The sequence below is a fragment of the Notolabrus celidotus genome, chromosome 2, assembly GCF_009762535.1.
Source record: "Notolabrus celidotus isolate fNotCel1 chromosome 2, fNotCel1.pri, whole genome shotgun sequence".
NCBI lineage: Eukaryota > Metazoa > Chordata > Actinopteri > Labriformes > Labridae > Notolabrus > Notolabrus celidotus.
In genome coordinates this window covers 5,713,265-5,768,717 of record NC_048273.1, presented here as the reverse complement: position 1 = coordinate 5,768,717, position 55,453 = coordinate 5,713,265, and the positions used below count along the sequence as shown (strand labels likewise).

Here is a 55,453-nt window from a genome sequence, read left to right as displayed (position 1 = left end):
TCACTCTTTATTACTGTATGCGTAGTAAGTTATTTATAGAAGCATGTGTGCTTTGAAAGCAGCTCTCTTTGCTGTGTGATCGTACTACAGGGAAACACAAACCGGCGACACGTTTGATCTGTGAGATTAAAAGCAGTGTTGACATGAACTCTGAACAAATCGACCTTACGAAAGCGACAACTCGGAATAGTTGAATAGCTTCCTGCTTCCTGAGAGAACTTTGTTTGAAAAATGAACTTAATCAAACAAAAGCAGAGTGTACCTTTAAGACAGAAAAACAACACAGCTGGGTGTGCCACCGCTGGCATTTTCCATGTGCAGAGATTTTTGCCACGGGCGAATACACACAGCTCTGTCTATATGAGTAATACACCGAGTGGAGGAGGCCTGTGATGAAATGTATGATCTGTGTCAATCTTCAGGCACAAACACGGTCTAAAGAGACTCTTCCAGTTCACTCTGCCTGCCTCTCTAAGTCAATGTGTCTGCAAAGAGGAACAATCTGCACTTTTATGTACAGTAGGGCTGGGTGATAAATCCATAACTGTAATTATCGTCATATAATTTTTCTCAATATAAATATAACAAATGTTTGATAAAAATGTGATACATGTAAACCTGTAGTTACACCCCCAACCACTGGAAAGAAAGGGGGCGCTAATGTGCCTTAAACGCTATTTGCCACCAAACATTAAACAGAATCAAGGCGCATTTCAACCAAGAGTCCCGGGGTCTTTTAGCCCCCAGAACTACTTTACCCTGAACTAAAAGGTTCCTGTGCCCCCCCTTGTTGTCTGAGTTGAAGACCCGGGTAGATTGTGCAAATCAGGCCAGTGACGTATGGAGAAAAAAAAGTAAATGCACTACACCACCAGACCAGTAGAGGGCAGTAAAACAGACAAATGCCATTCATCACAGATGACACCATAGAAGCAGACAGACAGGCTAGTATCATTATAAGCAACACAACAGTTAGCCTGTTAGCATGAAGAGACTCAACTGGCGCTGTTTTAGATGGTGCTATATTTCATCACAGATGGATTCACTGAATCAACACGTGAGAGGAGATAAGCGCGAGTAGCAAAGATGTTTCAACTCGGCTTTAAAATCCTTTTGAACTCAAAAAGCCGTGGCAGAGATCGGCCGGTGTTTTGGTTTAAACAGTAACCCTGTTAACTGGAGACTCTCAGCCGGATGCATCCCTCATAAACGTCTTTAGATGATCATTCAATATCTGATGAGGATATTTTGAATCTAAATAAAAACTAAACTAGTTTGCATTCCCAGGAACTCCCTCTGTGTTTCAACAGCTGTGTAAACTCCACAAACACTGACACGTTCAGCTGAAGGTCTCCAGTTTACAGGGTCACTTTTGAAACTGTAACACCGGGAGAGACGCATTCACGGTGGGTTTAGAGAATACTACGGTTACAAGCTGCTAAATCAAGTGAATCACAGATGTGTGTGATGTTATTGTGGATGACCGGCGGAATAAACACACTGCGGTTAATCTACCAATCAGACACGTTCAGCATTGCAGGCACTGTCCCCCAAAAGCCCCGGGACCTTTGAAAAGTACTATCCCCCTAGCATGGGCTTTTTAGGGGGAAGATTATCTACCCCTGAACTAAATTTAGACCCTGGGTCCACTGGTCGAAACGCACGTAGTTCAGGGGTAAAGTTCCTCTGGTCGAAAAACGCCTTAAGACGATGGCATTGGCCATCCAATCATGTCGCAGAGTAAGAGGGGAGGTGGGCTTAAAGACGTTTGTTGTAAATTCAAATCAAATGATCTCAACCTGAGAAATAAGAATCTACAAACTAAAACTTCTAAAAAGTCTCACCTTACATTAAAGACCTGCTTCCTCTTAGCACTGTTAGAAATGAGGGACTCTAGAAGCTTGTCAGAGAACTACATCCAGATACAAGCTAGCAAACAGTCTTCAACTTGATTTGATATTTATCATGGTAATCATCAATATCGACTGATATGCAAAATGTTATTGTGATAACATCTTTGTCAATATCGCCCAGCTCTAATGTAAAGACAGATCATTTAAAGCACCTTCAGACACTAACTAGGAGAAACCTCTAAAGCTGCTGCAACATTCAAGAGTCTTTCAGAAAGGAATTTGTCTATGTCGTGTCACTGAGGTTATAAATACACTTGCAACAATCCCTTCATTTAACTCCAGACTTGTCATTTTCACTAGAAGAAGTGACAGATGCCCGAGGGCTTCTCTGCAGCATGTTGCAGCAGCGGGTGCTGCAGCTCAAAGAAGGAGGAATAAGAAAGCAAAGCACTGACCACAACTTTTTCAGCCATTAAAGCTCAATTAAAGTGCTGTCTCTAATAGGTATGGTGAAGTGTGCCAAATTGTCGGGTAGGAAAAGTCAGGAGAGTGCACACGGAGTCTTTCTGCTTCTTGTTCAGGGAAGGTTAAAAGCCATGCGAATTCCCAACGAGAGGCTCTGAAAGGCACAAAGGTAGACCCCAGCAGGAGACGGAGCACTGTGCTGCAGACTGCTTCTCTGGACGGGCTGCAGAAACCAAAGCTTTACGACTCCTACAACTTCACACACACAACAACTTCACACACACACACACACACCACTTTTCACGTCAGTTCAATAAGCCTGATTCATTCTCACAGATCCCAGATGAGCGCTTAATTGTATATATTGCCTTCATTCACAGCGCCTTTGTACAAAGATAATTCTAACTATTCTGCGCTTCTGTACACTTTAATATTATTTTATTTTATTCTTTTTTTGGCAAATATTTTTATTGAATTTTCCCGTTTATTTGGTGGGTACAGCAAAAGGAAATATATAATCAATACAATCAATGTCAAAAACTATTAACAAGTGAAGAAATAATAGAGGAGTGGAAAAAAGGTTTTATTTTATTCTATTTTATTTGATCTTTATTTTATCTTCATTTGATCTTTATTTTATTTGATCTTTATTTTATCTTCATTTGATCTTTATTTTATTTGATCTTTATTTTATTTGATCTTTATTTTATTTGATCTTTATTTTATTTTATTTTAATTTATTTAATTTGATCTTTACTTTATTTAATTTGATTTTATCTTCTATTATTTAATTTTGTTTTATTCTATCTTATTTTATTCAATTCTATTTTATTGTATCTTTATTTTAATTTATTTTATTTGATCTTAATTTTATTTTATCTTATCTTCTATTATTTTATTGTATTCAATTTTATTGTATTCAATTTTATTTTATTCAATTTTATTTTATTCAATTTTATTTTATTCAATTTTATTTTATTCAATTTTATTATATTTTATTTGATCCATATTTTATTTTACTTCATCCATATCTTATTTTCTTCCTTCTTCTATTAATATTTTGACTTTCTTACATTCTGTTTATTAGAGCTCTGTAATGACTGAATCTCCCTCCCCAGGATAAATAAAGTATGTCTGACTCTGACTCTGATTAACAGCATCACAGCAGCTGGTCCTGAAAGAGTTCCCTGAGTTTTAAGAGCTGCACAGAAACATGTTAAAGAAGCCTGAAGCCTCAAACACCGTCAGCCACACATCACACTGCTGACAGATCCGTCTCGAACAGGGCTCAATCAGAGGAAAACACATACAGATGTTCAATTAAAAGCAGGAGCCCACAGTCCTGGCTCGTGTTTGCACTAGCCCACATTGTTTGCAGAGCAACAACGGTTGCTAGTGGCAACACCGTCCACTCCCGTTTCCAGGAGCCTGTTGCCGAGCAACCAACAGAATACTTCCCAAACCAAACAATGCCATCCCCCCACCTGATCCCTCTATCTCACGCTAAGTAGAAACTTACAACAATAAATACTGTGTAAGCTAATCATCTCAGACACCGGGGGACGTGAGGGCAGAGTTATGTAAAGACGGACAGACTTTCTGCTGCTCCAGACTCCAGGACGGACGACAGAACGGACAGAATGAAGAGCTCTGTTTTTGTAACTACTCGCTGCGAAAAAAGGAGGAGGAATGTTTAAGTCATCAGGGACACAACAGTCTTTTCTTCGGGGCTGTTTTATGGTCCTGCCACCCGAAAAACAACACTTTCAAAAGCAGAGCTAGGCTTTCAAGTTTGGGGTTGGTCAGAGAGGAACTACAAAATAAAACCGAATAAAAGAGACCATCATATACACTTCTAAAGGACATCTGTGCCAGGAAGAGCAACAGGTTTCTCTCTGTTTAGGCTCTAACATGTCTTCTTTTTTCTCCATCATCAAATCAGTTTTTATTTTATTTTTATCTGAGTTGAAGATTAACTTACAAACAAAGACATCACAACAGTCCAGCTGTAGATCTTTACCTGACGTCTGTTCTTTGTGTTAATAATCAATCCATCCTTGTCCTCCCCCGCTCTCTGCTCCCCATGTATCGTGTCTCTCTCCAAAAATGCTCCAACATATAACTTTAAAAAAGACCACTCTGCTTTCAGATCGGGCTGCTCGCTTTAAGCTATGAAATCTTAAATTTCAGGTTCAACTGCTGCTAAGAAGATCACAATACATCCCAGGTTCTCTACTGAACCTCGTCTTTAAAGTAATGGTTTAACAACTTCAGAGATATCACTCTTGCAAATGATCATTGGCTGTAATTCATAAAGCAGGAGCATCCGCTGCTGAGGCTGTGGATCTCCTTATTGCCTCTCTTTTAAATCCACTTCTTCTTGAAAGCTGACTTTCTTTCTTTTTCTTATAGACTGTTAAACCTTCACACAAGGAATCCTGTTAGTGGGTACCCTTTCAACCCCCCTTCTTTTATTTGATCTATTTCATTTATTAAAAATAATTATTTTATCTTATTTTATTTCATTTTATTTTCACTTTTTTTAAACTTATTTTATTGTATTTCATCTTATTTTATCCTATTTAATTTCATTTTATTTTCTTATTTTATTGTATTTCATCTTTTATCTTATTTTATTTCTTCTTATTTTATCTTTTTTTCTTTTATCTTATTTCATTGTATTTTATTTTGTCTTATTTTATTGTATTTTATTTCATCTTATTTCATTGTATTTTATTGTATTTTATCTTATTGTATTTTATCTTATTGTATTTTATCTTATTTTATTGTATTTCAATATTTCATTTTATTTTATTTCATCTTATTGTAATCCTATTTTTTCTTTTTTCATTTTATCCTGTTTTATTTGATCTTTTTATTTCAAATTTATGGATGAATGTGTGGCCTTGTGTCTTGTACTTGTACTTATTCCATCTCTGTCATTATTTCATTTTATATTAATTTTTAATTTTCTATCTTATATAATAGATCTCTACCTGATATCTGTTCTATGTATTAATAAACTCAATCAATCCTTCTCCTCGTTATCAAACATCACTCTCTGGCCTCAGCATAAACATGCTGTCATGCATCACATTAAACCGATCTTCTAAAGCAGAAGGATCCTGACAGAAACACGTTTTTATTGTAGCATTACTCTACATCATGCTAGTTTTTATTTGCAGGTTTAAAAAAAGTCTCCCTCTCTCCTTTGATTTCATTAAAGCAAACCTGAAGGATCACACAGACACACACGCGCTCTCACAAAGAGAAAATTAAGATATGATAAGAGATTTCCACAACAGAGGCTGTTCTTCAAGCCTGTCTCATTAATTCATGGCTAATCCAATCAAAGCTGCTCTCAGGGTCTGCAGATGGCAGAGTTTACAGGGGGAGAGAGAGAGGGAGAGAGAGGGAGAGAGAGAGAGAGAGAGGGAGAGAGATGGAGAGAGAGAGAGAGAGAGAGAGAGAGAGAGAGATGGAGAGATAAACAGAGAGGGAGAGAGAGAGAGATGAAATAGGAGGAACTGACCACTGTCTCTGATCTAAGTGCCCCTTCCTCCTCCCCCTCCCTCCCCTCCTCCACCTCTGGTCATCTCACAACCTGTCCCCTCCGTCACCGTGTGCTCTGCCCGCCTGACAGCCACAGAGAGGGAAGATCAAACGGTTGCCATGGAGATTGTGTGGTCGCCCGTGCTCCACACGAGCAGCTTCCTCCAGTCCCCCGACACCCTACCTCCTCTAACCCTTTCCAGATTTCCACTGTCCCTCCACCAACCCACCCAAAACAACCAGTCTTCTTCTCTGACACTAAAAACCTCCAAACCATCTTAGTGAGCGTTCAAACGGGGAGAACGACGACGAGAGAGATGATCACAACTGCGAGTGTGATCAATCTATGGTCATATCATACGTGTGGGTGTCTCTGTTTCACAATTATCCGTCCAACATGTTCAAAGGCTGCCGTACTGCTAACACAAAGCATAGAAATTCAGTCCAGTCACCTCACTGCTTTGATCCACGCTTGAAAGTGAAAACAAAAGTGAGATGCTCAGAGGTTTCTTTTACTCCTTTCCCCTTTTTCTAAAAACAGAATCATTGACTGGCTCAAACAAACAAACAATCAAATAAATAAATAAGACACTTTTGTTGACATGAGTTGAACCAACCAGCTCTGATTATATACAATGACTGCATGAACCACAAAATCTAATCAAATCTTACGACAGATAATGAAAAGAATCAGTTCCTTGAGTTAAAAAAGAACTTTATGGGATCATGAAAACAGTATTTTAAAATGCTCCTCTTTTGAATTTTATATCCCCAAAGATGCTGGACGGAGATCAAGGACTTCTCATTTGTTCCATGCCATTCCAGATCATTTCATAACATGTCAACAAGCTAATGGGAGACTCAGCTTAATGTCTGACAAACAAAAAGAAGTGTAAATATAACCTCTGTGCCCGAGGCGTGATGCCGTCTCACACAGCGGCTCATTTAATCCCAACCAATCACCGACACAGAGACCTTGGAGGGAGAAAGTATCTTCATGCGTAACCAAGCGGCAACCTCCGGTCTCAAAATAGGAAGCAAATGTGGAAGTGTTCTAAACTGCAGTTCATTGAGCGTCCACTTGAGGCTGGCTGCAGAAACACCGGAAACCACATACACACCCATTCAAAGAAGACAATCTTTACAGCATTAATAAACATGTTGACAGCCTGGCACAAAAAACGGTTTCAGTCTGAAGAGCTCATTACTCTCTCTGCGCGGTGTATTTTACTACGCAACAGTTCCAAAGACATTAAGATTACGAGTTTTGCCCAAATAAGGACATGACTGACTTGACTGACAGGCGGGAAACAGTAGCTGTTGGCTAGGAGGCTAAAACCCCGCCTCTTTACCTCACACTAGCTTGACAGCAGTTAGGTTGAGTTCAGTATTTCCAATATGGCACCCGTCGACAATTGGCCTCAAAACAGCGCCTCAGGAACAGCTGGTGGCGTCACGGATACTACGTCCATTATTTATACTGTCTGTTAGATTTGTATCAGTGTTGTGTGTGGAATGTCTGATATTGTTGTGGCACTTCCTTGTTTACACACTAGGTGGCGGGTGTTATCAAGTAGGGTGTAGTACTGACAACCAGGTAAGCTAACAGCTTTTCACCGTTGTTGTCGTTGTCATGTTTACAATAGCCTGTTAATCATTCTGCAAGTTAATGTTGGATGTAAGTGCAGATTGATCGGCAGAGCTTTATTGTGCAGTGATGTATATAAACCGTTTGATGTGAGAGCACGGAGTGTGGACCAGAATGTCATTCATTCATTCGCTGAAGAGGCCAATGCGTCAACCATAGACTATAAAATATGGACGTAGTATCCGTGACGTCACCCATCTGTTTCTGAAGCGCTGCTTTGAAGCCAGTCGGCGTCGGCAGCCATATTGTTGTTGTCGAGCGATTGTGAGGTAAAGAGGCGGGCTTTGAGCCTCCTAGCTAACAGCTACAGTGTTCCCACCTGTCAATCAAGTCAGCTGTGCCTCTCATTGGAAGACTCGTAATCTAAATATCTTCAAAATTGCTGCATTAGAAAAAAAAATTCACCCCCCCTACAGTGTGTGCCGATCCAGAAATGAGCTATCCAGAGTACACTCGTCTTTTGTACCAGACTGTAAACATGTTTATTTCTGCTGTAAAGATCGTCTTCTTTTAATTGGTGTGTATGTGGTTTCTGGTACTTCCGGAGCCAGCCTCAAGCGGATCCTCGATGAACTGCAGTTTTTAGCACTTCCAGATTGGACTCAAATTTTCAGACCTGAGGTTGCCGCTTGGCATCAACTCAGTGAGCCCCTGAAAAGCCGCCTCTCAGTGGCTTATTGGGTTTTGTCTCGAGTGGCAAAAGCAAGCCACTACACAGTCTATGTGCTTAACCCAAGCCCAGACTTGCATCCCAGTAAAAATGCTCATATTTGTATTCGCTGAGTCTACCTTCCCTTGCTCACTTAAACAGGTGTGCCTCCATGCTCCAATCTACAACCTCCATCCAGACTCTTACTTCCTTGGGAAACCACATTCTGTTGAGATTACCTCAAATGCCGGCAGCACATTGCCTCGATCTTGACCGATAAACCTGAGATAAGCGGTTTGCTGCACTGGAGGAGTTTGCCTTCTTGGCAAGGATTCACTCCACAGGGACATGACACTGAGGAAGAATCAGCACACTGTACGTACAGTATGCTTTCACAGGCACACTGACACAAACAATGAGTCATCGCTTAATGCTGGAAATGTTGAGACAGATCCAAGCGCCGTGCTGAACACAGATTTAAGTATTAAATACCTCTCTGACATAAAACAGTGCTGCTGATTTCACACTGTGAAATATTAAAACAGCTTACATTCAAACTGATACTAAAGGGTTACTTTAGGCCAAGCTGCATTCCTTCTAAAGCCCCTGAGTTCAGCTTTTATATGGAAAGTGAGGGAGCTTTAGATTTGAAGTTTTCTTCTTTGAAGGTAGCAAGGTGCAGCAGCTTTCACACGCCAATGTAGAGGAGGTTATTCAGATCATTTACCATCAAGTTACCAATCACAGAGCATGAAGTAAAACATGGTGAAAAGGCTGAGATATCATCCTCTCCATAAACAAGAGACGTGCATTATGATCAGCATGATATCAGCTTCAGATAAAAGCTGTTAAAGTTAAATATCAACAACAGCTGATAAAGACATGTCTGCCAATTTGTACAGTAGAGCCTCTAAGGTGACGCAGCAATTATATGCAAGCTATGACAATTTAAGTGCCAACAACGAGCCTCAACATGTCGGCTGTATGGAGGGATTTTGGAGTATTGGAAACAGGGAGTTTCTTTGCAACGCTTGTGCAGCAGGTTAATGCGCGGAGGAGCAAAACAACACTCCCTTCACACCACCAGTTTATTCATGCATCTCTAGAATCATCATCCTGAAGGGGGTGAGAGTTTCTGAAAATAAGAATAAAACTTCAGTCATTCAGTAAAGCTTACAAATACAGCGGCGATCACTGATTCACTGCTCTAATTAACCGCCTTTTCATCATGGTGGACGATATGGGATTCTGATGCTAACCCTAGCAAGCATTACTTCTCAGTTGTAGTTTTACATGAACTTCACAGCTTCATCTTCAGTACCATAGAGAAGCTCCTCGCTAAGCTACTTCATGGACTGTATAAAATATGGACCTAGTATCCGTGACGTCACCTATGTGTTTCTGAAGCCCTGTTTTGAGGCCATATTGCTGCTGCCGAGCGATTGTGACGTAAAGAGGCGGGCTTTGAGCCTCCTCGCTAACAGCTACAGGGTTCCCGCCTGTCAATCAAGTCAGCTGTGCCTCTCATTGGAAGACTCGTAATCTTTGAAATTGCCACGTTAGAAAAAAATTCACCCCCCCTACAGTGTGTGCCGATCGAGACATGAGCTATCCAGACTACACTCGTCTTTTGAACCAGGCTGTAAACATGTTTATTTCTGCTGTAAAGATCGGCTTTTTTTAATTGGTGTGTATGTGGTTTCTGGTACTTCCGGAGCCAGCCTCAAGTGGATCCTCGATGAACTGCAGTTTTTAGCACTTCCGCATTGGACTCATATTTTTAGACCGGAGGTTGCCGCTTGAGCACCACTGCTTGATAATTGACAACATGTTTTTAAAAAAAAAATTTGTGTTGTGTTTTTGGGCATTTCTGCCTGTATACAATAGGACAGCTGAAGAGAGACAGGAAACATGGGGAGCAGAGAGTGGAGGAAGACATGCAGCACATGGTCACGGCCGGGAATCGAACCGGCGACCTCTGCAATGAGGACTATAGCCTCTGTAGTGAGGCGCTTAGACCGCTAGGCCACCAGCGCCCCGACAACATGTTTTTAGTACTACTTTTCCTTACTTATCATGTTATTTTGACTGTCACAGGTAAATTCTGGTACAGGAGAGACTAGGTGATCTTCACAATGGAAGACAGGCGACATTACATCAGAAGTATCGGCCAAAATGACTTTAACTTCCACGGAATATTGGCAAAAAGCAAATGTGCATCCCCAAACCTCATCTTAATGTGTTTATAGAGGTGTAACGATTCATCTACAACATCGATATATCGATTTATATTCCTATGATCCGACTACATGGATCTGTGCTCGGCAAGTTGGCCTTCTGGACAACATCTATCAATCTAACATCGTTTTAAAAGGTAATAAATCGATTGTGTCGATACTAGGATTGGATTTAAGCACGGCAGACTTTACATGGATGTCTTTTTTTTTTTTTGCACTTTTAATGATAAAGACTTTAAACTTTACTCAATTCAGGCTGCCTGTCTGCGAAGTCCTCGCCACATGCCAGCAGAAAACAAAACATAGCATGGCGGACGGCAGAGGAGAAGCGAGAAATTATTAAGCCACAGTCGCGGTCCAACCACCTACTAAGGCGCCATGGGATTTCACACTACGCCGACTGTCCAGGCATCTCTTGCAGCGTTCATCAAGGTAACATCAGCTCTGCAGAAGCCTCAGGCCTCGCCAGCATGTTTAGTCAGAGACTAGGACAAAACTCTGCTCGGGCAAAAAACATCACAGCAACAACAGGAATCTAGGACTGTCTAGTATCATGGTATTTATTTCACAGTCACACTGGTTCAATTTTTGGCTAAAAAGTTGCTGAATCGTTTTCAAGTCACTGAATCGTTTCAGATCAGATCGTTCTGAATGAACCAATATCGTCTTTTAATCGTATCATCATGATACGAATCGAATCTTTACACCCCTATTTGTTTATCTATTTATTACAACTGGTTTCTTTGACCCATTTGTTCCTGCAGCTCTGAACTGCCCTGCATAAAAGTTGCAGCACACTTCAGCCTGGCAACACAAATCCTTTCATGGAAATATAATTGACATACAATGCCGCTGCTAAGCTGCTCCCATCCGTCAAACAATGCCACATTAACATTTACTCTCTTTCAAAGCAAACGAGTGAGACAAGAGGATTCTCAAAGATCAGGATTAAGTTGTGCTTCAAGGAAACCCTCCATTATTGTGTTTCCACCTGTTACAATCACATCCTCTGCCATTGTTTCCCACCAACACTCCTGATTAAAGTGCTTCTGAAAAGCTGTGCTGCAGACCAAACAAATTAAATCCAAAATTACAGTCTGGAGCTCGTTCTTGGCTTATCTGGTCAAATCTCACTCCGCTGAAGTCCCAGTCGTGGTTTCTAGTAATTAGTTTGTAGCAGGTTTTCACTGACAGAAGTCCTGCTTTAAACCAAATAAACATGTCTTAACAAAATGGTCTAAACTCTGCAACAGAAAGGAAAAGTGCAGAGCGAAGGGAAGGAGGGAGGGAGGAGGGGGTGCTATCCCCTGTCTGAAAGAGAGAGGAGGGGGTCAGTCATTGTGATGCAAATGTCACTGCCTTGTCTGCTGTTTGTGGCAGGAAATTTAATTAGCAGTTGTGTAGCTGCGATACAAACAGGTGGAATGTTAAGAATGCTCCTTATGACACACACACACACACACACGGGCGCAGGAGACGGACTGAAAAACATTTCATTTCACAACGAGTTTCAACTTGTTGCCACCAGGCGAGGGCCAATCAGCGGCGGCATTTTTTCTGGTGTATGACAAGATTTGTTTTCTTTTTGTATCCTAGCAGCGATGATTTCCAAACTCTTTGTAGCTGGAAGACTTGATGTGAGAGTCACAAGGACACTTAAACTATTTTTCCTTTCAACAGATTCTTATGAAATTGTAAGAGCACATCACTTAAGGTGAAAAGCCCTTCACAAATAAATGAATTAGGAAGATTATAAAACTGAAACATTCCGTGTGTTCAAATGGCGCCATTATTTTCCACTTAACAAGCCCCACAAGGCATTCTCCTCTCAGCTCCTCTGTTTTGCTCAATGATTTCCTGACATGCTTTTGACTGGAGTTATGGGATAACCCATTAAATATGTGTTAATATCACACAATTAAAAAAAAAAAATCTAAAGCAAGGCGGTTCAGTTAACACAGTGGGAGGTTAATGCAGCTCTATACGGATATGACGAGCTGTAAACGGATGGCGGTGGTTGAGTCTGTGTCTGTATCTGTAGCAGGACACTGGATTGACAATTTCTCCCTGAGGCGAGCGCAGGCCTCATCAAGATAAGCTAAATACAGCACACACTCTGCACACTTATGAAGTAGCAAACACACACACACATATACACACACACTCACAGGACATGTGACCAAAAGCTGTGTCAGGTCAGCCCCTGCCCAACAGACCACTGCAGCTGTCCTATTGATAGCCAAACTGTACTACACACATGGGTCCATTAAAATCTCAAAATGGCACACTGGCAACGGTGGACGCCGCTAAGCACGGTCCAATAAGCAACCCGAGAGGATGGCTTAACAGTACCATGGACAAGAGGAGGTTAGATAAGATGAAGGGGCGTCGTTTTCTGTGTGAAATATCAAATCCAGACTGATTTGAGGAAAGATATCACAGAAATCATCCTCTTTTCTTCACCTCATTATTCTGATGAATAAGTCTTTCTCCAGCTGCTTCCCACTTTGTTTAAATCTCCTCTTTGTGCACCATTTCTCTGTGACCTGCCCCTGCAAGCCGAAGCTATGCACTCTCACCGCAAAGACAGAGAGATGAAAATAACCTGATTAAAAACACTGACTTTTAAAGAATAACATTTCGCCCCCTGGCCCGCTCCATCCTCTCTCTTTCCATGACTTGGGTGTATTTGTGTATCAAGTTGCCATGTAAACATAACAAAGTCACGCTCAGATTGGGGGGGCGGGGGTGGGGTTTGTGGGGGTTACACATGTTCAGTGCAGTCATCTTTTACATTTCTTTGTAGCTGCAGAGTCGTCCAACTGGGCGAAGTGAAGTTTCTGATACGTTTAACTACACTAGCTTTTAGTAAATGCACATGAACACTACATTAATGTATTATACAACCAACATCATTAAGAAAATCACACTCTTACCTGCTCTGCTGACCTCTTCTCTACTTACAAGCACATAGATATCAGCCTGCATCAACAATACATCATCTCCAGCTCTCTTCTTTAACAAGATGAATACTCTACATAAACACACTTTTCAGAGTGAGCAGAGAGGGCTTTAATTAGACACATTTTCATGCTGCAAAGATTCATCCTAATGCTTCAACAACAGTACAAATGACCGAGCGCATGACAGCTGTCCCTGAAGAGAGAGTTCATCAGAATTAATGTTCCTCAGGGGACGAAATAAGAACGAGACAAAGGGTATTAAAGGGGTGCAAACCTTCCACAGACATGCTGTTAAACTAATGAAAGGAGGAATCAGAAATTACACGGGGTCTACCTTTCTTTCCCTGGTTTCTCATTATTGCTAAAGCACAAATTACACCTATAACTCTGACATAAAGGTCAAACAGCAACCCTAATGAGAGCTGCCACTTGAACAACACAGCAGTGGCACTGAAAGTCCAACTAGGATCAGTGGTGGACAGTATCTGTACTTTACTTGAGTATTATTTTTCTGAGGGAACTTATTACTTTTACTCCACTACATTTCTATCAGTGCTGTAGTTACTCACTACTTTAGCTTTGAAGTCAGCTCATAAATTTACGTCTCTTTTCTGAAATCTGATCCCTAAGTCATAGAAAGGTGTTTGTGTAGTTCTGTTTGTCTCAGTGCTTTAGTCGTACCTGTATATCGTGCGTCTCCACGGTTGAACATGGAGCAAACAGAGCATCACTCAGATCAGGCAGTTCATGTAGAGGTGGTAATGATGGCTATAATTCTCCACCTGAGCACCCATGGCCATATCTTCAACCAGTGTTAGAGGTTTTTGAAATGATGAATGATACATATCATTTGAAATATTAACCCTGTTCCTCACTCTGCCCAAATATACAAAAAAATCACTGTCCAACCTGAGAAAGCGTGTTGAGCTACGTAACATTTGTTTCATTTCAGATCAACATTTCAAAGTTTTTTGTGCCTGGAGTGACTTCGTTGCTGTTTTTATTCCATGGTATAGAGATTTCAAGTAATGGTTTCTAAATAAACATATTGTAACCAAATGTACTCCTATGTATCCTGCACTCCTGCTTTGTAAAAATACAAAGTTTAGAGATTTTTTAAGAAGTACTTTGAACACTTCAGTATTTTTAAAAGCAAGTACTTCAGTACTTTAACTCAAGTAATAATCTGACTGAACAACTTTCACTTGTATTGGAGTAATATTTGACCTGGAGTATCTATACTTTGCTGTTACTTTTGTCCACCACTCACTAGGATGCACAAACATTTACTTTAAATCCTCCATCTCTCACACAAGACTGTAATAGCATAACCTTTATATTGTCCATGTCAGGTGTACAATGAAATTAGAAGCGCTGCTCCTGAAGGTGCATGTTATAAATACAAATAAAATAAAAACAGGTATAAAAGACAAGAAAAATATAGAAAAATATAAAACAAATGTCAAATATATACAGTACGGTCAGGAGAAGAGGTATTTGGGTTTAAGGGTTTAAAAACAAAACTCAGAAGAATAAGAGAACCGTCATAGCACCATCTAGCTGTAACATATCCAGCTATTCAAGTTGGGTCTGAATATCAAAAATAGCACAAGTTTGTAGAGAATATACTTCATTTTTCTTAAAAAACAAACCTTTTACTTTGAGGTTGGTGAATCTTGATAAATTACGACAATAAAAAGGGGTCAGTAAATGCATCACGTTCGGCAACGTTGCAACAGAGTTACGTCGCCTGTTTAAGTTTGTATTTAAGCTCGATTTGGGGGATTTTAAACGCCTTTTAAGAGAAATTACACAAGATAAAGTCAACCCGAAGAGTCTGGTAAGTGTCTGTGAAAATGAAAGTGACCCTCCCTCTGAGTTTAACAGTTCGAGCAGCAGTAATAACGCTGCTAAAGCTAGCTTAGCTTCAGTCCCACCTGTTTAGACGCGTTCATGAGCAGCAGACTCTGTAAAATGAAGTTTCCCTGCACTGAGGAGAGCTGCTGTAAACAAAGCAAACACATAAAGGTGAACTCACAGCTGAAGTCATCTCTACTGCTTGCTCGAGTTAGCATTAGCTGTAGCTCGACTGATCCATCCTGCTGAGCTGAGGACGAGCTGCAGCCACTAACACAACGCAGCAACAAGTGAGAGCTGCTGTCGGGTTGATTATGAGCAGAAACCGGGAGTTCAAAGTGTGAGAAAGAGAAGGAAAAAGAAGATATAGAAGTAGAAATCACGCCTCGAGCTGACGTGAGAGCAACAAACTGATGGCAGGAGTAATAAAAGAGAGAGATCCGCTCTCACAAAGAAGGGAAAGTTCTGTTGTTGACAATAAACCAAAAACAAACCTTCCCAGGATTCATTCTCCTCCTCACTCTGAACCCTAACTCTGTCTTTAAATGTATATTCACCTGTGGTTGTATAAAGTTCTCTCCTCTCCTCGGTCACTTCCAGATGCTGCTGCTGCTGCTGTTGCTGAGTGTTGCGCCCGTTGGTAAGTAACTGTATCCACGGCTACAGTCACTATGGCGCGAGGGGGTCTCGAGGCAACTGTTGCTACCCTCGAATGGCTACGTCAGGGCCGTCACTATACAAGGGGGAGGAGCCAGAGGGACAGGAAGTACCACCCCATAAAAAAAGGCTGTAATTAAGAGGTGATCCACTAGGGGGCCGTGTTGGTCAACATCAGTATTTTAAATAACTAAAGGCCTTCTTGTAATATTATATTTAATCCATGATGCTAGATTTATTTATTTTTATTTATTATTTTTTATATTATTATTATTCTTTTGTTAATAGTTTTATTTTATTAAATCCCTGTTTTCATTTTGTTTTAATATTTTCAATTGTTTAATTGTTTTAATTGTTTTAAGTAGGTTCTCTTTTACTTTTTTACTCAGCTGTTGTTTTAAGTTCTTGTTCTTAAATTCTGTATTTCTGGCTAGTTAAATATGTCTCCATGTCTTGATTTGTTACTTGTTATAGTAAGACAGTTCCTGTTATTACACTAGTGTGTCTACACTGTTCTAACAAGAATATACGGTGTCAGACCTAATAAACTTTTTTGGACAGTTATGAAAATTTCCTTTATAAATCAACTTTATGATTATTTGTGTTATTATTATTATTATTATGAGTAGTAGTAGTCAACAGGTACATCAGTATCTTCTTCTAAATCATGAAAGGCCGTCTTGTAATATATTTTGTTTCATCCATGATGCTATATTTATTTTTATTTATTTTATTTATATATTTTTGTTAAGATTTTATTTGATTAAATCATTGTGTGTATTTATTGTGTAATTAACTTTTTTGGACTGTTATAAAAACATCCTATATAAATAAACTTTATTATTTTTAGTGTTATTATCATTATAAGTCAAATGGTCCATCAGTATCTTCTTATTAAATCACGAAAGGCCTTCTTGTGATATTATGTTTCATCCATGATGTTATATTTATTCTAAATTTATTTTTGTTCATTGTGTAATTTTATTAAATCCCTGTTTGTATGTTTTTTAATATATATTTTTAATTGTTTAATTGTTTCAAGTAGGTTCTCTTTTACTTTTCAATTGTCTGTTGTTTAAGTTGTCCTTCTTAAATTCTGTATGTCTTGCTAGTTAAATATGTTTTGTTGTAATTTATTTTTGTTAAAAGTCTTATTTTATTCAATCCCTGTTTTTATTTATTTTTTACTGTTTTAAATTGTTTTAAATTGTTTTAATTGTTTTAAGTAGGTTCTCTTTTACTCAGCTGTTTTTCTTAAATTCCGGATGTCTTGCAAATTCAATATATCTCCATGTCTTGATTTGTTCATTATTATAGTAAGAAAGTTCTTGTTATTGGACTAGTGTGTCCACACTGGTCTAGTAACAAGAACTGTCTTACTATCTTATACGGTGTGAGAGTTAATGAACTTTTTTGGACTGTTATAAAAATGTATTATCATTTGTATTATTATTGTCATTATTATTATTATTATCAAAACTGTTTACTGCTGTCTCTATTCCTGCTCTTTCACAGTCTGATGGCCACAAAGAGGAGGAACTTTCCTTATCATTTAATCCACTATCTTGGTGTTATCAAAGTCTGAAAGTGTGCTGCTGAAACACCCCAAGGCAGTGTAATGGCTGTGAAGCATTCCTTAAACAAACATTCTTTTAACACACACTGTATAACAAACAGGAGGGGGAAATGTGCTTATACAACTACATATTAAAGGTATTATGAAAACAGTATTTATTACATTAATACAAAAAGTACAAAGGAATACATAATGAATGTGTGTGGGAAGTAGGTGTTTTTGTACCTTTAATGCATAGAGGTCTACTCATACAGAATGAAAACATAATGTGGAATATATACTGTATTTGAATGGGTGGACTATTAGATATCTTTGTTCACATAAAGAGGGTGTTTATGTGCTGTAAATGCAAACATGTCCACAATGAATTCAGATAGTGTTAAGGGATATTTATTAAGACATTTCAGTGATATAACATTGGATGTCTTCAATAGAGTTAAAAAATACTCACGTCTTTGTATCTGTCTTTTTTGTTTTACTACATATGTATGTATATATTTATCACATGAATAAAACAGAATAAGAAACAGTCCTGTTACATCTACTACATCGTTTTGTTCTTCTGCAGAAGTGCAACTCGTCTCGTCTTCCTGCATTTCAGATCTTCAGCACATGATGGCGACATATGTCCATGCTGAGAAACAAGATGGTCTCAGGAGGTCAGATGAGAGGATTACATTACCAGGTTTTTTCTAAAAGCAGAAGTCACGTCCTTCACTCAGATATAGATACATGTCAAAACAAAACCGAGACTGAATGTGCTTTCCTTTTATCTATTTATTGATTTTACAATGCAGAGAAAGGACGTAACATTGGTCTGTTTAAATACAGAATTATGATTACATCACGGGCAAACAGTACACTGAGGTAAAAACTCGCCAGACGTCTGAGAATGTACAGACTTTCAGTGTTCTTATCAATCTTTTATTTTAAGTGCTGCAGAAAAATAAAGATGATAATACACATGCTGTTTTTGAGTATATATTGTGATACGTTTTGTGGTGTTAGAGTGAGTTTTACAGAAGATTCATATATTATAATAATACTTATACTTTCTTTGGAAACATGGAGGGTGACATCTCCATAAAAAACACAGGATTTGTGGTTTATACAAATCTGCATCTTGATATTTAACAGCATTTAGCTTGATCAAGGGTTTAGCTGATTTAGCAGCAAAACACTTCAAGACTACCTTGTTGAGTTATTAAAGAGACACCTCAGCTTTACACACGGAGGTCTGTTTACTTACCACACGTGTGCCACTCAGTCTGAGGTAATAGTTATATAATGTTTCCCGAGGCCTTGAACAGAACATGCCAAATTTTGATGAATCGCTCAATAAGTCAGCTTGGTCTTTAGACTTAGATCTTTAAACAGAGTGGGTGAATTACACACTGCAGATTAGGGAAGTCTGATGAAAGAGGTTACTGGGCTCAATTATGAAATTGTAGAATCAGGGCTTTTTGGAGTTTGACCTGGGCTGCGGAGGACAAACCAGGTGGGTATCTTTGCCAAATTGCTTTAAAAGTCTGTGTCCTATCACTCATGCTAGATACTACACTATTATAGTATCTAGTATTCCAGGAAAATGAAACCTTTAGTTTGAGCTATCAATGTAGACATACAGAAATGTGAATAAAGAAAAGATGGAGGGTAAAGAAGAAGAAAGAAATCTATGAGGCTTCACAGTGAAGTTTCCCACATACTTTGTTTAAAGCCTTGCAAGTCATAGAATCAAGTTATTCCAGTTATTCAACAAGTGACATTAAATACATTGAAGTTAAAACATTCAACAGATTCTTATGTTCAAGCAGCACAAATGTTTCTGTGCATCCCATAGTTACATGTGCACACTTGAAGTGATTGTGTCCTGTAAGCAGTGGTGGACAGTTAGAAGATAATTTTATGTGAGTACCGTACTTAAGAACATTTTATATTTTTAAAATATCAAACTTTTGACTCCTCTACATTTCTATCAGTGCTCTAGTTACTCACTTCTTTTGCTTTGAAGTTAGCTGATGAATTTTCTTTTCTGAAATCAGACCCCAAAGACTGTGAACTGTTTGTGTACTTGTGTTTGGTTTGTCTAAATCTAACAAACTGGTTTTAATCCAGATGAACATTTGAAACTTGTTGTCTGTGCTTGTAGTAACTTAGTTTATATTTCATGGTATACTTTTTAGATATGAAATAATGTTTTCTAGATAAACAGAACGTAGCAGAATGTACACCCATGCATTCATGACTGCACTCGTGCTTTGTTAAAATACATTGTGAGACTTTGAACACTTCAGTATTTTTAAAGGGAAGTACTCCAGAACTTAAACTCAAGTAACAATTTGACTGAACAACTTTCACTTCTGTTGGAGTAATGTTTGACCAGGAGGATTTATACTTTGACTTAAGTAATGAAGCTGTCTACTTTGTCCACCACTGGCTGTGAGAATATAAAATATTTTGGAAAGCTTGTGGACATATCACATCTTTAACAAAAGGCACAAAATGTACAATTTTATAGTTAAGGAAAATGTTGCCTGGTAAAATCCTTGAATATATTGAATATACCTTTAACCCTCCTGTTATGTTTGTTTCTTAGGGACAGCAATAATGTTCCTGGGTCAACTTGACCAGGACATATTTAATGATCCAAAAGTGTCCGAACCCAAAACAATCCCAATGAACATTTTTTAATCTCATTATTAACTCCATTACTGACCATTTAAATCAATATTTAGTGCAATTGTGTTCTTTAATTCACACAGAGATCATGGTTCAATGAGGATAACTCACTCGTTTTCATGAAAATTCATGTTCAAACTTTTTTTAATGTACATTGAAAAGCCCTAAACATAAATACAATAGATTTACATGACTTAGATTTGTGTCTGTTTTATTCTATTTTACATTTTTGAATTCATTTTTTTTATGTAGTGCAAATGTACATATTGCAAATGTGTGAATTGAGCCATTTTCATTGTATATGTTATTAATACTAATTAAGCCAAGCAGAAGAAGAAGTTTCAATAGTTTTGACTTCTTTATTTTTTACTTTTGAACATTAAAATGGGTCAATTTGACCCGCAACATAACAGGAGGGTTAAATAACAAAATACTTTTTGTTAACAAACTAGGTCAAGTGCCTTTTATATTAGCATGTTTAAAAAACAGTGCAATGAATAGGGGAAAATAATGGAAATCTGCTCCACTAGAGGTTTCTATGACCAAAGGAAGGTATGATAGTGGGCCTGCCTTTAGGACAATATTGTAATTATTTAGATACATATCTATTTATTCAATATATAAATATGTGTGTGTGTGTGTGTGTGTGTGTGTGTGTGTGTGTGTGTGTGTGTGTGTGTGTGTGTGTCAGTCAGGTGACGGTGTGTAAAGGTGTAAAGCTGTAAAACTGACGGATGTCACAGGGCAGAAGTTAAACCTGACTCTGACCCTCAGTCAGGGAAGTCGGTATTCACACGGTGCTCCTCATTCACTGAACATCCAGACGTCTTTCAACACAAACACAGCCTCCAGGTGAGTCACGACACTTCTGATTGATTGATTAGACTGGTTGGTTGGTTATTCCAGTATCTACTATCGATGTGTACTTGTATGTGGGTGAACTGGTCTGGCTTATCAGTGCACCTGTTGGGGCTGATTTTAAGAAGCAGACAGCAGAGCCTCTTTTTAATAAATTAAATCATCACATAAGTTTCTAACTAGATTTCCACCGTGGGATTTTATTTTTGTCTCTTTGCCTCAGTTGTTTAAAATCAGTTTGAAAACTTTGCATTAACATCTCAAACACACCTGTAGCATCGCTAGCTCAGGTGTATCCAGGGGTAACTGTTAATTAGCATTTGCTCCATTAGCTTCTTCAACCTGCTTGATTTGTGAATATATCTCAACCATGATCTCAACATTTCAAACAGAACATTAAGTGATGATAATTTCCTGTCTGTAATCGATGCTAAACGGCTTTGTGTTTCTGTACATCGTTACATTTAAGCATCACGTATGCTAGCATGAAAGAACAGCATATCCCATGAGCCTTAGCGAGTGACCTCTGACCCTTAGACGCCGACTGGATGCTAGGAAACGTTTGTTTACTTTATATTGTTTACTTTATTATAAAAATTAACGTTTCCCTGTCGGTAATTTTAATTTACTTCGATGTAATATATTGTATTTATTTATATTACTATTTTAGAGTTCAGAAGTTTACACTTAAAGCATATAATCACTAAATTGTGAATTATTGCCATCTCAGAGGTCTGTCTGTGCTCAGCTGAGATGTGGTCTCCTTCCTCTGGCATTAGAAACAGGTCGCTTCCACTCTGTTCCAGAGGAGGAGAGGAAGTGTTCCTTGTGGGATCTGGAGGAAGTTGAAAATGAAATGCACTTTTTATTCTACTGTCCATCATATCATGATCTCAGGTGCCTCCTTTTCAACAAAATATCAGAAAACTGTCCATATTTGTTTTCCATGTCTGATGAAGATAGATTTTTTCTAACGTGGCAATTTCAAGATATATTAAGATTACGAGTCTTCCTTTTTTTTTTTTTTTTTTTTTTTTTCTTCTCTTGTCTGCATATATATTTCTGGTTTGTGTCATGTTTGTCACAAACTGTCAAATATTAATGCAATTTATTCTTGCAGCAAAAGAAAAGAAAGAAAACCTTTTTCTTCTGTGCTTGTGACTGTGTGCATGCAACCATCACCATTCCTCTTAGAACTCTGGCCTATCTTTTATTGACAGCTAATATCATGTTCTGTAAAAGAGGGCGTTCACACCTAGGTGGGCCAAAAAAAATAAAAAAAAATAAGAGAAAGTGAAAGAAAGATTACATAAGGATATACAAAGGGACAGGGAAAGAGAAGGAGAGAGAGACCTAAAACACTTAGATGGAGAGGGACCATCTCACCATGACTCCAAAAACTCCGTGGGGTGATACTAATGATTAAGCAACCCTTAGGGCAGAATGGCAGGATGGGATTTGATTGGTTTCATAATTTGGCTCCTGATGGCAGGGATTGGTTGTTTTTTTCCCAGGTTTACTCCGGCTGTAGATAGCAGCTTTTTCCCCCCTCTTTTTTAAGAACACATTATGTATTGATTGCCATCGGGACATAAAGATCATTTTAACCAGTATAAAAAAAAAACTGTTTCTAAATCTGACTACCAAACCCAACTTTAAGTGCTATTTTTTCTAGTAAAGTTTTATTTTCCTCCTGGAATTTAAGTCACAATTAACACATTACACCTGGACAGTTTTACCTTTTGCAGACAATAGCATTATTTTAATTGAATGACTTAGGGGTTAACAATGTAGCTGAATATTTGATCATGTCCTGTAGTGGATAATAAAGCAATACTCAAATCTTTCTCCTCCGTGAAGGAAGAAACACCAAATGACAGAATGTTTTTTGTTTTTGTAAGTAAAACAGTTATTTCAAAATTCTATAAGTTAAAATAAAAAAAGGTTTTAGCATGTTTAGCATCTAAATAAGCCCAATCAACCAACAATAAGAATGGTAGTTTTTCTCAAGGCCCCTTCCATTGTATTATTGCACTATGATTATTTATGCATCAACTCAATATTAACGATGCATCTGGTAATTTTGATAAATACATATGAGCCATTTCTTATTTATTGAACAATATAATAATGTAATTAATTAATTTCAATGGAGAAGCTGGGTATAAAGTATGATTTTGTAGAGGTAGTAAAACATGTATTTACTTCACCTACTTAACTTCAGTGCAGTTATCCCTGAATCAAACTTGAGCAAAGTGCTTGAATAAACACCTCTCAGTAGCGTCTCAGCAGAGAGTGGGATGAGAGAGGATGTCAGTGACCGACAGTAACCTCAGTGAGATGTGCATCAGCAGTTAACACATCCTGCAGCGTTTCAGCATGAGAGCATGTGAGCATGCGCAGAGCCAGTCATGTGACCCTGTGGTGTGGTGGCTCTGTGTTTTCGTCTCTCCTGTTTATTGGCTGAGGCTGATCTTACTATAGGATGGTGATGGCACACATTTTATGAAGTCACGCGAGCATCTTCACACGTGCACTATTTTTAGACTGATGTTAAAAAGTGAGTTATATAAAATAGAAATAAAATCACCAAATATGGGGAATGTATTAAAGTAATGTGTGCATGCACTGACACTGAATATATCTTCACCTTGTCACTGAGAGCTGCAAACAACTGGATTACTGTCTTGTAAGATAAAACATTAGACGTTAGTTTTTATATTGAAACAGTCAGGCTCAGTTCATACTGTGTCCTCTGTGTTGTAGAGTTCATGCAGACAGGATGTGCAGCTTCTGCTTCCTCTTCGTGACCTTTTGCACCTTGCTGGTGGGAGTTTATGAGAAATTACATAGAGGAAGTTCCTCCACATATACTCTTCTCTTTTTTTAACTCTTGTTGCTGCTTGAGTACACAATTATTTTTCCATGTGTATCAACAGTAAACTCTTGTTCAAAGTTAGCCACAGTTTTCAAGTATATCCTCATAGCATGGAATCATAACCAACACTTCCTCCTCAAAGGTAGGCACGTTTTCAAGAGTTCATGACCTGGGTTTACACCTCCTATTGTATCAGTTGTACGCTGTTTGCTTACTGCAAACAATGTTGTGATGGGCAGTTCTTAAATTTGCTCTCTCCCTGCTCTTGCTTCCTCTCTGGAGTTGCTGGCTTTGTTTTAGCACCCAGTATATCGGGTCATAGCTGAAAGGAACTAGAAATACAGGATCGTCTTGTCGAGCTGTGTAATTGGGCTGAAGGCTTTGATTTTTACTGTGAGGGCTAAAATTAGCCTTCAAAACAATGTTGCAGTAACCCACAGTATTCAATATGTAGTCACTAAGTCACATTCTTTTATGTTCATTTAATCGTGCCGGATTAGCTTATTTTGATTCTACACTTCAGCATCCATGATACAAAACCTGCTGAGGTGGAGCTCTGAAACCTCTCTATGCAGACTGTTTCATATAAAGGAGCAGGGTTTCATTACGGATGCAACAATGCTGTGATCTTTAGTATCAAAGGAGACCTCAAAATGATCCAGCTTAATGTCATTTTGCCAATTCTTTTTATTGAGTGAAATTCAATGACATTGTAATTTTACATTTTTACATTTTTCATTTAAATGCAGAAAAGAAAAACACAACAATAATGCTGGGAATACGACACTCCTAACAGGAGAAACAAGGTGCATACATGTGCATAATTATATACCTGTAGTTCAGAATCACCTGCACATTTAAAATACAAATACACCAGTCACAGAACTCAAAAAGAAAAATCACCCCTTCCTCCCCAGCCTAGCTCAGCAGCAGAAATTAACACGTGTACACAAATGTGGGAGTACAGCAATGTTGAAAGAAAATAAGACACCTCTCAGTCCGGCAGAGTCTGCAGATCTCTAACATGTGAAAGAAAAGGTTGCCATTTGTGAAAGAACTTGTCTGTGTTTGTGATGATTTCAAGTTTTAAAAAAGGAGACTGTATCCTGCAACCACTGTGCAACAGATGGAGGGTTGAGCTTAATGTCATTAAAGACAATAAATGCAGTAATTCCTCAATTTAGCAAAGCTTAAACCTTACAATGTTTCCCCTGGAAACTCACCTCAAAACACCAAAAGCAGTGTCTATTTTCCTGATCAACTACCTGAACATGTATTTTGTATTCTTGAAGTATTTTGGTGACTTTATATAGCAGTGTTTTTCTGTAAAGTCTTATCGCTCGGGAGCTTCAGCCGTGATAGTTAGAGTGATACGTAGCATGATTCACGTGTGAGCTGTAGAGCAGAGGAAGTATCAGTGAATGGAAACACTGGAGTACAGCATGAATTCAAATGTAAAGTGCTTAGCCTGATCCATTATAATAGCTGTTTTGGGTCTCAGCAGATGTGTGTCTAACATGAGTCTGGTCCTGCTGGAGGTTTCTGCCTGTTAAAGGAAGTTTGTCCTTGCCACTGTAACTTGCTAAATGCTGCTAAGTGCTCTGCTCATGGTGGATTAAGATGAGATCAGACTGAGTCCTGTCTGTAAGAAGGGACTGGATCTTATCCTGTCTTGATGTTGAGTCTTTGTTAATAATAGAACATAGAGTACGGTCTAGACCTGCTCTGTTTGGAGAAGCGTCTTGAGATAACGTTTGTTGTGATTTGGTGCTAAATAAAGATTGATAGTTTTACGTTGTTGTTGTTGTTGTTGTTGTCGTCATGTTCTTATGTGTGCTAAAAAGATGCCTGTCGGCTTTATTTAAAGTTTCAAGTATGTTAATTTCTAAGTGTTCTGGTTTCAGAGTTCCCTTCAACTCAAAAAGTATTTATCAACACATTCATAACCTCTTTCCAGTACGGTACGAATACTGAACATTTAGAAAATATCCTAATAAGATCCTATAAGATCATTTCCCCCATAGACTGTAAAAATAATGGAAGTATCTGTGATGTCACTCATCTGTTTCTGAAGCCGATCGTCAGCGGGTGCCATATTGGAAATGCCGAACTCAACCTAACTTCTGTTGAGCTAGTGTGAGGTAAAGAGGCGGGCTTTGAGCCTCCTCGCCAACAGCTACAATGTTCCCGTCTGTCAGTCAAGTCAGTCATGTCCTTAAATGGGCAAAACCCCTAATCTTAATGTCTTCTGAGCTGTCTCGTTTAAAAAAAATCACCCCCGCCGTACAGTGTGTGCCGATACAGAAATGAACTTTTCAGACCAAAGCTGTTTTTTGTACCAGGCTGTACACATGTTTATTTCTGCTGTAAAGATCGTCTTTTTTGAATTGGTGTGTATGTGGTTTCCCGTGTTTCTGCAGCCAGCCTCAAGTGGACACTCAATGAACTGCAGTTTCTAACACTTCTGCATTGGGCTTGCCGCTTGCTGCTCCCCCTCAACTCATGGAAACATACTGAGACATTTGTTATGACCTCTTTATTCTTTTAGTAGCTTTAGGTAGATGTGATAGAACATTCGTGGTATGTAAAGTAAGCACGGCAGCCAAGAGATGGGAACACACTGAGTGTTCCAAGAACAAGTATATCACATTTGCATTTAGGAACACTTCCACCTCACCCTTTACAGCTATTCAGAAGGCTTGGAAGGGCAGAGACGAATCCTTCACTATTATATACACTACCAAGTCAAGTCAAACTTTATTCATATAGCACATTTAAAAAACAACCGCAGTTGGCCAAGGTGAAAACAAGAAAAAGCCACAATAGATAAAAGCAAAATCAAATGTTGGATGTTTTGCTCAACAGGTATTAAAAGCCAATGCAAAGAGGTGAGTTTTAAGTAAAGATTTAAAACTCTCAATGGTCTGAGTGTGTCTTATATTCAGAGGCAGACTGTTCCACAGTGTGGGAGCAGCCACCGCAAAGGCTCGGTCACCTCAAGTTTTGAGCCTCGATCTTGGGACATTAAAACCACCTGAGTGCTCTGGCTGAAGCGTGCAGGTGCAAACACTCACACAGGTATAATGGTGACGGCCCATGTAAGCTTTTAAAAACCAACCAGTCAAAAGTTTGGACACACCTTCTCATTCAATGGTTTTTATTTATTTTAATTATTCTCAACATTGTAGATTAATACTGAAGACATCTAAACTATGAAATAATCTGGTTTTACCATAATCTGGATTACAACAGAAGTCAAATAGGGCTATCCATTGTGTACTAACCCTACCTCTGAACAACACAACTGATGGTCTCAAACACATTAAGAAGGCAAGTCATTCTACAAATGAACTCTTGACAAGGCTCATGTTAATTAGAAACCATTCCAGGAGACCACTTCATGAAGCAGACTGAGAGAATACCAAGAGTGTGCAAAGCTGTCATGAAGGAAAAAGGGGGCTACTTTACAGAATCTAAAATATAAAACATACTCTGCTTTGTTTAACACTTTTTAAAAAATTAAATAATTCCATATATGTTCTTTCATAGTTTTGATGTCTTCAGTATTAATCTACAGTGTTTACAATAATTAGAATAAACACAAACCCTTGAATGAGAAGGTGTTTCCAAACTTTTGACTAGGAGTGTGCATAAATCTGCCTGCAACTGCTTTGAGAAACCCTCCAATGCATGAATGTGCTTTATACACAATATATTTTGTTTTATTAGCAAAATGCTCAAATAAAATAAGTTTTTCTCAGAATTTTATTTTTTTGAATATATTTGTATTGATTTTCATGGACATACATTCATAATAATCAGGGATACAATGTTAAATTTAAACACAAATATCCATAGTATTGACCAAATTAGCCTAGAAAGGAACATCAAAGGTGCTGGTGGAACGTACCAAAACACCACCAAACCTACAACAGAAACCTCCAAGAGAACAAAAATAGGTAAATAGAGCAAGTACAATCATTAGATAACAATACTAATATTAATAATGATAATAATTGATAATAATAATACAAATATTTGATAAATAAGAAATTAAGGAGTGTATTAAAATGTTGAAAAATGTGCACTATTTTTGACACTTTATTTAAAAGATGTATAGCCGGTTATTTGAAAGTGAAATGATGATTTGATGTTCTTTATCTGCAGATTAAATGAGTGAACAGTGGAGGTAAATAAAAAAAGAGAATAACAAGCATGTGGAATGTTTTAGATAATGTAGGTCAGAGAGTCTTTGCAGTCTTTATAATGTGGATATTCCAGTCAGTGGGAAGTTATACAGCCCAGCATGCACAGCTGGCCTCAGAAACCTTTGCAGTCTGTCCGACAGTAACCTCATCAGGCAGCATATCTGCAACGTGTGTGCAGGAGAGTATCTCAGAGGGGGGATGGGTTTGAGTTTCATAGCATCATCTGTCAAATAGTGTGTGTGTGTGTGTGTGTGTGTGTGTGTGTGTGTGTGTGTGTGTGTGTGTGTGTGTGTGTGTGTGTCTCTGTGTGTGTGTATTCTCACAGCTACCCCCCCCTCTATTCATTTGGATTGCGTGGCCTTATACGGAGACCTGGTTTGTGGTGTGAGCAGTTTCAGCCAATCACGTTCCCCGGTGATGTTGGCAGAAGGGAGGAGGGGAGTGTGTGTCTGCAGGAAGCTGGCTGGTTTTGTCTGGGTGGGGTTTTCACCGGGGGGTGGGACCAACCGAGCCGGCTTGTGTTTGAAAATGAATGATGTGCTCTCTCAAGTAGTAGAAACAGAGGACAGCCGGCGTATCTGTGTGTGAAGAGGAAAAAACTGAAGCCAGAGCTTTTTTTTCACAAGGGGGGGACGATTCAAGAGAGAAACATTTAATTCACACTGGGAGAAGAATTAGTGACAAGCCATGCAATGTGAGTATCTCAGTTTTATTTCTTTTCTACTCCTTTTTATCTTCAGCTTTCAAACAGATGGATCAGGTTTGGTGAGAAACAGGGACAGAAATGATCCCAGAGAAACTGCTTTTTACATTTCATTCATGATAACACAGTTTTTCTGTGAATGAAGGGAGTCACATTCTTTTATTTACGCCCATATTTGAGTGTTTAATGGCTTAACTTTTCCCTGAAATCTACCTCTATTTGTGCGTCAGTGGAGCCCAGTTTTTAAAGATAATTTTTGAGGATTTACAATATTGATTCTGTAAAATATAACAGAGGTAAAGCTATCCCTGGAATGTCCTTATCACAACACGAGGACATCTGCTCTCCTGCAGAAGAAGGGTGTAACCCACCCAGCAGATCTGTGTGAATCAAACAGTGACTGTGAGTTGGGTTTAAAGCCTCAACCCAGTTTAATTTAAATGTCTGCTTTAGCTTACACATATTCAAAAGTGGATCATAAATGTTGAGCTTCATGTGAGAGCTATGCAGAGAGGATGCTGTGGATCACGCCCTGTCGTAAAAACTGCTCCGAGGCAGCAGCAGCAGCAGCTGTCTCAGGATGCAGATTGTACGGGGGATGTATTGATTGAACAACATGTAAATCTCACATTTGGGAGTCAGTTTGGGAGAGCTGTTGTCTTAGACAGGACGGGACAAAGCATGAGACTGAAGAACAGGGAGGGGTGGGGTCTGTCTGCTCTGTTTGACAGGGGATTAACCTAACTGAAGTTTGCAGGCAGGGTGGTTTTTGTATTGGGGAGGGTCCCTAGTTTTGTTTTTAATGTTCCTGCTTTAAGCTGAGGTCTTATTGTGTCTCACATGTCTTCTACATTTACTCATCTTACATTTAAAAAGATGTACGTAAGTGTTGTTTCTCTCCAACTGTTGCGTTTTCCCTTTCTGGATCGAACAGCTGTTGCACGACTCTGCTCTACATTTATAATCCTCTCCTCTTTACAAAGACGCAGACGTTGTGATGATGCCAGTGTGCAGATTGATTAAGTCTAAAAAACATAGAAATACAAAAACATGTGAGGATGTAAGAGTGCCTTCCGTCTTTCTGGGTTAAAGGGAATATCATAGAGGTGTTTAAATGCGTCTCTTTCTCCTTTTCTCTGTGAGGATTAAATGTGTTAAGGTTACAAAACAAGACATTTAAAGAGATTTGTTGGAGACATTGTGATTCCATACACAAAAAGAATCAATCAGCAGGTTTATACATGGTAGAAATATCCATTAGATGAGGGTTTAGTAAAAAAAAAAACAGGTGATGATGCCAGAGAAAACGCGTAGATATTTTAGTTTCATGTAGAACACTACAGACTTTCATTCTACAGATCATTCTTTAGTTTTTAGCCCATAGAAGCATTTAAAAACTCCCAGATCTAGTCCAAATACTACCTCTAAAGTGAAGCCAATAGACTACCTCAGCTTTATTCCACTTTATATGAAACTCATGGAAGTATTCACTACTCCAGTCTCATCATAGAGGTGTTTAAATGTGTCTCTTTCTCCTTTTCTCTGTGAGGATTAAATGTGTTTGGGTCACAAAACAAGACATTTAAAAGGATTTGTTGAATTCGTTGTGATTCCATACCTAAAAGGAATCCATCAGCAGGTTTATACATGGTAAAAATATCCATTACATGAGGGTTTAGTAAAAAAAAAACAGGTGATGATGCCAGAAAAAAAAGCATTGATATTTTTGTTTCATGTGCAAAACTACAGACTGTTAAGATTTTTAGTTTTCAGCCCTTTATAAGTATTTGAAAACTCACAGATTTAGTACAAATACCTCTAAAGTGAAGCCAATAAACTACCTTATTTGTATTCCTCCTTACACTACCAGTCAAAAGTTTGGACACACCTTCTCATTCAATGGTTTTTATTTATTTTAATTATTTTCAACATTAATAGTTTAATAACAAAGACATCAAAACTATGAAATAATCTGGTTTTGGCATAATCTGGATTACAACAGTAGTCAAATAGAGCTATCCATTGTGTACTAACTCTACCTCTGAACAACACAACTGATGGTCTCAAACACATTAAGAAGGCAAGTCATTCTACAAATGAACTCTTGACAAGGCTCATGTTAATTAGAAACCATTCCAGGAGACCACTTCATGAAGCAGACTGAGAGAATACCAAGAGTGTGCAAAGCTGTCATGAAGGAAAAAGGGGGCTACTTTACAGAATCTAAAATATAAAACATATTCTGCTTTGTTTAACACTTTTTTAAAAAATTAAATAATTCCATATATGTTGTTTCATAGTTTTGATGTCTTTGGTATTAATCTACAGTGTTTCCAATATTTAAAATAAATACAAACCCTTGAATGAGAAGGTGTTTCTAAACTTTTGACTGGTAGTGAATATGAAACCCATGGAAGTATTCACAACTTCATGCTTCTGCCTCACTGAGATGAAATATTTTGACCCCAGGAAGAATAGCTGATACTTATATTGTCCTAATGGGGATCCTTAAAAAGACAGAAAGAAATATGTTGCTCTCTTCTTCAGTGCATGATCATATGAGTTACAGCGCGTCAGTCAAATCTCTGGTTAAAACCAAAGAAGCTTTAATTGGCTGCTCTCTAAAGTAAACACATAGTCATCCAGTTCCTGGTTGAGCACTTAATGCAGGGTGGACGGTTTCTGTGATAGATGCTCTTTGTTAGCTTGGTATTTAGGCCAATACCACTCACGTTTCGACTATCAATACCAAGACTTCTTTGTATGCAGCTGGATTTCCCTGAGAGGCTCTTGGTTTTGGTTTGGCTCTGTGGAAAGTTCAAGTAAAGGGTGAGCCTGTAATTATCTCATGGGTGATTTTAGTCGACTGGAAAGTTGGTGATATTCAGAGACACAATCCAAAGTGATAGTTGAGGAGGAGGATTTAGTTTCTTGGTTACCCTGGATGATGAATAGTATGATGCAGGGCGTACCTCACCACCTGACAAGAAGCAGGGGGTTTCTGCACTGAAGATAAATAAGAGGCATACACCTCAAGTCTTTATATGTGATCTCAGCACATGTGATTACAGCTCATCAAACTGAAATGGTCAGAGAAGAAGAAGAGGATTTATAAATACTTAGAGGAAGAAATAGCCTGAGGGGATTTCTTCAGTCTGATCTGTAAGACGATGTGTATTCAGTGCACATGTGACTGAACCCTTTCTCAAGATCAGTGTCACGCCCCTCACCCCACCCAACCCCTGACCCCGACACTTCAAGACCCTGTGACAACAATGACAAAGCCCAACAGAAACAAGATCCCCGCCTAAAACCGTACCCCCCAAGTTTCTTCCACGTCTACCCTCGAATAAACTCCCTCCGATGCTGCTGCAAACCCACATCCTCCCACAGCTGTGTCCTTGAGGAATGTGCAGCTGCATTGCGAGGAGGAGGCGGAATAAGATGGCAGCTCAGCATGTGTCCATGTGAGCTGCGGTGAGATCACCCTGTGACATCTCCTCTGTCAGACTTGGAAACCTCCCAAGGCCACGTTCAACAGAAGTTAGGTTGAGTTCAGCATTTCCAATATGGCTGCCGCCGCCGAGTGGCTTCAAAACAGGGCTTCACAGATGGGTGACGCCACGAATACCACGTCCATTTATTATATAGTCTATGGGGGAAAATCATAAAACAACACCAACAATATACAGCAGATATACAACAAAATAAAACTATCAATCTTTATTTATGTAGTGCCAAATCACAACAAATGTTATCCTCAGACTCTCTTCAAACAGAGCAGGTCTAGACCGTACTCTATGTTCTATTACTAACAGAGACCCAACATCAAGACAGGATCAGATCCAGTCCCATCTTACAGACAGGACTCAGTCTGATCTCATCTTAATCCACCATGAGCAGAGCACTTTGCAGCATTTAGCAAGTTACAGTGGCAAGGACAAAGTTCCTTTAACAGGCAGAAACCTCCAGCAGGACCAGACTCATATTAGACACACATCTGCCTTGCTCTTCAAATGACTGAAGTAGCTGATTCTTCTTTTTGACACTTTTAGGGGTGGTTACTTCAGATTCCACTAAAGAAATGGTGGCATTGTCGTTTCATCCGTTCTAAACCTGGTTCCCTTCAGCTGCACCTGTTTTACTCGTTGAATATTGGAGGTGTGGTTTCCCAGAAATGCGTCAAACTCTTCAGCCCTGATGGAAAAATATTTTGGCCCCCGCTCTCTGACCTCTCTCTGTAGTCTGTCTCTTTCTACTTAACCCCCCTCGCCCCAATTGTCCCGGAGAGGCGGGTCATGACAGGCTGCTGCCACAATAAGCAGATGAAGCCTCTGGTATGTGTTTTCAGCCCTCTTAGATAAACAGGCCGACAGCAGCAGCAGAGGATCAGACCTGTGGTTTACAAAAAAACAGGGTGGCCTGAGTGAGAGTGAGTGTCATGGAAGCGTGGATGAGCGATGATGTTTGATGTTGAGGACGCTCTGTGATGATGTAACGGTAAAGGTAGCTGAGGGTTCAACTTTTAAACAGTGTAACATCACATGAGCTATCTTTGTGAGTCCTGATTGGCCTTTTTTTAATCTCAAAATGTGGTTTTATAACGTCATTATTCCCAGCTGTGCTGCTTTCATTGGATTATAAATGGATGGAGTCATTAAAACATTAAACATTAAAAAAAATTGACCTTCTACACATCATAGAGAGACCGAGGTATCTGTAGCAGGTCTTTCTGCTTTGACAGCCAGCCTCCATATGTTTCCACACTGTTGCCATACAACCAAATGTTGTCAACAGAGCAGTCGTTGTATAGACGAGCACAAGGGAGATCACAAGGGAAGTGAAAGTGAACATAGTGCTTGTCTTTAGAGGAATTTCCTTTGAGCATGTTTTTTTGTGCATTGTGCAGTTTTTAATTCTCAGAATTCATGCAACAGAAAACACAGAATTAAGAGTCACTTGTGTTTTCATGAAATGTCTAATTAACCAACGTTACGCTGTTTAAAAATGATCAAAATCATAACCACTTGAAGAACAGTTACGCGGCGTGATGCCAACAGCACTCAGGTGTGAGTCGTGTTGAGGGCTTCAAGCAGCTGTCCGTCTCACGTTGGTGTTACTCCCTCGCAATTAGACATCAGAAGCAACCCTGAAGGTATCTTCTCAGAGCAGAGGGGTGTACTACAAAGCACGTTCAACATATCCCAGATCTCTTCTCCTGATCCGGCTTCACTGAATCGTGCTAATCCGTCACACGAAGCTGGTTATCAACATGTTGAGTCAATCCAGAATTACTCAACATGTGACCAATCACAGACATGGACAGTCTGCTGTCAGCACATCAGCATGTTTTTCAAACACTGCACTGATATTAGAAAAATATGAAGAAGTTAAACACATAATCCAGATTAACTTCAACACAGCTGAGTTTGAAACATGAAGGAAGAACTGATAAGACAGAAACAGAGTGAATGAACTGAAGATGTCTTATTTCCCTTCATTAGTGCAGATAGATCTGACTCATAGACTGTATAAAATATGGACGTAGTATCCGTGACATCACCCTTCTGTTCCTGAGCGCTGTTTTGAAGCCAATCGACGGTGGCAGCCATATTGGAAATGCAGAACTCAACCAGGCAGAGTGTGACGTAAAGAGGCGGGGTTTGAGCCTCCTAGCCAACAGCTATGTGTTCCCAGTCATGTCCTTATTTGGGCAGAAACTCGCAATCTTAATATCTTCAGAACGTTGCGTTAGAAAAAAAATTCACCCCCTGTACAGTGTGTGCCGATAGAGAGATTAGCTACGTAGACCGAAGCCGTTTTTTGAACCAGGCTGTAAATATGTTTTTTAATGCTGCAAAGATGGTCTTCTTTGAATTGGTGTGTATGTGGTTTCTGTTTTTTCTTCAGCCAGCCTCTAGTGGATGCTTAATGAACTGCAGTTTATAACACTTCCGCATGGGCTTCATAGTTTGAGACTGGAGGTTGCTGCTTGATCTGACTATGATAACTCTGTTTTCTCCCTGACAGTGATCTCTCTCTCTGATTTAAACTTGTGTCGTGTGTGACAGTTTTTTAGTTTTGGAAGTTAAATTTTAGCTGCAGCCCTGACGGTATCAAACTGAGCGCTGTGGATAAATAAAAATGAGAACATGATTCAAAGAGATAAGCACACGCAATTTAATATTTAATGCAGTAACAATTTCATCTGAATAATCTGACTTTAGACTCTGTTTAAGTTTGATGTCATTACAAAAAATCAATAACTGTCATCAGTATTTTATATATTTAAAATCATACAGGTAGACAAAGTCTCCTGCCCGTCTCTCTCCCCAACCTCGTGATCGAGCGAGCTGATTGGTCGGTGGGTGAAGTTTTCTACAAACTGATCTCTGGATTTTCAGGACTACGAAGGTTATGTTCAGGATCAGAGTTAACCCTGAACCGCAAATCCGGCTTCGTAGTAAACCCTTCAGGCCTGAATCCTGCTCCATATGAAATGCATCGACATCCCAAAGCACTGAGGGATTAACCTTTGCCCGTCTATCAGCAGTCAAAACATTGAAACCTTACCCCAGGATGCCAACATAAGGCAATCACATTTCAACATCCTTCACTCATGAACTCTGGACTATAGTTACATAATAATGTTACAAAGGGGGCTGATGTAAAACCAATACATGAGCCCACGTGTTGACTGTATTTCGTTATACTCCCTCATGTTTATGGCGGTCATGTGTCCACTGAACTTAAGCCCTGTTTCTTCTCTCTCTCAGTGACCGCGTGTGAACCCGGCACCATGTCTGAAGCCGTGGGGATGGAGCCCCAGAGAGCCAGCGGCTTCCTGGAGTCGTCCTGCGGCGCGGGGAGCAGTGCAGCTTCCCTCGATGACGGCATCGCGGACACAGCAAAGTACGCTCACGAAGACACAAACACCTTGAATGCACGTCTCTGGAGCTTTGATTCTCCAAAACAGAACACAAGGAGCCGTGAGATTACTGATAAATTTGGACTTTGTTCCTCTGAGCGATAAAATGATTCAAATGAGACAGCTTTAGAGTTTAAAATTGACTTTTGTTTGATTTACTCTTAAACTTTTGAAGGGGTTCATCAAACCAAAGAGTTCAGGAACAACTGATCTTAAGTCACACTGCAAAAACTGAAATCTAAGTAAGATTGAATATCTCAGATAAGTAATCTTAGCCTGATAAGATAAGCAGTTTTTATGTTCGAGTGTTTCACTTGTTTTGAGTATTTTGGTCCTAAATGATCTCAGTAAGATAGTACAGCTTGTTACTGAGATTTTATGACCTATATTGAGTAATACATGCTTGAAACTAGAATTACAAAGCTGCTTCATCAACACACAAGTATGAAACTGCTTTTTCAAAGTAATCGTTTCTTATTTCAAGGATGAAATAAGAAATCATGACTTTTATTTTCAATGAAACATTAGAAAATATGTACTACTATATATTAGTACTGTAAACTGACACTTAATACTTAAAAATTTAACATTTCAAACCATTTCTAACAGAAATATTACATTCAGATAAGTTCTTCCAAATTACAATGCATGAATATGATTTACGAATTCCACAGCTCATTTAAGAATTTTAAGAAAATGATCCTACATAATGAGAAATATATTCTCTTTTTTTTCAACTTTATTTGTAGAAAATGTTCAGCATTTTAGACAGACAGTTTAAAAAAACAATTAAAAAACAACAACAATAATAATACATACATACATAAACAAATAGCAAAATAAAATAATATGATAATAAATAAATGGAAAAAAACTTCTACAGTACAACAGACGTATTAGAAATGACAGGGTAAGTTAAAATTGCACACATCAGTCCTCCAACTCCGAGGAGAAATCCAGAGAATGTATATAGTTCAAAAAGGGATCCCAAGTAACATGAAATGATTTCACCGAGCCTTGGAGTGTAAACCTTTTCAAGCTTCAAATTATACAGTTGAGAAATATAAGATAAGATAAGATATTACTGTATTGATCCCCCGGGGGGGAAATTCAGTTGTTACAGCAACCCAGACATAAGTACAATCAAGAAAGAAGTTTCAATAAGTACAAAATAAAAATAAAACAAAATAACATAAAATAAAATAAAAATAAGTAAAATAAAAATAGATAAATAAAGCTAGAGTACAATTTAGATATATACAATGTTACAAATGGAATTTAAATTAAATAGCAGTAATTACAGGCAGTATTAAAAAATGTTTCAGTAGTGACAGGTTGACATGGTGTGATTATGGTTGGTAATGACAGATTAAGCAATAAATTGAAAGAATATTTGTATGTAATATAACCATGGGTTGTAGTTAGAATAGTAATGTAATATAACAAAATATAATATGGCAAGATAATTATATAATACAGTATATTATACATTATAATGGCAGCAGCAGTCAAGAGAGAGTTCGGGATGGGATGATGGAGTGTGACAGACAGAGCAGGGATGTTATGGATCTGTTCATGGGGGGGGGGGGGGGGGGGGGGGGGGGGTCAGTGGTCAGCATGGTGCAGTCTGTGGCCTCCGTTACTGTTCAACAGTCTGATGGCGGTGGGCACAAAGGAGCGCCTGAAGCTCATCATGGAGAGGGTGAGAGGGGTTGTCCAGGACGGCTCGCAGTTTGTCCATCAACCTCCTCTCAGCCACTGACTCCAGACTGTCCAGTTCTAGGCCAACCACAGAACCACAGAGCGGGCCTTCTTTACCAGCTTGTTATTCTTAACGTTTGTCCTCCCATCAAGAAAAGTAAATTAGCTTTTAGTATAACTTTGCTGGTTTCAAGAAATGTAATGCCTAGTGCATGTCATTATGTCAAGATAATGGCATTAGCATTTACTTGCTTTAAGAATATTTTCAACATATTGAGAAAAGAAGTCTCATATTTTTTTATTCCTATCAAGAAAAATGCACTTGTTATTAGTAAAAAAAACACTAATTTTAAGGTATGTCTAGGTTCATTGAGATTAGATATTTTTACTTGTTTTAGAAAGTCTTCACAAGCCAAACTTTCTTGTTCTGCTGGCAAATAATTTTGCTTAGTTTAAGTAATATACCCCCAATTTCTGTATATTTTTCTTGTTTTAGAAGGCTGGCTTTTTGCAGTTCAGACATTCTTACTATTAAAAAGTTGTTTTGAGTAATCGGCACATCTTAAGTGTCCCTGTCTCTCCTCGTGATTTGAAAATGAAAGGGATATTGTCGGATGCAGATGTCAGCTGAATAAACCGCCCAGGTTAGAGCTCTGGAGCTCAGCAGAAGCTCCAGATTGATGTTCCTGTCAGTGTAACCATAGTGCTGTTTATTACCATCACACACTAATAATATACACTTTATTCTAAAAGTGTAACTGTGAGTGTAAACATGATTCAAAATGAAAGTGTAAGCAGAAGTCTGAGAATGAAGAGGTGTGTTTCTGTCACGGCCACAGTTCCCCCAAAGGTTGTGGTAGAGCGCTTTCACTTTGAGTGTCTGGAATAAATGATGTGTTTTTTTCCCTTCAGTGAGTCTTCAGGGGAAGAGTCTGCAGGGGAAAGGGAAGAGGAGAACATCAACAGAAGCACCATGACTACAGAGGCCGTCGCTGAACAGACTGCGAACACACAAACAGGTGAGGGAGGGAGAAAAGACGCAGATCTGGAAACCTGAACTCTCTCACTCTTACAGCCAGATCAACACTCTGATACCTAACTCACACACACAGCAGGGCTTCATGTGAGTTGGCTCAATTCTCTGCAGTCAACATTACCAAACATATTTTTTTCTTTTTCCTGAGGAAGTGAGCCAAACAGGGGTACACACATTCTTTGGCAGGACAAACTTGACTTTCCGTTTCCTGTCTCAAGTCTTCGCCTTGAAATATCTTCCTGTCTCGGTCACTCAGGGGAAAACAGAACAAGGACTTCTTTTCCATGATATTTGTCTACATGATGTTTCGTTTAACTTTCAATTTTGAAATACGGCTGACGTAAGTTCTTGTAAGTCAAGTGATTCAAAGTTTATCTGAATAAACTGACAGGAAATCATGGAGTCAGTGGAGCCGTCTCTCAGTTATTTAGAAGATTAGTTTACTAAACAGAAACACACTCACTATCTTATCCTCTTATATACTCTGTAAACTGACAACCAGCTGTTTCCCTTTGGTTATAAATCCACCCTCATTTAGTCCCTCTGTCCACAATATGACATGTGGTAAATCATAAACATCCTGCCTGCATCCAGGTCACTGACACTGTGTTTGAGTTGTTGATGTTTTTTATCAGCACATAAAATAAAACCCCTCTTTACTATGGTTTTATTGTTGCAGCTCAGGTCATCTGTTTTATTGCTTATGATCATTATCTTGTCACTAAAGTAATCAAGGAGGAGTCTGAATGTGGGAACATGGAAAAACATCACTCCAAGAACAAAAAGAAGCAAATGTGCTTTAGACAGGTATCTGAAGCAGTTTATCTAGAGGTGAGAATTTAAAGTAGTGCGCTGAAACTGTTGCAAGTGATTTTTATGCATTCAAGCATGCAGCCTGAAGTGCTTCACAAAAGATCAGAGACAGAAAACAACAGCATTAGGTGAAATGATTCAAGGCTAAAACAAGATAGAGGAAAGTAATATGACAAACTTAAAAATAAAATAAAATCAATAAAATAAAATCATATAAATACCAGGAAAATAAAATAACATTAAAATTAAATCAGATAATTATCAGCAAAAAAATATGAATGAATTATAATCAGATAATTACCAGATAATTGAAATTAAATTAAATCAGATAAATATCAGAAAGATGAAATAAAATAGAATAATCAGATATTATCAGCAAAATTAAATACAAATAAATTAAAATCAGACACATAGCTTACTAGAAATTTTAAATTAAATTAAATTAAATCAGATTAATATAAGAGAAATAAAATAACAATACATTAAAATCAGATAAATACTAGAAAATAAAAATAAAATAAAAACAAATAAAGTAAACATTAAAAATTATGCTTAAATGATGGTAATAATGTAGTCCAGGACTAAAAAGAAATTACTCTAAATTAAAAGACTTGTTAAAAAGGTGAGTCTTTAAAAATACTCAGAGATAATTAGCAGCATTAGGTACAGACTTGGTAGAAATGGGATAAAATATTCACAAGTGTGTTTAGCTTAGTGTTTAATCACCTGAATATAAGAATCATTTTGGTTTTGTTAACTTAAAATTGGTCTTTTATATTCACAAAAGGAATGGTCCCAAGATAGTTCATGGATGCCACCATCTTGCAACCACATGTTTGTACAGCAGATAAATTGTTAACGGTGATACATGTTTCTGTATTTATCAAGTGGCTGCTGGAAATGCATCAGTTGGAAGACGGGGAGGAATAGATTGGTAGTTATGAGCAAAATAATCTGTATTGATAGAAGATTTTGATCGCAAAAACTTGACAAACAGAGGATCACACTTCATGCACTACAGGAGCTCTATGAAGGCTTGAAAGGAGCGTTTCAATCTACAATCTGATGGCTAGATACCGCTACATATTTCCATTTCTACATGCTGCACTGTTAACCTCACACGGCTGTGACCTGTGTGAAAGTTTAAAATGAGGAAGTGGTTCTATGAGGGCTGTTTTTAAACAGACAGTCAGGGTGGTTATTTTACTGCCTGCTTCATGGAACCCACCCTGTTTGAGAAACAGCATGCAGAACAGCTTAGTACGGTTCATTGCTGTTAATAACTGTAAAGAATCACAAGATGGAGAGTGTTATCTCCTGTTACAAAACCAGAGTTTCTGTCGTGCATACATTGAGATAAGTCACGTTAATTCAGTCCTGCTTGTTCTTTAATGTCTTCTAGTGAAAGCTGAGCGCCCAAACTCCCTGTCGGTGCCAGCTGCAGGGGAACCCGGCCTGTGGACTTCTCAGGGTGACGCTCAGGTGAAACTGAGGATGGGGGACTCCGGTCTGGCTGCTGAAACCCCTTTGACCATCAACCAGATGTTCACCTCATCTGTAGAGCGCTTCGGCGAATACACCGCTCTGAGCTGGAAGGAGGGCGAGCAGCAGAAGACCCTCAACTACAAAGAATATTACCAGACCTGCCGCTCTGCTGCCAAGAGCTTCCTCAAGGTATGATTTCATATATTAAGACAGTTCTTCATTTTTAATCTTATCTTTAAATCAACAAAAACACCAGCTTTTAGATAAACATAGGAAACACAGGTATCTTTGTAGAGATCGGTCACTCTTTGCTCACTCTTAACATTCAGGTTAACAGGAACCAAACCCAGAACAGTTCATCGCTTCATGCTGGAACATATTTTAAAACGTGTTGCACAAGTCGAGGATTTCCTCGTGGTTGCCTTATTTCAAAATATACAAAAGTTCTCGATCACACAACACCTTGAGAGAAGCAGACACTTTCATTTTTATCAACCCTGAGCATCAGTTTCCCTTCAGTCTGGGAAAGTGTGAGATTTCTGACAAGTTTAAACAATACTGTGACTTTGTATTAAAGTCTGTTATACTTGATTTTATGCCGAGCAGACCTCAGCCCAAAGACATCCAGCAGCAAACACCAGCGAGGCAGCTCCAGACAGGCGTGGGCTGTTGGTACAGGATAGAGCGTGTTATTGTTTATTGTGAAAACCAGCACAGTCACTCAGCGGGGGGTCATGCATACACGTGTCTCTCTCTTCTTACACATACAAACTAAACTGAACCTGACGCCTCCATGTTTGCAGACTCACACACACGCAGCGTGATTTTCCATCTGTGACCAGCTTCAAATGTCACACCATGTATTATATTCCAGTTTCTGCAGAGAGTTATTTAAAGGGCTCATTGCAGCGTTGACTCTCGTATCATTTTCTATTATGATACTTCTGTGTATGTTTAGCTGAATACCTCTTTCCATGGTAACAGCTTCTGTGGTGTTTGCTCCAAGCAACCCTGAGCTCTGATCACTGTGAGGCAGTGGCGGAGCCAGGGGGTGGCCAGGGGTGGACATGGCCACCTCTGAAAACTGATTGGCCACCCTGAAATTCTTAAACATGATTGGCTATCTGCCATGTCAGAGGAATTACTTCAAATCAGCTATTGTGTTGTTGTGTTTCAGCGAGCTGCAGAGACAGTGGTTTCTTTGCATTTAAATATTATTTTTGTTGATGCTTTGACTTTGGACAATCATCTTCATTTTGAGTCCTTAAAGAGTTCAGCAGATTAAATGTTGACTCTGTAGAGTTACATTTTTAATGTTAATGTTTAGAAATCTACAAAAATGTAACATTTGTTAAATTATTTTATAAAAGAAGTTAAAGTAGATGTGATTACTGGAAGTAACCCTACTAGATTTGGGGTAAGTTTCCATGCCTGGCCACCCCTTCAACAGTCAGTGTTTCAGTTCGGCCACCCAAGTCAAAACTGTCTGGCTCCGCCCCTGCTGTGAGGATCAGCAGATCTGTTCAAGACGGCCCCCAAAGGTTTCAAATAGGGATGTAAATTTAAAGTATCTTCTGTGATCGATCTTTGGAAATGTGTTTGAAATATCCCAGATTATAAAACAGTGTCTCATCTATGTGTTTGTCTTCTTACAGCTGGGTCTGGAGAAATATCACGGAGTTGGCATCCTGGGCTTCAACTCTGCAGAGTGGTTCATCGCTGACATCGCAGCCATTTTAGCAGGGTGAGTCTAAATCTACATCCTCAGTGTTTGTGAGTTTCTGTGATTGTTGTTGTGTCAGCTGGCAGCTCTGTTATTATGTGTTCACTACCTGAGCAGGTTAATCCAAGACCTGAAGTTTGAATACACCTCAGACAAAACCATGTGTCACCCCATTCATCACGTAGAGAGATTATGAAAATATGCTGAGCAGGAAGCTGATGAAGCGCAGCATTTCATCATAATGAGACACGTTTAGTTCTATTGACACACAGTGAAGTGACTTATATTTAGTCTGTATGTTGTTACACCAGCACTAAAACTCAGTGAAGGTTTCAAGCACTTCATCCATCACCGTGACTTGTGCACAGATCATGTAACAGTTACCACACAGCTTGTTTTCTGCATGATGCGCCTGTATTCAAATCAATATTCATTCTGAGAAACTGAAACCTCTTTTAATTAAGCACAAAACCCACCAATTGGTCGTGCAACGGCAGATTTGTCTCAGCTAAGCCTCTCACATCACTAAACATCTGCTATGCAACATTTTCACGCAGAGATTTTGTTAACATCCTTAATTTACTGCAACTCTTCGAAGGCTGATCACAAGAGTGCAGGACGATACAGAGAAACAGGACAGGGTTCCTCTCTTGCTAACTCATGGAAGTGTTCACACAGGATCACACTGTCCATTACTCTCCCACGCCTCGCTGATGACAATAGGAATGTTTTGAAACTAGACTTGTCAGACTGGTCCTGATGAGCCCAATCACAGGCTCAGCTTATAAATAGCTCAATAGCTACGGCACCTTTTTCTGAAGGGAATCCAACTGCTTCAAGTTTTTTTTTTGTCTCACGCTGCGCTGGAAGTGAAATCATTTTTATAGAAACGATGTTGCAAGGTCAGGTAGATTCTATCGTCCCAGAGATTAAAGGAAGTTAGTTTTGTGCAGTGCAATCTTTCTCAAGCCTTCTGCAGATCTACAAAACTCAACTCTGAAACTGTCGATGCATAAACCTGCTCAGTAGATGAATGTGTGTCTGATCAAAGTTGAGAATAGTGACTTTTTGGTGCATCAGGTCTCACTGTCTGCAGATTGTTAACAGTTCTTTCAAAATAAAAGCAGGAAAGAACCTCCTCTGAACGGTGCATTTAAAGAGAATGTCTCCCTCATCTTCTGTCCTCTGCAGGGGGTTCGCTGTTGGCATCTACACCACCAACTCTCCTGAGGCGTGCCAGTATGTAGCAGACAACTGCAAGGCCAATATCATTGTGGTGGAGAACCACAAACAGCTGCAGAAGATCCTTCAGGTGAGAATAACATGAGCTACAGTAGTACAAAATAATAGGGATGGGCATTTCAAGACAAAATACTATTCGATAATCATTGGCATCTACTGGACGATTATTCGAATAATGTACGCTGTGTACCAAGACACACGTCGACATACTGACAATTAAAACAACAAGAAACACAAAATCTGTGACCAATGGTTCAGAAAGGTCCTGCTGCAGGCGCCTCTCCATCAGGATCAGATTCTGGATCAGATTCAGAGGGTTGAAGTAACGCGGGTCTGTGAGCGGCCGTGTATATTCAGCCAACATGTAAACATTAGATCAACGTGCTGGAGAGCCGAGGGCACATCCACTTCCTGAGGGGGCGTGGTCAGAGAGCTCATTCTCATTTAAAGGCACAGACACAGAAAACAGCCTGTTCTGAGCAGGGCTGAAAAAGAGGGGTTTACAGGCAGACCAAAATCTGATTTCAAAGGGTTTTTTTGAGCATAAACTTTAAAGACATGTTTTGGGGACCTCTTAGACCAATATATTTTGATGAAAAAGAGCATAATATGTCACCTTTAAGCCACCATCTGGCGGGAATACCATATTACAACCAGGCACCGGTGAAAACGATGAAAAATTGTACTTTTAAAATGAGAGAATATTCTAAGTAACTCTTTGATTTTTACTAAGTGAACGAATACTCGAATATTTGAAAATCATTGCCCATCCCTAAAAAATAACGGCATAAAAAAACAGCAGAGTACAGAAAGATTGAAATGATCTTCACATACCAAGACAGGAAATCTGTCTTCTGTAAGAAGAGCCTTTATCTTGACTCCACAGTATTAACGTCTTGTGTTTGTTCTCAGGTTGAAGACAAGCTGCCGCACTTGAAAGCAATCATTCAGTACAAAGATGCACTAAAAGAGAAGAGACCAAATTTGTACTCGGTAAGCTCTCGATCTGCTCACAGGACATAAAACCAGTGACCATAGATCAAGTGTTTGACATCTGAGTGTTTTTGTTCGTGCATCACAGTGGGCAGAATTCATGGAGCTCGGACAGGACGAACCCGACGCACCGCTCGACGCGATCATCTCCAGCCAGAAGCCAAACCAATGCTGCACGCTCATCTACACCTCAGGGACTACAGGACAACCCAAAGGAGTCATGCTCAGCCATGATAACGTGAGTCCCGTGAGAAGTGGGTTTTTATGTCTGTATGAGAGCTGCACGGCGTTACATGTTTGGAAACACACTCCTGTGATAATAGAAGAGTGCTGAGAGCTTAAAGGATTGACCTGATGTTCAGCAGGTTTCTGCATTCTCCTCACATTAGTCAGACAGAGATCTCAGGGAATGTGTTGTTGTGCTGCAAACCTGTCAGACTGTAAACTCATAAATGTGCACAAAGCAGAGTGACTGAAGCAATTAAAACTTGTTCTCAGTCAGTAAAAGCTCCATTCTCAAACAAACTCCCCCTCTTTGTGTGTCTTTGTCTGCCACTTGTAAAACAACATTACGGTGTGTTCCTCCCAAACATAAAACAATAAACCTGCATCCCTCCCTTCCTGCCTTCAGGTAACATGGACCGCACTCGCCACCTGCAGTCACGTACGCCTGAGGGACGCCACTCACACTCAGGAGTCTGTGGTCAGCTACCTGCCGCTCAGCCACGTCGCTGCTCAGATGGTTGATATCTGGTGCACCATGAAGGTGGGAGGAGCGACGTACTTCGCTCAGCCAGATGCACTGAAGGTGAGAAACGTCATGAGGGACAAAATCACACAAACACATAAATAAACAGCTCCTTAAGAACACAAAAATCACAAACTGACTTGTGTTTTTATCGAAGAATTTTAGAGAACGTGCTTACAGAACAGGATAAAACACAGTCGAGTACAGATTTGGGGCTGAAACAAACATTTAAGAAACTTCTAGAGCTAAGATCTAAGATTTTTATTTTGATTTGAGGCTTTAATGTCTTTATTGAGAGGACAGGATGGTGGATAGACGATTTGGGACTGATATCAATTTGTACAACTCACAACAAACATTATCTCAAGTCGCCTTTACAAACAGAGCAGGTCTAGACCACTCTATGTCAAATTCTGAACAGAGACCCAACACCAGGACAGGATAGGACTCAGTCTGACCCCACCTTAATCCACCATGAGCATTACACCTTGCAGTATTTAGCTAGTTACAGCGGCGAGGAAAAACTTCCTTTAACAGGCAGAAACCTCCAGCAGGACCAGACTCATGTTAGACACACATCTGCTGAGACCAAGTTGGGTCTGGAAAGAGGGATAGAGGAGAATAAGAGCGAGGGAGCGGTGATAGTGATGAAACGAGCAGTCCAGCACGTCCATATCAGTTGGAGTCTGGAACATCCACAGCAGGAGGAATCTACGAGACAAGGGAGCTCAGGGACTCCAGAAAGGTCTATGGTTAGTAACTTTAATGGGACAGGTAGAGTTAAACTAAGTGATGAGGGGGTGAGATAGGATCCCAGTGCGGCAGTTCCCCTGGCAGTCTAAGCCTGTAGCAGCATAACTAAGAGCTGGTCTGAGACGTGCGGTAAAGGGCTGCGGGTTGGAGTTGAACCCGTGCCGCCCCTCTTCGATGACGGGAGCCTCTGTACATGGAGTGTGCGATTGAACCACCAGGCCGAACCGAGCAAAACTTTCAAAAGTCAAATGAATTGTTCACACCACGAACATGACAGACGTCCCGTCCTAAGAGACAGCCTGATTAAAGACGAGGGCCGTGAATTCTCTGAAACAAACAAAGCCAGTTCTCTTCTCCAGGATCAGGATGTGTCACACATGAAGAGCAGACAGAATCTGTAGATTGTAACTAAATCAGCTCATCTCTGATCCTGTAACCCTTCACTCATCATGTGCGTCTTCCATGACGTGATGAGATATTTAATCTCCGTCATCATCACCCTCAGTTAGGACGCCGATGACCACGCATTCCAGTGATAGTTACAGGCTCTCCTGAGGGGACGCGTATGAAGAAGCTTCTTCTTCTCATGTCATGGTTCCTTTAAGATCTCATGCGGACTGTGTCATTTATTTAAAGTCCTCCTCTCTTCTATCAGGGCTCTCTGGTCAACACTCTGAAGGAGGTGCGTCCCACAGCCTTCATGGGCGTCCCTCGTGTCTGGGAGAAGATGCAAGAGAAGATGAAGTCTGTCGGAGCCAAGTCTTCCACCGTGCAGAGGAAGGTGGCGGCCTGGGCCAAAGACGTCGGTCTGCAGACCAACCTGACAAAAATGAATCAGTACGTACAGGATATCAAATCATACGCATGATGACATCACTTCTTAGACTTGTTTTTTGTTACCTCCCTCCTATACGTCGTTTTTTGGGCACCTTAGCATCCACACAGACTTATGATCAGTCCATGAAATTATGCTACAGACACTCTGAAAGCTTGATGCTAGTGTGATCCTTCGAACATAGACACAGTGCTAATGTTAACCAGGTGTTATTTTATTCTGATTGATTAAATTAGCAGAAAGTGAAAAGGATCAGATTAGCAGGTTTCATCTTTTAGGAACACACATTTTGAGAGGATTCAGTTTCAGGTTGTTCAAAGTTCTTGTGCAGAGCATCCATCAGAACCTCAAATATTTCATTTATATATGCTGACGACTCAGGAGCCATGCCGTTCTGTCAACAAACACTCATTTGATTTGTGTGTTTTGTGTCCCTGCAGAAACGGAGCAGCCGGCCACGCTCCTTTGAGTTATAAACTCGCCAAAAAACTCGTGTTCAAGAAGGTGCGTAAAGCTTTGGGCCTGGACCGCTGCAGCAAGTGCTACACAGGAGCCGCTCCCATCACCAAAGACACCCTGGAGTTCTTCCTCAGCCTGGACATTCCTCTGTACGAGCTTTACGGCATGAGCGAGAGCACCGGACCTCACACCATCTCCATCCCAGAGGCCTTCAAGCTCACCAGGTACTTCTAACTCAGAGTTTCCCTGCATTTACAACTCAACATGTGTCTTTTTCATGAACTAACAGAAATGATGTTTATCCTGCAGCTGTGGCAAAGAGATGCCAGGATGCAAGACAAAGCTGCACAACCCGGACGAGGAGGGGAACGGCGAGATCTGCTTCTGGGGACGTCACGTCTTCATGGGTTACCTCAACATGCCGGACAAGACCGAGGAGGCTCTGGATGCAGAGGGATGGCTGCACTCAGGAGATCTGGGCAAACATGATCAGAAAGGATTCCTCTTCATCACTGGAAGAATCAAAGGTACTCCACCTTTATTACCTGCAGAGAAAAATATCACTCAGAGAAGTACACTTTAACTGGATCTGAACATTTCTCTTTAATCATGCTTGTCACTGTGTCACTTTCAGAGCTCATCATCACAGCAGGAGGAGAGAACATTCCTCCTGTTCCCATTGAGGACGCCGTGAAGGAGGCCGTGCCTCTGATTAGTAACGCCATGCTGATCGGAGACAAGAGGAAGTTCCTATCCATGCTGCTCACCATCAAAGTAAGTCTTAAATAAACTGAAACCTGAACCATGAGGCAGACGAATGAAACTCTAAAAACTCACAACAAGACCTGAAATCACAAAGACGGGTGTACTTCACCTCACCTCTCATGACCTGGTTTCACATGCATGAGCTTATTTGCATCCCCACAGTTTGCATACCGCAACACCTCGAACACCATACAACGTCTTGCTGCAAGGTGACATCTCACATTCTCTATTTTATGTCACCTTTTTTATAATTCGCTGCTAAATCCGGAAAAAACAGAACATGTGAGGTGCACACGGTCTTTATTAAACACTAGTTCAATGTGGGGAATAGTGAATGCATGTTTTTGGGCTTATGCACCAAAAATAAATCAGACCTGTGGTGTAGACTTTACATAAAGCAGTGTTCTGTTAGTGCAACATTGTTAGATCTGAAATAACTAATTGGTTGTGAACTTCTAAATTACTCCAAACTTTATTAATATAACAGACTGAATATTTCACATATCAAGCAATATTAAATACTTTGTTTTGAGCTTCTTAAAGGTGTTTTTTTTTTTTGTTTCTTTACTCGCTCTTGACATTTACTGAATATCTTTGGGGTTGTGGGAAATTAGGGGATTTCATTTTGGGCTTTTGGAAACACCTACATTTATCTGACACCAACAATAAAAGTCTGTCAAGCAGAAAAGTTGTAGCCCTTATCATAGTGTGAGAAGTGTGCAGGGGAACTACTCCTGCAGATAACAGCACATGTAAACAGCTGTTAAACAGAGTAGCAGGTATCAGATGGAGATATAAAAAGCATCTTGTCTGCAGCTCTGTATCTTAGTGGATATTTCAAATCATATCCTCCTCTTGGTCTTGTAAACATCTTATCACACCTTGTATCTAATCTCAGAGAGAGCCAGTATTTGCCTGAGCTGATAGAGACAAGAGGCAGAGGAGCGGCTGCCTTCACAGCACGTCCTGTCAGCTGCTGCCATCTAGCGGTCTTTAGTGGAAACTGCAAGATGCCGCAGAGAGAACACACGTTTGGATGTATTGATTCTTTGAGCTGCAGAGATAACATTTAAATTGAAAGCAGTTATATTTAATGTAATGTCTTTCCTGTCCAGTGCCAGCTGAACGCAGAGACAGGAGAACCAGAGGACGAGCTGACACCTGAAGCTCTTGAGATCTGCAAGAAGCTGGGCAGCAGCGCCACGCGTGTCTCTGAGATCGCAGGGGGCCGAGACCGAGTGATCCACACCGCCATCCAGGAGGGGATCAACCGGGTCAACGAGAAGTCCAACTCCAACGCTCAGCGCATCCAGAAGTGGGTCATTCTGGATCAGGATTTCTCAGTGACAGGAGGAGAGCTGGGTGAGTGAAGAGTCTGAGTTTCTTTCAATTACTAATCTCCTTTCTTTAACTCAATACGAAGTCAAGTCAGGTGATGAATCTAGGGAGTCTTGGTTGGTAGACATTAATCAACAGATATTTTTATATAACAGTTCAGTCGATCAGTTATCTAAAACACCAAACTTTGAGTTATTCAAGCCTCATCAGCAAGTTTAATGTCTTACTTAAGTTTTTCTCTCCTCCAGTTGGTATCATATCTGTAATCTACATTTTCCCCTCCTAAATGAGCAGAGGTATGGACTCAAAATGTCCAAAACATTCATGCTCAAGATTTTAATGAGACAGAACAAAAATCAATGACATGAATTAAATAAACTGGATAAATAATCCAAACCTGGGGAACTGGGATTCTTGTTTTCACTAGTTTCTGAAATTGTAGTCTATTTTAAAATTCATTCACTGTCTTATTTTAAATTATTTTATATAAAATGTATATTATTTATAAAAAATATTTTATTTTGTATTTATTTATTAATTTATTTTGTATTATTTAATTATTTATGTTTGTATTAATTAGATTTTACAGTTTTATTCCAGGGATTTTTATGGATTACCTCTCAACATTTTAATATTTTATTCAGTATTTATTTACTTATAGCTCAGCATCTTAGTTTATTTTACTGGTTGAATCTTTTAGTATTTTATTATCTTATCAATTTATTTTATTTTGGTGAGTTTAACTTCCTGTCTTGAGTTTTAACATCTTATTTCACTTCCAGTGTTTCCTCATTAAGATATCATGTTAGTGTTTCCTTTTAATATCATGTTCTTAACCTGTATATGGATTGTGGGTTGGGTTTAGGGGTCCTTTTGTCTCTTTTATTTATTTTATTTTATACTATTATTATTTTCATGTACAGCACTTTGCGTTACAATATTGTTTGATATTTGTACCCCAATGATTTACCTCATGACATCCTACCTTCATACTGTGACACCTAGACGACCTCTGCTCTTGTTAGTCCCTTTATTTAATGTCCTGTTATTCTAGGGAGTTACAGAGTCAAGACTCAAAGTGTTACCCTTCTCTCTAAACCTTTCTCTAAACATTTCGTCTGCCTTGTCGTCCCTCAGGCCCGACCATGAAGCTGAAGCGTCCAGTAGTGGCGAAGATGTACAAGGAGCAGATCGAGAACTTCTACAAGGAGCTGGCGACTCCCACCACTCCAGACAACCCCCTGCCTCCCAAATAAAACCCTCTACTCCTCCCCCTGCAGCGGGAACCTCGACGGACACACACCACCTCACGCCTCCCCCCCCTCCCCGCTGCAGGTTCTCCTCCTGTAAAAAAAAACGTTTGATCGCCTTAAGTTTTGCTCGTTCTGTCTCGGTTTACATTCGCGACTGCTCTATGAAAAGGAAAGTAAACATATGAAGCCATTTTGGACACAATATCAATAAGCTTAATTAACATCGACTATTTATTTGGTTGAACAGTGATATCGGGTAGATGAAGTAGAACCAGCTGTGTGAGAGAAAAGTTGTTTATTGCACTGAATTACTTGACATAAACAGAATCCAAAAAGTGGACAGGATATTTGTAAAGGAGTAATTTGTGTTTTCCAACATGTTTTTCTTAATTTATTTTCGTTTTGCCAAAGTTTACGCAGGCCAAATGAGCTTCAAATGAAGAAACATTTCTAAAGAAGGCTTCACATGAAATCAGCTATCATATCCAATGTTCATCTTTTACATGTATCTGGTGGTTTCTGATTGTCTTCATGAGAAAATAAGCATTTATTCTATCCATGTGTTGAAAAGTCTGCAGGTGTAGTTAGTTGCAGATCCGTGTTTTTCAAACGTCTGATACATATGAATCCAAATCTTGTTCCCACGCTGTATGAACCGTCATTGAAGCCATATTTTGCCTTTTTGTAATGGTAACGTTCGTCTGTATGCTGACTCACAGCAGCCTGCACACCCGCCTGGTCCTGTTTTAATGAGCAGTCCCTCCGTGTGTAGACCTGCTGTGTTTGTGTTATATTGTAAATATGTGTAGCCTCCATTATCACCTTTCACTTGTCTGTATTTAAACGTCTTTTACAGGTGATTCTTCTCCCAGATATTCAAACGTTTTATTGCACTCAAACATTAAAAGGAATTAGAACAGGACATGTACATAACTGAGTTGAAGTGTAGGGGTGTAGCATTGAAACAGCGTTGTTTTCATCCAAAGCTTGAAGCAATCGAATGAGCTGACCTTGTAAATGAAGTAATTGTAAATAGAAAGCAGATCTTTGGGATTTGTCGCCCTCTGGTAGCCTAAAGTGAAGGTTATTGTTCACTGAAGTTCAGGGTTCAAACCGATAATAAAATGTTTGTTTTAAAAAAAAAAAAGTGATGAAGTGAGGAAATGATGGTGAGTCAGTGCGTCAGGGTGAGTGACTCTCTGGACATCTTAAATCCAAACAGCATCCATCCACACAGTAAAGAAGCATTGGAGAGGTTTTAGTTCTGAAAAGTGACAAAACCTCAAACTCGAGACCCCCTGACAGAACACTGGACTCACCTGACTCCAAACAGCTGTTGTCATTTGTTGTGAACAATATCAGGGTTTTAAAAAAATGGAAATATGCACGAAGCAGGCCTGTGAATATCTGTGTGTTTGAGCAGTTATGTAATAAAATGTATAATCTTAAGTGGGATCTGTCTTGATTTGAAACCCAAAGAAGAACTCTGATTTATTCTTACAGTACCAGTAAAACGTTTAAACACACCTTCTCATTCAATGGTTTTTATTTCACTTACAAAACACCCTCAAACTTTCAACTTTGACTCCACTCACAACCTTCAAGCTTAAACTTCAACAGGTTGTAGTTGACTGTTGCTCCTGCTGATCACCTCGGACTTTACTTACATGCATACTTGTATATACACACATACTTTTTTTTACACCTTGCGCACATTGCTTGTTACTTGTTTGCTACAGATGGAGGTAGTCTGAGACCTCCAGGGCTCCTAACGAGCCCATCATTGAGAGTACCTGCCCTCATTGCACCCAGCTTGAGCTCATCAGCCTGGCTGCTCAATAAAAGGAGCTCCTTTCCCTCAGTTAGGTGTGTACAACAGAGAAGACAACACCTTCAGTTGTTTTCTCTGTGGGGTTTGTTTGAAGAGTGTGTTGTGAGAGAGTGTGTATGTTTGTGGATGTATTGTGGAGGGAAGGAGGGTGGCAAAAGGATAATTTAAGAGGATTGATCTCTCAGGAGATTTTTTTCAGATTACAGTTGGTTTAGGCCTGTTCCTTAGTTTGTCTACTCTTTGTAGTAGGATTAGTGGGTGGCTGTGGAGCTTTACACCTCCACTCCACCTTTTAGACCCCAAAGACCTTACATTTGTTTGTATTTGAGGGTTTTAAGTTTCTTTTTGTTAGTGTCCCTGTCCATGACCTCTGACCTTCATGTCTTGCAGACACGTAACATTGTTTCACTTTTGTTCTATTTGATGTTTATATATGTGTGTGTGTGTTCCTGTTGACGCCTCTTCGTCAGGTCATGTTTGTAAATAAGAACTGGTTCTCAAACATTTTTCACCTGGTAAAATAAAGGTAAAATAAATAAATGAATTTATTTTAATTATTTTCATTACTGCAAATTAATACTGAAGGCATGAAAACTATGAAAGAAAATATATAGAATTATCTAATTTTAAAAAAAGTGTTAAATAAACCAGAACATGTTTTATATTTTAGATTCTTTTAGCCCTCTTCAGCCTTAATGACAGCCGTCTTCCAAACCGCCTAACAGTATTCCTGATTCGGAGTACCCGGATGTCGTACTGATTCGGCAACATTTCCTAGTACCCACAATGCACCGCGCTAACGTCCCGCCTCTTATTTTTTTCCGTATTTAATTGGGACACTTTGTTTTTAAGAGCTGTGAAATTTATTAAATTCCATATAAACCACTTCTTAACTTTTAAATTATAAATGGATGCTAAAGAAGTAGTTTCGCTAACAGCTTGGCCGTTTTTTACTTCCGCTTTCCGAAACCGGAAGTCAAGCGACGCCTGACCATAGACTGTATAAAATAGCGCCTGACTCAGCATGCTGCAAAACAGACCCAATAGAAAGTTCATACTACCTTCAAACCTTCAAACCATAGACTGTATAAAATAGCTTCAAACACAGTCTGAAGTCTGAAGTATGAAGTATGTAGCAGGTGGTAATCTCTCAGAATGGTTTTGAATTAACCCTCCTATTATCCTTGGGGTCAATTGGACCCCATTGAATGTTTAAGGTCTCTAAATTATTGACTAACATAATTTTTTTGGCTTCACATTTCATGAATTTTCCTAATTTAATGGGGAAAATATAAATATATAATATAAAATATAAAATTAATATGTTGATATGTTCCAATTTCTTGTAAAAAACAACAAAAAATTACGCATCTGTGTTCCTTGACCCCAGGCTGTTTTAGGTGTATGTAACATAAGAAATATCAACATTTTACACACAGTTGTTTTGGTTGTTATGGATGATGTTGAGGTCACTATAACCAAGGACACTTCCACATGTGAAGTGGAGCTTGGATCGACCGTCAACCTTTAGATTGAGATATAATATTTCCATCCACCATGTCTCTAAAGACATTCAATGATGAGTCCTGTGTCATACGTTTTGATAACATAGAAACAAGGCATGAGAGCATGACAAACTCACAGCAGTTTGATGTTGTCTTTTACAAATTTAAATTATTGTAAACACTGTAGATTAATACCAAAGACATCAAAACTATGAAAGAACATATATGGAATTATTTAATTAACCAAAAAGTGTTAAACAAAGCAGAATATGTTTTATATTTTAGATTCTGTAAAGTAGCCCCCTTTTTCCTTCATGGCAGCTTTGCACACTCTTGGTATTCTCTCAGTCTGCTTCATGAAGTGGTCTCCTGGAATGGTTTCTAATTAACATGAGCCTTGTCAAGAGTTCATTTGTAGAATGACTTGCCTTCTTAATGTGTTTGAGACCATCAGTTGTGTTGATCAGAGGTAGGGTTAGCACACAATGGATAGTCCTATTTGACTACTGTTGTAATCCAGATTATGGCAAAACCAGATTATTTCATAGTTTGGATGTCTTCAGTATTAATCTACAATGTTGAAAATAATTAAAATAAATAGAAACCATTGAATGAGAGGGTGTGTCCAAACTTTTGATGTACAAATACCAAAAAGTTCAAAACCTACATTTTAACTCTGGTACCTTTTCATAAGACTAAAGCCGAGTCAGCACAAAATCAGCTTCTTAGTTTGAACCATTTTTAAAAGGTTGATTTTCATTGTTGTGAATTTTAAACACTAGAAGCATCCTCTAAGTTTGAGCATGCTGCATTCTGAATAATGTGCATGAACTGTTTCATCACAGTATATGAGAAGTGCAATAAAAAAGGCTGTATTCAAAATAACTTTCATAAAGAGTGAATCATTCTTCTCTTTTTTACCTAACGTCTTCAAATGTATTTCCTTTGTGCCTCCCAAACACAAGATGAAGACCAGCAAATATCCACAACTAACAACCTGGAGCTTCTGATTTTGGTTAGTGGCTGATCACTAAACTGATTTAATTGTGATATTGATACATTTACAACACAGCTCATCTGTTTTTAAAACACCAGGGTTGATAGAGGTTTAGATATTTTGGTTAAAGTGGTGAAAACTCAGAATATTCTGTATCCCTGAAACCGCAGGTTAAATGTAAACTGTGGTTTGGATGAAAGTGTTCACAGCGGAGGTCAAACACTGACTGAGTTCTCACACTCCTCACATTATGTTTTCCTGCTGC

At 39.2% G+C, this 55,453-nt stretch overlaps 1 protein-coding gene and 1 long non-coding RNA gene across 5 annotated transcripts; both read left to right on the top strand.

Moving 5' to 3' along the window:
- Nucleotides 1-15,091: 15,091 nt before the first annotated feature.
- LOC117832816 lies at nucleotides 15,092-18,422 on the top strand. Of its 2 annotated transcripts, XR_004635264.1 has the most exons (4): nucleotides 15,092-15,207; nucleotides 15,825-15,864; nucleotides 17,397-17,594; nucleotides 18,059-18,422. It is a non-coding gene; the product is annotated as an uncharacterized LOC117832816 (long non-coding RNA). The 2 variants fall into 2 exon arrangements; XR_004635263.1 differs by lacking the exon at nucleotides 18,059-18,422 and having other exon boundaries at nucleotides 17,397-18,018.
- A 2,410-nt stretch (nucleotides 18,423-20,832) lies between these two features.
- On the top strand, nucleotides 20,833-52,304 carry acsbg2 (acyl-CoA synthetase bubblegum family member 2). 3 transcript variants are annotated; one of them, XM_034705222.1, is made up of 15 exons: nucleotides 20,833-20,988; nucleotides 35,560-35,695; nucleotides 38,325-38,431; nucleotides 40,664-40,935; nucleotides 42,402-42,490; nucleotides 43,661-43,781; nucleotides 44,624-44,704; nucleotides 44,793-44,942; nucleotides 45,336-45,512; nucleotides 46,861-47,042; nucleotides 47,481-47,723; nucleotides 47,809-48,026; nucleotides 48,134-48,273; nucleotides 49,380-49,626; nucleotides 50,740-52,304. In XM_034705222.1, exons 2-15 carry the CDS (start codon nucleotides 35,583-35,585, stop codon nucleotides 50,856-50,858), a joined length of 2,259 nt encoding a protein of 752 aa, XP_034561113.1. In that variant the 5' UTR covers nucleotides 20,833-20,988; nucleotides 35,560-35,582; the 3' UTR covers nucleotides 50,859-52,304. The 3 variants fall into 3 exon arrangements, with proteins under 3 accessions (XP_034561113.1, XP_034561118.1, XP_034561105.1); XM_034705227.1 differs by lacking the exon at nucleotides 20,833-20,988 and adding an exon at nucleotides 23,872-24,014; XM_034705214.1 differs by lacking the exon at nucleotides 20,833-20,988 and adding an exon at nucleotides 28,621-28,774.
- The last annotated feature ends 3,149 nt before the right edge of the window (nucleotides 52,305-55,453 follow it).

What these genes read in the sequence shown, in the direction of transcription:
- acsbg2 (XM_034705214.1), top strand. An exon ending in CTGCCAAGAGCTTCCTCAAG is followed by an intron (nt 40,936 to 42,401) that starts GTATGATTTCAT and finishes GTCTTCTTACAG; the next exon opens with CTGGGTCTGGAGAAATATCA. An exon ending in TCATGCTCAGCCATGATAAC is followed by an intron (nt 44,943 to 45,335) that starts GTGAGTCCCGTG and finishes TCCTGCCTTCAG; the next exon opens with GTAACATGGACCGCACTCGC.